The sequence below is a fragment of the Lolium perenne genome, chromosome 3, assembly GCF_019359855.2.
Source record: "Lolium perenne isolate Kyuss_39 chromosome 3, Kyuss_2.0, whole genome shotgun sequence".
NCBI classification, from domain to species: domain Eukaryota; kingdom Viridiplantae; phylum Streptophyta; class Magnoliopsida; order Poales; family Poaceae; genus Lolium; species Lolium perenne.
In genome coordinates, this window is record NC_067246.2 from 260,601,272 (window position 1) to 260,673,360 (window position 72,089).

Sequence of the window (72,089 nt, forward strand, 5' to 3'; positions counted from 1 at the left end):
CTTGCAAGATCTTGGGGCGGAAGAGCTTGTATAAGTGGGACCCATATGTCATCCTCTATGTACAATAAAAGTTTCTTTTTCTTGGATTATTTTTTGCTCCTGGTATTTGGTCTCTTTCCTTTTTCTTTCGATCTCATGCCGCCTCTGAAACGTTGAGTAAGGTGCTGGGTCATGGGACCCGCATGCCATCCTCTATGTACAATCAACTTTCTTTTCTGGGAGTTTTTTTACCCCTAATTTCTGGCTACTCTTTTTCTTTTGATCTCAAGACGCATTTGAAACGTTGACACCATTTGCCGCAAAATGGGACCCGCATGTCATCTTCTATGTACAATCAAGTCTCTTTTCTTGGATTATTTTTGCCCCTGATATTTGGTCACTTGTCTTTTTCTTTCGATCTCATGCCCCCTTTGAAACGTTGAGGAAGCTGCTAGCGCATGGGTCCCGCATGTCATACTCTATGAACAATAAAAGTTTCCTTCCTTGGAGTTATTTTGACCGCTAATTTCTGGCTACTTCCTTTTTCTTTTGATCCCCTGCCGCCTTGGAAACGTTGAGTAAGCTGCTGACACAATGGGCCCGCATGTCATCCTCTATGTACAATCACCTTGCAAGATCTTGGAGCGAAAGAGCTTGTATAAGTGGGACCCATATGTCATCCTCTATGTACAATAAAAGTTTCTTTTCTTGGATTATTTTTTGCTCCTGATATTTGGTCACTTTCCTTTTTCTTTCTATCTCATGCCGCCACTGAAACGTTGAGTAAGGTGCTGGCTCATGGACTTGTACAATAAAGTTTCATTTCTTAGATTTTTTTACCCACTGATTTTTGCTAACTTGCCTTTTTCTTTTCGATCATATGCCGCCTTTGAAATTGAGGTTGCCGCTGGCTCATGGGTCCCACATGTCAGCCTCTATGAACAATAAACCTTTCCTTTGTTGGATTTATTTTTTACCCCTAATTTCTGGCTATTTGCCTTTTCTTTTGATCCCTGCGGCCTTTGAAACGATGAGGACGCCTGGCAGTCGGTCCCACATGTCATCCTCTATTAAGAATAAAAGTTTCCTTTTTGGATTTATTTTTACCCCTAATTTCTGGCTATTTGCCTTTTTCTTCGATCCACGCCGACTTCGAAATGATGAGGATGCGGTGGCAGATCGGTCCCACATGTCAGCCTCTATGAACTATAACTGTTTCCTTTGTAGGATTTATTTTTTACCCCTATTTTCGGGCTACTTGCCTTTTTCTTTGAAACGTTGAGGACACTACTGTCTCATGGGTCCCACATGGCATCCTCTCTGAACGATAAACCTTCATTTCTTGTTAACGACAGGTTTATCAGTATTATTTTCGCAGACTAATACAAGCTCTTTGGCTCCAAGATCTTGCAAGTTGATAGATTAAATCAAGGAATTATTAGGATATGTTTTAAATTTCAAATCCACTTTATGAATTTTTAAAAATACCGTTATCCATGTGGGTATGGAGCGATCAAGGATTTTCATATTGGGCATGAGCAGTTTCAAAAATTGGAACCCTATAATTCAAAATAAATAAAAACAACTTTTATGTAGAATCTCCGTGTATTTTTATTTGCCAATCATAGGATCTGTGTTTCATTAGAAAAGGGCCGAAATTGCATGAGCAGAAAGGCCCATTTGTAGTTATTGGGCCGACAGTAGGATCAAGTAGACCGATAACAATTACCATGTAGATGTTCCTTGGCCACCCAAAAGTGAAATATTGGGCCCAACAGGGGAAGGTTGAACAGTACTTTTTCTATTGGGAAGGTGGTACATGGGGTTATCGACAAAAAAATGGAACATGGGTTACTGAAGGTTGCCCATTTGTGCCTAATATGTTTGTCAGCAGGAGCTTTACCTTCCGCCGCCGCCGCTCCGCTTCCGCCGCCGCCGCAATGCCTCGTCGCGGGTCGAGCTACCGGTACGGCGGCGTCTCGAGCTTGGGGTACCGCAGCGTCCGCGCGCGCCCCAAATTAAGGTACTTCCTCCTCGGGACGGCACCTATGATAGGCTCGGCTGGCCTTGGGGCATTTACCCCTAGCCTCTTCCATGCTCAAGTTTTTGAAATGTTTCTGGCTCTGTTCAACACTGGATCAAATTTGTCAACATGACCATTCTTATGGAGTAGCAACGAGTTGAATCTCTCAAAACTCTTTAAGTTCTGCAATATAACGACTAATTGGTACTACCTTATACAAAATGATTACATATCCTTATTTAAGCAAGCAATCACACACTTATAGTTTGCTAGTCAGCTGCACGTAACGTTAAAAATCGGCAATTATAATGAATAAACCTGTAATTTTCACTTAAAATGCATTAAGGAGCATCAAATTTGACAAATCAAACCATGTCATACTTAAAATTGACATGTCTTTCTCATGCAGAAATGTAAAATTATCCATGCATGTGCGTTTATACATGTTAAGTTTTGCACGTATTATTTTTTGTAACTTTTCTGACTACCTTCAAACCTCCAATCCTTCTTCATCATCTTTGTTGTACCGCACTAATGCAAGTGAATGCGAGCTGCTCGCCAGACGCGACTGATACGTCTCCGACGTATCGATAATTTCTTATGTTCCATGCCACATTATTGATGTTATCTACATGTTTTATGCACACTTTATGTCATATTCGTGCATTTTCTGGAACTAACCTATTAACAAGATGCCGAAGTGCCAGTTCCTGTTTTCTGCTGTTTTTGGTTTCAGAAATCCTAGTAACGAAATATTCTCGGAATCGGACGAAATCAACGCCCAAGTTCCTATTTTCACCGGAAGCATCCAGAACACCCGGGAAGGACCAGAGGGGGCACTGGGCCCCCAGACCATAGGCCGGCGCGGCCCAGGCCCTGGCCGTGCCGCCCTATGGTGTCGTCGCCCCTTCGACCCTCCTGCGCCGCCTCTTCGCCTATATAAAGCCCCTGGATCGAAAACCCTGATGCGATCGACGAAACCCATAGAAACCTTCCAGAGCCGCCGCCATCACGAAGCCAAGATCTGGGGGACAGGAGTCTCTGTTCCGGCACGCCGCCGGAACGGGGAAGTGCCCCCGGAAGACTTCTCCACCGACACCGCTGCCATCTCCATCGCCATCTTCATCACCGCTGCTGCTCCCATGAGGAGGGAGTAGTTCTCCATCGAGGCTCGGGGCTGTACCGGTAGCTATGTGGTTCATCTCTCTTCCATGTACCTCAATACAATAATCTCATGAGCTGCTTTACATGATTGAGATTCATATGAGTTTTGTATCACTATTCATCTATGTGCTACTCTAGCAATGTTATTAAAGTAGTCCTATTCCTCCTGCACGTGTGTAAAGGTGACAGTGTGTGCACCGTGTTAGTACTTGGTTTATGCTATGATCATGATCTCTTGTAGATTGCGAAGTTAACTATTGCTATGATAATATTGATGTGATCTATTCCTCCTACATATGCATGAAGGTGACAGTGTGCATGCTATGTTAGTACTTGGTTTAGTCTTTTGATCTATCTTACACTATAAGGTTACTAAAATATGAACAAATTGTGGAGCTTGTTAACTCCGGCATTGAGGGTTCGTGTAATCCTACGCAATGCGTTCATCATCCAACAAAAGTGTAGAGTATGCATTTATCTATTCTGTTATGTGATCAATGTTGAGAGTGTCCACTAGCGAAAGTCTAATCCCTAGGCCTTGTTCCTAAATACTGCTGCGTTACTACTGCTTGTTTACTGTTTCACTGTGTTACTACTGCTGCAATACTACCACCATCAACTACACGCCAGCAAGCTATTTTCTGGCACCGTTGCTACTGCTCATACTTATTCATACCACCTGTATTTCACTATCTCTTTGCCGAACTAGTGCACCTATTTGGTGTGTTGGGGACACAAGAGACTTCTTGCTTTGTGGTTGCAGGGTTGCATGAGAGGGATATCTTTGACCTCTTCCTCCCTGAGTTCGATAAACCTTGGGTATCCACTTAAGGGAAAACTTGCTGCTGTTCTACAAACCTCTGCTCTTGGAGGCCCAACACTGTCTACAGGAAAGGAGGGGGAAAGTAGACATCAAGCACTTTTCTGGCGCCGTTGCCGGGGAGGAAAGGTAAAAAGGCACTCATACTCCGGTTCCAGGTAAAGTACTTTTCTGGCGCCATTGTGTTTGTGCTCGAAGCTATTTCCTTTAGATCCTGCAATTGCAACTTTTTGTTTCTTGTTTACACTAGTAAGGCATAATGGAAAACATCTGTGAGCTTTTTATTCTATTTCCTAAGTCAAGACATGAATGGTTTAATGCGAAAATTAAAAAACCCATGGAACATGTTAGCATGAACACTTTGAATACCATTGTTGCTAATGATATGGAAAATTCTAAGCTTGGGGAAGCTGGCTTTGATGAGCATGATATTTTTAGTCCCCCAAGCATTGAGGAGAAAATTTTCTTTGATGATACTTTGCCTCCTATTTATGATGATTATAATGATAGTGGTCTTTTGGTGCCACCTACTATGGAGAGTAAATTTTGTTGTGATTATACTATGCTTCCTACACTTGATGAGAATAATAATGATAGCTACTTTGTTGAATTTGCTCCCACTACAACTAATAAAATTGATTATGCCTATGTGGAGAGTAATAATTTTATGCATGAGACTCATGATAAGAATGCTTTATGTGATAGTTATATTGTTGAGTTTGCTAATGTTGCTACTGAAAGTTATTATGAGAGAGGAAAATATGGTTGTAGAAATTTTCATGTTACTAAAACACCTCTCTATGTGCTGAAATTTTTGAAGCTACACTTGTTTTATCTTCCTATGCTTGTTACTTTGCTCTTCATGAACTTGTTTATTTACAAGATTCCTTTGCATAGGAAGCATGTTAGACTTAAATGTGTTTTGAATTTGCCTCTTGATGCTCTCTTTTGCTTCAAATACTATTTCTTATGAGTGCATCATTAAAACTGCTGAGCCCATCTTAATGGCTATAAAGAAAGAACTTCTTGGGAGATAACCCATGTGTTATTTTGCTACAGTACTTTGTTTTATATTTGTGTCTTGGAAGTTGTTTACTACTGTAGCAACCTCTCCTTATCTTAGTTTTGTGTTTTGTTGTGCCAAGTAAAGTCTTTGATAGTAAAGTAAGTACTAGATTTGGATTACTGCACAGTTCCAGATTTCTTTGCTGTCACGAATCTGGGTCCACCTCCCTGTAGGTAGCTCAGAAAATTAAGACAATTTACGTGCATGATCCTCAGATATGTACGCAACTTTCATTCAATTTGAGCATTTTCATTTGAGCAAGTCTGGTGCCATTTTAAAATTCGTCAACACGAGCTGTTCTGTTTTGACAGATTCTGCCTTTTATTTCGCATTGCCTCTTTCGCTATGTTGGATGAATTTCTTTGATCCACTAATGTCCAGTAGCATTATGCAATGTCCAGAAGTGTTAAGAATGATTGTGTCACCTCTGAATATGTCAATTTTTATTGTGCACTAACCCTCTAATAAGTTGTTTCGAGTTTGGTGTGAAGGAAGTTTTCAAGGGTCAAGAGAGGAGGATGATATACTATGATCAAGAAGAGTGAAAAGTCTAAGCTTGGGGATGCCCCGGTGGTTCACCCCTGCATATATCAAGAAGACTCAAGCGTCTAAGCTTGGGGATGCCCAAGGCATCCCCTTCTTCATCGAAAACATTATCAGGTTCCTCCCCTGAAACTATATTTTTATTCCGTCACATCTTATGTACTTTACTTGGAGCGTCTGTATGCTTTTGTTTTTGTTTGTGTTTGAATAAATGCTTGTGTGGGAGAGAGACACGCTCCGCTGGTTCATATGAACACATGTGTTCTTAGCTTTTAATTTTCATAGCGAAGTTTCTTCTTCGTTAAATTGTTATATGGTTGGAATTGGAAAATGATACATGTAGTAATTGCTATAAATGTCTTGGGTAATGTGATACTTGGCAATTGTTGTGCTCATGTTTAAGCTCTTGCATCATATGCTTTGCACCCATTAATGAAGAAATACATAGAGCATGCTAAAATTTGGTTTGCATATTTTGTTTCTCTAAGGTCTAGATAATTTCTAGTAAGATGTTTGAACAACAAGGAATACGATGTATAGTTTTATAATGCTTGTAATATGTCTTTTATGTGAGTTTTGCTGTACTAGTTCGTGCTTGTGTTTGCTTCAAACAACCTTGCTAGCCTAAACCTTGTATCGAGAGGGAATACTTCTCATGCATCCAAATCCTTGAGCCAAACAACACTATGCCATTTGTGTCCACCATACCTACCTACTACATGGTATTTTCTGCCATTCCAAAGTAAATTGCTTGAGTGCTACCTTTAAAATTCCATCATTCACTTTTGTAATATATAGCTCATGGGACAAATAGCTTAAAAACTATTGTGGTATTGAATATGTAATTATGCACTTTATCTCTTATTAAGTTGCTTGTTGTGCGATAACCATGTTCACTGGGGACGCCATCAACTTTTCATTGTTGAATTTCATGTGAGTTGCTATGCATGTCCGTCTTGTCTGAAGTAAGAGAGATCTACCACCATATAGTTAAGCATGCATATGTTAGAGAAGAACATTGGGCCGCTAACTAAAGCCATGATCCATGGTGGAAGTTTCAGTTTTGGATATATATCCTCAATCTCATATGAGAAAATTATTAATTGTTGTTACATGCTTATGCATAAAAGAGGAGTCCATTATCTGTTGTCTATGTTGTCCCGGTATGGATGTCTAAGTTGAAGAATAATCAATAGCGAGAAATCCAATGCGAGATTTCTCCTTAGACCTTTGTACAGGCGGCATAGAGGTACCCCTTTGTGACACTTGGTAAAAACAGTGCATTGTGATGATCCGGTAGTCCAAGCTAATTAGGACAAGGTGCGGGCACTATTAGTATACTATGCATGAGGCTTGCAACTTGTAAGATATAATTTACATGATACATATGCTTTATTACTACCGTTGACAAAATTGTTTCATGTTTTCAAAATAAAAGCTCTAGCACAAATATAGCAATCGATGCTTTCCTCTTTGAAGGACCATTCTTTTACTTTTATTGTTGAGTCAGTTCACCTATCTTTCTCCACCTCAAGAAGCAAACATTTGTGTGAACTGTGCATTGATTCTTATATACTTGCTTATTGCATTTGTTATATTGCTTTGCATTGACAACTATCCATGAGATATACATGTTACAAGTTGAAAGCAACCGCTGAAACTTAATATTCCATTGTGTTGCTTCAATGCCTTTACTTTAAATTATTGCTTTATGAGTTAACTCTTATGCAAGACTTAATTGATGCTTGTCTTGAAGTACTATTCATGAAAAGTCTTTGCTATATGATTCACTTGTTTACTCATGTCATATACATTGTTTTGATCGCTGCATTCACTACATATGCTTTACAAATAGTATGATCAAGGTTATGATGGCATGTCACTCCAGAAATTATCTGTGTTATCGTTTTACCTGCTCGGGACGAGCAGAACTAAGCTTGGGGATGCTGATACGTCTCCGACGTATCGATAATTTCTTATGTTCCATGCCACATTATTGATGTTATCTACATGTTTTATGCACACTTTATGTCATATTCGTGCATTTTCTGGAACTAACCTATTAACAAGATGCCGAAGTGCCAGGTTCACTGTTTCTGCTGTTTTTGGTTTCAGAAATCCTAGTAACGAAATATTCTCGAATCGGACGAAATCAACGCCCAAGTTCCAATTTTCACCGGAAGCATCCAGAACACCCGGGAAGGACCGGAGGGGGCACTGGGCCCCCAGACCATAGGCCGGCGCGGCCCAGGCCCTGGCCGCGCCGCCCTATGGTGTCGTCGCCCCTTCGACCCTCCTGCGCCGCCTCTTCGCCTATATAAAGCCCCTGGATCGAAAACCCTGATGCGATCGACGAAACCCACAGAAACCTTCCAGAGCCGCCGCCATCGCGAAGCCAAGATCTGGGGGACAGGAGTCTCTGTTCCGGCACGCCGCCGGAACGGGGAAGTGCCCCCGGAAGGCTTCTCCACCGACACCGCTGCCATCTCCATCGCCATCTTCATCACCGCTGCTGCTCCCATGAGGAGGGAGTAGTTCTCCATCGAGGCTCGGGGCTGTACCGGTAGCTATGTGGTTCATCTCTCTTCCATGTACCTCAATACAATAATCTCATGAGCTGCTTTACATGATTGAGATTCATATGAGTTTTGTATCACTATTCATCTATGTGCTACTCTAGCAATGTTATTAAAGTAGTCCTATTCCTCCTGCACGTGTGTAAAGGTGACAGTGTGTGCACCGTGTTAGTACTTGGTTTATGCTATGATCATGATCTCTTGTAGATTGCGAAGTTAACTATTGCTATGATAATATTGATGTGATCTATTTCTCCTACATATGCATGAAGGTGACAGTGTGCATGCTATGTTAGTACTTGGTTTAGTCTTTTGATCTATCTTACACTATAAGGTTACTAAAATATGAACAAATTGTGGAGCTTGTTAACTCCGGCATTGAGGGTTCGTGTAATCCTACGCAATGCGTTCATCATCCAACAAAAGTGTAGAGTATGCATTTATCTATTCTGTTATGTGATCAATGTTGAGAGTGTCCACTAGCGAAAGTCTAATCCCTAGGCCTTGTTCCTAAATACTGCTGCGTTACTACTGCTTGTTTACTGTTTCACTGTGTTACTACTGCTGCAATACTACCACCATCAACTACACGCCAGCAAGCTATTTTCTGGCACCGTTGCTACTGCTCATACTTATTCATACCACCTGTATTTCACTATCTCTTTGCCGAACTAGTGCACCTATTTGGTGTGTTGGGGACACAAGAGACTTCTTGCTTTGTGGTTGCAGGGTTGCATGAGAGGGATATCTTTGACCTCTTCCTCCCTGAGTTCGATAAACCTTGGGTATCAACTTAAGGGAAAACTTGCTGCTGTTCTACAAACCTCTGCTCTTGGAGGCCCAACACTGTCTACAGGAAAGGAGGGGGAAAGTAGACATCAGCGACTTCATGTCCGATATGTGTACTATGCCTTCTCCATCTAGTGCTAGTTACGCCTCTGTGCTAATTAATTCAGCACAAACCTCTGTCATTGCAGCTGTGACTCACCTCGACCATTGGAGCCCAATCACAAGAGCGAGCTCAGTCTCAACCAGAGAGGCATGTGTCTCATGGTTAGCTATCTACAACTTGCTGTCTTACTAAAACCGTGCCTATCATAGAGATCACCTCGCTGGTGTAGCAATGGCTGCAAGTAGCTGCTAGCATGAGCGAAGGGGATAAGGAAGAAAAGATTAAAAAAATGGGTTGGGGCCAACAAGCAGGAAAGCTATCTACTAGCTTTATGGATGTTTCTGGAATTGGGTAGAAAATAGTAGATGACACTGTAGCAGCGAATCCCAGAGACCAAGGCCGTTGGATGATGTCTAATAAACGGCAGAACAAAATCGGCGAAATTAGCTTGAATTTTGATAATAAATCTTGGGCATTTTCCCTCGAACATGATTTATCAACTTTGGGTAGTCTCTGGACTAGTCTCCCTCGTCCACCAATTATTATCATACTACTGCGGAAAGTTGAGGGCAGTCCCTAGTCCCGAGCACTTCGCCCACTTCCCCTAGCCGCATCCCAGAGATCTCACACCAACCACCTCACCATCGACTAGCCGCCAGTCTACAGCCCTCCGAAGAATCCCCAATGGCGGCGACGCCCCTACTAGAGCGCTCCTCACGCGAGCGCATCATCGAGTCTGGCCCACATGTCTTCCGTGCCTGCCGTGTGTCGGCAAGCACGACCGACTTCTCCGTCGGCGAGCCGCCGGCCGTGGGCGAGGGCGAGGCGTCCCCGTACACTATGACAGTGCACATCTTCTTCTCGAGGACGTACGAGCTCAGGAGGATGGCCGCCCCCTCCCTGCCCCACTGGATGAGGACGATATCACCACTACACCCTGCGAAGAGGTGGTGCTGGATCTTGGCTTGCCTCCGAGGGAGCTGCGTAGTGGGGGCAATGTCGTGCGAACTATGCGCGAGATTCTTGCCCGTGTATGGCTGCTCAAGAACCTGAACCTCACGGAGGAGGAGTGGGACATCATCATGCCTTACGATGTTATGCACCTGATGTGGCAGCAGGCGTGTCGTCGGCTCGGTGGCCTCCACTTCGACCTCACCCTTAGGGTGGACCACCGGCTCATCGTCAACTTGCCGGCGCTGCAGGATGTTGGGTCCTAGTTGCGCCGGAGGACGGCCACCGCAGCATATGCATCTTTGGGGGCTGTCGCAGCGCACAACGGTGCGTCTCCGGGGATGCAAACACCCGTTCCATAGGAAGTGCATCTTCTCCTGGTTTGTAACGAACGCCAGCTGCCCTATCTACCGCGATAAAGTGCTGACCCATCTTATTTTCGATTTGTAGCATAGTATGAATAAAACCCCTGTATGATAGGGATGCCATGCCAACTTGAATCCTATGTCAAGAGAAATTCTATTTGATTGTGGTTATAAGATATTCTGCATTAGTTTGATCAAGTATTATCATTCTATTTTCCTATGGGATATGACCCTATGAATCAAACAGCATGGGATTACTTCCACACAATTAAGTTTGACCAACTTTTAGTAGGACAACAAACATAAATAATTAGTCATCATGGGATTACAATCCAACAGATAATTGTCTTCAGGACTCATACATTTTCCAAATAGAAAAATCAAAACAAATCATGGTTCTTCATCTCACAGCATGATACAGAGACAAGAGTCTAATCATCATCATCATCATCATCATCATCATCATCATCACCTCCGTCTTCATTCTGATATTCGTGCATGGTCTCATCCTGCTCGTCGTGTCCATTCTCCTCCTGAGATTCACCAGGTAGCTTCGGTTTATCCATCTCTTTGTCGACTATGCTAACCTCAACAGTTGAAATCTACTTCTCCATCATGTGCAGGGATACCCGTATCCAACGTGGTTTCATCAATGTCAGCAACTTTAGTTTGCATACAACCAGCGAAATCATCTTCTTTGGGCACCAATTATTGGATCCGCATTCTCATCCAAATCATATATGTTCCTTGCCACAAACTTTTGCACATACTGCCATCCTTTTCTAGATCTGTCTTCCAAGAAAAGTACCTTGGCCGCTTGAGGTACCAAAATATAAGGATCATCCTTGTACCACCGAGCGTAGTATTAAGCGATATGAAATACCCATCATTTACGGCACCTTTGCCCTTGTTTGGATCTTGGTTGTACCAATAACACTTAAATAGAACCACAGATCGTACAAGAACCTTATCACTATAGAACAACCGAATAACCTCTTCTATGTGACCATAATGGTCAAATGACTCGATCTCTTCTTTACGGTTGTCAAGTGATCTCCACTGGTTGTGATGCCACTATTTCGTGTCTTTAAATGTTGTTCACGCTCATAGGAGCCGTAATGGACACCATTGGCATTGCAAGTCGCAGCTACCAACACCCTCTTATACGGACCACGTGATAGGACAAGGAGATCAGCACTAACGGCACTGGATTCTCCGCATGGAGTTTCGAGATCTACGATTACAAAATAGACAAGAGGTCATCTCATGTGAAAACACATAGACAAGTCGAGTGCAATTGAACATCTTACATATTTCTCAAACCAGTCCTGAAACCCACTCCCACGTGCCGATAGCTTTCCATTCGTTTCCATGTACAACCCGCAAAACATAGCCAAGTCACCTGAATATATTTCATTTTGATACAAGTTCATAGTATATGCGAGGAACCGAGTATTTCGTGTGCATAGTACTCACTTAACATATTCATCACCTCTGTAGCATTATTCAAAGCACATACCAAGACAATTTGTTCAAATTCAGATCGCTCTAATGTTTTTTCGGTCCTCTTTCCTATTAGCTCAACACCATGATTAAAAACAGATCCTCCAACTTCCAAAATTCTGCGACCCGGTTGAATCTGGTCTCAATATCAGGAATATATCTTGAGGCAAATGTATATGCTTCAGCAGCAATATACGCCACTGCAATGCAAGCCTCCGGTCTAGCTTTGTTCCTAACTGTATTCTTGAAAGTGCACAGTCGACGTTCTATAGGGTACATCCATCCATACTGTACCGGACCTCTTAAAAGTGCCTCATCGTAGATGAACAGCCAAATGCACCATCACATCAAAGAAGGCCGGAGGATATATCAGCTCCAGCTTGCACAGGATTACTGCTATGTCCACCTTAAGACGTTCTACAACAGCTACGCTTAGAGTTTTACTACATATTTCCCTAAAGAACCTTCCCAACTCTGCAATCACGTTGTACATATTTGGCTTCACTAAATCTTTAATGCCAATAGCTAAAAGCCTTTGCAGCAGGATATGACAATCGTGAGTTTTCAACCCTTGGAGCTTGTTTCCTTCAGCATTGAGACAATTTGCAATGTTGGAAGCAAATCCGAACGGGAACATCACACCTCGGAGGTACTCACAAAATAATCTCCTTTTAGGCATCGGCAATGTGAATTCCGCGCCTCGAAATTTATAATGTTTTTCCTTGCCTTTGTTCACTTTGTCATTATGATCCAGTTGCAAGTGCCTGTTAACATTCAATGTTGCACAATCAATCCTAGCATTTGAGCTATCTTTTGTCTTGGATGGAATGTTGAGTAATGTGCCGACAATGCTGTCACATATATTCTTCTCCATGTGCATGATATCAATATTATGCCGAAGCTTCTTACCAGCCCAATACGGCAAGTCCCAAAGAGTGGTCCTGCGCTTATAAAATATTCTATCATTTTCCATTTCCTTCCTCTTGGTACATGCTGCTATTTCACCTCCCATCTTCCTTTTGGTAGCTGCTAGACTCAGTTCATCTCCTCTCTTCTTCCTTTTTCTATCTGCTACTACTGCTGCTGCATCTTCTGTATCCTTCTCTGCTGTACCTGCTGTGGCGGCTGGTGGTTTTCCTGGTTTAACATTTCTGACCGCTTCTAGGTGCGCCTCCAACTCGTGACTCTTAAAGTGCCGCGGTTTAGTCTTTTTACAGGCCTGATCACCAATAAATTGGAATTTTTTTCTATTTTTTCGAAAACTGTGATCTAATGGAAGGAAACGGCGATGGCCCATATAGCATATCTTGTTTATTATCCTCACTGCCAGCTGATCAGTATCACAGTGAACACATGCATTATAACCTGATGTTACTCTGCCTGACATAGTGCCCAAAGCTGGATAATCATGGGTGCAATACAAGACAAAGAAAGACGTAATAGAAAATTTTGTTCTTTAGGTTGACACACATCCCGTGTAGGGACACCCTCCCATAATGTTTGCAAGTCTCTAATAAGAGGCTGCATGAACACATCAAAATCCTTCCCAGGAGATTTGGGACCTGGGATGAGTAAGGCCATCATACAGTTCGACTGATCGGTGCATGTCCAGGGAGCCTGGTTGTAAGGTGTAACTAGTACTGGCCACATGCTATACGAGTTGCTCATGTTGCCAAATGGGTTGAATCCATTTGTAGCAAGGCCAAGTCTCAGGTTCCTTGGATCTGCAGCAAAATCTGGATGATCCAGGTCGAATTGCTTCCATTCATCGCCATCAGCAGGATGCCTCAAAAAATCAGGGTCGGGCGTGAGAATCTCTTTGTGCCATCATGTTTCCCGAGATGTTTGTTCTGAAGCAAACAACCTCTGCAATCTTTGTACAAGTGGAAAGTATCTCAGAACCTTCCAAGGAATCTTTTTCTTACCACCAGCTCCATCTTGTTTCCATCTTGATTCCTTACATACTGGACATTCATCGAGGTCATTATACTCCATCCAAAACAAAGGCACGCTTATTTTTGCAAAAATCAATCTTCTCATATCCAAGTCCCAGCACCTTGATGTCTTGCTTCACCTCATAAAAGGATTTTGGCAGTCCAGCCCCAGGGAGTGCATCGCTGTATGTCTTCGCAACTGCATTGAACGCTTTATTGGTAATCCCCTGGTATGACTTGTCATGAAGTAATTTCACAATTAATTCGAATCTTGACACAACAGAACCAGGGGCCACTAAGCGCTTAGCATCTTCTATCAGGTCATGGAAAAGTGGCTTTTTGTGATACCATGGGGCTGTTGGCTTGCATATGGATACAGATCCCGTAACAAATTAGCAGTAGCCTCATCCTGGACGAGATCTTCAGGCTGATAACCATCAGAATAAAGAGGATCAATAATGTCAGGCTGATCATAGTGTTCACCATGGTTAATCCACCTGATATATGTCTGGTCCATCCCATAAACGAATAAATGATCTGAGACTACATGTTGAGGCTTGGACCCAATATTCAAACATACGCGGCATGGACAAATCACTTCCTTTGTCTTGTCGCCGTCAGTAAAATCACTAACGTGCTTCATGAAGTCTTCAATACCACTCAAATATGTTGGTGTGTTTAATGAGTGAAATAATATCCAAGTTCTGTCCATCTGTTGAGGAGATAGATGGTCAGAGAAGCGATAAGCTATTTCAACAAACAGGTCACCTACGAATGTAAGCAAACATACCTGAGCAAACAGGTCGAATATAAAACTATAAATGCTACATTATTTGAGCCGATTTCAGCAAACGAACTGAGTGCAAAACTACGGCTACCTAGCGAACAGATTTTTTTTAGGCTGACCACTGGATTTCCCCACTTTGTATTTTTTTATTAATAAAAAGAGGGAAATATGTACAAAAGTTGCTGGAGAGCAGCAACTAAAAGGATCATAGATCCCAAACAGCAAAATATATATAAAATGTTCTACCCATGATATGATTTCCTCTTTGCCTTATGAACAAGGAGAGCAATTTCATCCTTGAATCTCTTGTGCCATCTGTAAATGCTTGGGGGGGAGGGGCGAACAGATCTATCGAAAGCAATACAATACCAACACATTCTTTCTTCTTTTTTGCCGTAATTCCGCCGATCTATTAGCAGTGCAAAGAAGCCAAAAGTAATAAGATTACATACAGGTTCATAGACCACCAGGGCCGTACCTGAGAATACGGAGGGCCTGAGCAAAACAAGAAATAGAGGCCCTCAACATGATCATTAGCAACAAAAATGATTTTATATATACTACTCACTCCATTTCAATAAACAATGCACCCTTGTTTTTCGTATTTTATCTTCGAAAAAATATTAATCTATATCTCTCTATTTAAAAATGATGTTTCAATTTTATGTAGATATACATGTATTTAGATGAGTTTAGTTTGCAGATACATGCAAGTTTTGATGAAGTTGAAACATATTTTTCAGGATGAAGTATATAAAAAAATTGATATAAAACTGGTATCATTAGAAAGTATTTTCCAACACGATTCTAACATTGCTGCTTATGTATTATATGATCGTGATATTGTTGTCCTATTTATTTGGTCAAGGTTCACATTCAAATGTGGTAAAATAAATTAAAAGAAGTGCATCGTGTGAAAAAGCAATCTAAGAATTCAAAAGTGCTAATTGTTAGTCGAAACATGACATCATTGAGACAAAATATTAATATTCATTGGAAGACTAACTGAATTAGCTGCACTCGCGATGAAAGAGAAAGAGAAGATATGGGTAAGAGCAAGTACAATAAGGTACAGTCTTTTTTTGTTTGTTTGGGTTGCTCATCAAGCTTATCGCTCGATACAATAAGGTACAACAATGGGAGTGGTGTTTGGAACATGGGTGCATAATGGGTGGTATCATAGAGTACTATCATAGATATGCTATATTTATTATAGTGGAGTATTGAAAATGGCATATATAGAAGGGGATATTGAGAATTGAGAGTGGCATAAACACAACTTCAGTTTTTGTAATGGCATAAACACAACTTGTGAATTGAGGAGTGGCATAGAACCAATTAACACTTGTTTCAATAACAGCCATCAAAAGCCAATCGAACGCACGAGAATGGATCCAAAATTTACCATTTTAAGTTTCACGAGAAAATTTTAAACTTAAAATTCGTACTGCCTAGAAGTTTTTGAAACAAAAATCCAGTAAATCTTATATGTCGGGTTATGCATTATGGGGGAGTTTCATTAGATTCAGCCATATTCTTTATCAATAAACCTCATTTTATGTTTTACAACCAACTTTAAACTTAAAATCCAAACTGTCCAGTAAAAAGAACAACATTCCAGTAAATCTTATATATTTCTTCTGCATTCCGGGAAAGATTGGTTGGATTCAAAAAAATAGTTTGGGAATAAACATTGTTTTAGTCTGGAAACGACTTATTGTAGAGTGATTTTTGGTTGGATACATTCATGTGTGTTCGATTGGCTTTGGATGGCCGATATTGAACCAAAGTCAACGCTGGGCTTTTGACCTGAACGTCACTGGAGCTGCGTCAAAAGTCCAGCCATGACTTTGTCTCAATAACAGCCATCAAAAGCCGATCGAACGCACAGGAATGGATCCAACCAAAAATCACTCAACCGCTGGAATTTTGAGCTGAAAGTCACTGAAGCTGTGTCCATACTTGCCCAACAGGTTGCGTATGAATGTAAACCAACATATCTGAGCAAACAGGTCGAATATAAAACTATATAACTAAATGCCACGTTATTTGAGCCGATTTCAGCAAACCAACTGAGGTCTATTTTTTTTAGGCTGGACAGTGGTTTCCTCGCTGTGTATTTTTCATCGTAATAAAAAAGAGAGGAAAATGTTCTTGGAGAGCAGCAACTAAAAGGATCATAGATCCCAAACAAGCAAAATCTAGCTAAAAAGGTTATACCCATGATGATAAGCCATGATATGATTTCCTCTTTGCCTTACAAACAAACAGGTGTACAAGCATTTAACGAATTCGAGCAAATAGGTAAAGCGGAAAACAATGTCAAACAAACACATCGAGAGGAAAACAATATCAACCGATCGATTCGAGCGAACTAACGAACTTATAAGGGCTGGGCGACGGCGACTGACTTCGATTGAGCTATAATGAGTCATACTTACCTGTGCTCGAAGATAGCATGCATACCGTGAGGATCTACCAGCTGACCGCGCTGCCGGTGCGGCTGGAGAAGAACGGCGCCACCAAAGATCGCCGCTGACGCGGCTGATAGACAGCGTGGGGAAGTTTTGGTGCGCGGCCTGGTTCACAGAGGGTGTGTCTAGAGAAGAACAGGGCGCCGAAGGAGGTGTCTAGAGAAGAACAAGGTGGGCTGGGTGCTGAGTTAAAGGCGAGCGTTCGAAATATTGGGCGCGCGTTCGAAAGTTTAGGTGCGCGAGGGAGGTGTCTGCTGAGTTAAAGGCGAGCGTTCGAAATTTCCCCGTCCTCTTCTTTTTTGGGCTAATCTATCTATACCTCTATTCTATCTACATGTTTTTTATTTTTTTCTATTCTATACATGAGTTTTTGAATTTGAATTTTTTCACTCTGTCAGCCTTCCGGCCAATGCTCATTTGAAGTAATTGAAGCTGTTGATTTGCAGCTTAGAGGTGCTATCTACCGCTCATCATACAAGGACTCTTCAGATCTAACGGCTGTGAATGCACGGATTCGTCACCCATCCTTCCCTTGAACTGGCGATGCTGAAAGCCTGAAACACTGAAACCCTCTAGATACTTCAGGATACCTCACTGCCCCACATTATTAAACAGGCCTTTTCCGACACGGGAAGTCAAAAGTTGGGGGCTCCATGCAGTACATATGAATACTCGCTAGCTGCATGGTCTAGAAGCAGACTAGAGTAAATCATCAATTCACAAATCAATTGGTGTATAATTTTTTTAGGAGCTAAGACGCCGGCATGAACCATTTTATCAACTTGAATGCTTACTACATGACATAAGAAGACTATGTACTTTGGTTTTTCATTTTTCTGATTTTTTAAATTTTGTGCCCATTTGAATCTTGGTCAAATCCTAGGTTTGACCAAGATTAAACAAGTTTAAAACATGAAAATGAAAAGGTAATCATGGATCCTTCTTAGTCACTCTAAAATGAAGCTTTTGGGATGTTCTTGAAATTTCCATGTTTGAAACCCAAAACGACTTCTCTTCATGCTTGACTTCATAAGACAGAGTTTAGGGGTTAGGGGGTAGATACATGATTTGTCTAGTTTGCTTATGTCTAGACCTTGTTTATCAACTTTAATGCTTACTATATGACATAAGAAGACTATGTGCTTTGGTTTTTCATTTTTCTATTTTTTTTGAATTTTATGCCCATATATTTGAATCTTTGTCAAATCCTAGGTTTGACCAGGATTTAAACAAGTTTAAAACATGAAAATGAAAAGGTAAGCCTGTATCCTTCTTAGTCACTCTAAAATGAAGCTTTTGGGAGGTTCTTGAAATTTCCATGTTTGAAACCCAAAACCACTTCTCTTCATGATTGACTTCATAAGACAGAGTTTAGGGTTAGGGGTAGATATATACATGATTTTCTGGTTTGAATATGTCTAGACCTTGTTTATCAACTTGAATGCTTACTATATGACATAAGAAAACTATGTGCTTTGGTTTTCATTTTTCTGATTTTTTTATGCCCGTTTGAATCTTTTGGTCAAATCTTAGGTTTGACCAAGAATTAAACAAGTTTAAGACATGAAAATGAAAAGGGGAGCATGCATCCTTCTTAATTAGTCACTCTAAAATGAATTTTGTAAGAGGTTTTTGAAATTTCCATGTTTGAAACCCAAAACCACTTCTCTTCATGCTGGACTTCATAAGACAGAGTTTAGGGGTTAGGGGGTAGATACATGATTTGTCTAGGTTGAATATGTCTAGACCGTGTTTATCAACTTTAATGCTTGCTATATGACATAAGAAGACTATGTGCTTTGGTTTTTCATTTTTCTATTTTTTTGAATTTTATACCCATATATTTGAATCTTTGTGAAATCCTAGTTTTGACCAGGATTTAAACAAGTTTAGAACATGAAAATGAGAAGGTAAGCCTGGATCATCCTTCTTAGTCACACTCTAAAATGAAGCTTTTGGGAGGTTCTTGGAATTCCATTGTTTGAAACCCAAAACCACTTCTCTTCATGATTAACTTCATAAGACAGAGTTTAGGGTTAGGGGTAGATATATACATGATTTTTCTGGTTTGAATATGTCTAGACCTTTTTTATCAACTTTAATGCTTACTATGTGACATAAGTAGACTATGTGCTTTGGTTTTCATTTTTCTATTTTTTATATTTTATACACATATATTTGAATCTTTGTGAAATCCTGGGTTTGACCAGGATTTAAACAAGTTTAGTACATGAAAATGAAAAAGGTAAGCCTGGGTCCTTCTTAGTCACACTCTAAAATGAAGCTTTTGGGAGGTTCTTGAAATATCCATGTTTGAAACCCAAAACCACTTCTCTTCATGATTGACTTCATAAGACAGAGTTTAGGGTTATGGGTAGATATATACATGATTTTCTGGTTTGAATATGTCTAGACCTTGTTTATCAACTTGAATGCTTACTATATGACACAAGAAGACTATATGCTTTTGTTTTTCATTTTTCTGATTTTTTTTTTGAATTTTATGCCCGTTTGAATCTTTTGGTCAAATCTTAGGTTTGACCAAGATTTAAACAAGTTTAAGACATGAAAATGAAAAGGGAAGCTTGCATCCTTCTTAGTCACTCTAAAATGAATTTTTAAGAGGTTTTTGAAATTTCCATGTTGGAAACCCAAAACCACTTCTCTTCATGCTTGACTTCATAATACAGAGTTTAGGGGTTAAGGGGGAGATACATGATTTGTCTAGTTTGAATATGTCTAGACCTTGTTTATCAACTTTAATGCTTACTATATGACATAAGAAGACTATGTGCTTTGGTTTTTCATTTTTCTATTTTTTTGAATTTTATACCCATATATTTGAATCTTTGTGAAATCCTAGGTTTGACTAGGATTTAAACAAGTTTAGAACATGAAAGTGAAAAGGTAAGCCTGGATCCTTCTTAGTCACACTCTAAAATGAAGCTTTTGGGAGGTTCTTGAAATTTTCATGTTTGAAACCCAAAACCACTTCTCTTCATAAGACAGAGTTTAGGGTTAGGGGTAGATATATACATGATTTTTCTGGTTTGAATATGTCTAGACCTTGTTTATCAACTTGAATGCTTACTATATGACATAAGAAGACTATATGCTTTTGTTTTTCATTTTTCTGATTTTTTTGAATTTTATGCCCGTTTGAATCTTTTGGTCAAATCTTAGGTTTGACCAAGATTTAAACAAGTTTAAGACAAGAAAATGAAAAGGGAAGCCTGCATCATATCCTTCTTAGTCACTCTAAAATGAATTTTAAGAGGTTTTTGAAATTTCCATGTTTGAAACCCAAAACCACTTCTCTTCATGCTTGACTTCATAAGACAGAGTTTAGGGTTAGGGGGTAGATACATGATTTGTATAGTTTGAATATGTCTAGACCTTGTTTATCAACTTGAATGCTTACTATATGACATAAGAAGACTATGTACTTTGGTTTTTCATTTTTATGATTTTTTTAATTTTCTGCCCATTTGAATCTTGGTCAAATCCTAGGTTTGACCAAGATTTAAACAAGTTTAAAACATGAAAATGAAAAGTTAAGCCTGGATCCTTCTTACTCACTCTAAAATGAAGCTTTTTGGGATGTTCTTGAAATTTCCATGTTTGAAACCCAAAATGACTTCTCTGTACTACAGTTTGTACATACTCTCAGATAATCTGGACCGTACTTTGCACCTATGTTTAATGGATCGTATGTGCCCAGAAATGGCTCATATTAGAATAGTAGACTCATATTAGTGTTCTTGACATTCTGTAAAATTATCAGATTTTTCGAAGTTTTTTTTTGGACAAAATTTTACCAATTTCTAGACAGAACAGAAAATGTCAGTCTTTTTATGCAAATCTGCACATAAATGGCTCAAATTAAAACAGTATACTCGTTTCAGTGTTTTTGATTTCCTATAAAAAAATAGATTTTCCTGAGAAGTTCTAATTTTTGCCAGAATTTGAAAATTTTGGATTTCTTGTGTGCCCGAAACACCCAAAAGTCGCTCCAAATCTGAACACAGGATTATTTTGGTCAATACGAAAGTATAAACTGAAATACGACTATTTATTGAACCGTTTTCATGTTGTATTGTTGAAAATGGCATAGAAGGGGGTATTGAGAATTGAGAGTGGCATAAACACAACTTCAGTTTTTGGAATGGCATAAACACAACTTGTGAACTGAGGAGTGGCATAGAACCAATTAACCCCACCAAAAATGGGTGATGCATGTCTCCTTCACCAAAACAGCAATACCTGTCTGTAACAAGTACATGAACACAAGTACACCACCATAATAATAATACTAGGTGACTCAACGACTCAACATTGACTCGACTCAGACACAACTACTACATTGACACAAGTACTAATATAATAAATTAAGAGTACTAGTTTGTTTACATTTCCACAGGCCAATTTTACGAACAAAATTTCGAAAATTAACCTTCAGAAACTCGGAAGCCAGGTGACACAGCAGTCATCAAGGATTGCAGCTAGTGGTACACAGTGACCTGGTCAAGATCTACCTTGAGCCTGCTTGACGCTTCAGCTCGGAGTTGAGAGCCTTAACCTGTGACAGCTCGGCCTCTAGTTTGTCCGTCCTAACCGTGAGGTTCAGGATCAGTCCGGCGAGTTTGTCCATGGTCTCCGCCTGGCCGAGGCTCCGCCGCTGGATCTCATTACTCGCAGTGAACGATTTCATGGCGATATCGTCGAGAATGCGAATCCGGATCTTCTCAGTGGCGAGCTCAGAATAAAGTCTCATGCACTCATCAGCGAGGGCGCTTCTGTCCGCCGTCTCGACGCAGAAATCGCCCATAACCATTTCTAAAATGGGCCCGATCTCGTAGCGGGGCTTCTATCAGATGAGGATGGAGCACAAAATCATAAGTGTACCCAGAGAAGTACCAAGAAAGAGAAAATGGGAATCCCAATTTGCACGAATGTCTATACCTCGCTGCTTTGAGAACTTGGCTCCGTGGAAGATGTTTCCGCAGGCAGGAGGGCTGCGGGAAAACTAAGGCCGCCCGACCTGAATATACGATTGAGAGAAGGTAAGAAAAGGAGGGGATGATAAGTTGTGAAAGACATAGAAAGATGCGCAAGAACGGAGGATCGCCTGAAGGTGGCAGTCGCGGGCTGCGACGCCCTTGAAGACTCTTGCACAGAAGGCACCTCGACAGCAGCACAGGGACGGCATTGCTGGGATTCCCTCAGCTTCGCCGCAGCCGCACGAGCCCTTCTGTGGCGAGACTTGCTCCCGGTCATGGTGGCGAAGTAGTATTCCAAGAGGTAAACAAAGTGGTGAACTGAGGAAGACGGCAAGAGCAAAGGTTAGTCCTTAAATTTGGCCTCCCCGTCTCCTCGGCACCTCGCGAGTAGTAATACTTATCTGGTCAAAGAGCAAACTTCGAGGCAGAGACTTGGTGGGCCATTCATCTCCAACTATACTTCCTCCGATCCGAATGATACCAAATTTTTGAATGACAAATCACCCAAAACAGTATTCCAAGAGTATATGTAAGCTTTCATTTTGGAGTGACTGAGAAGGATGCAGGCTTACCTTTTCATTTTCATGTTATAAACTTGTTTAAATATTGGTTAAACCTATGATTTGACCAAGATCAAATGGGCATAAAAATTCAGAAAAAAATCAAAAAATGAAAATCAAAGCACATAGTATTATTATGTCATATAGTAAGCATTCAAGTTGATAAACAAGGTCTAAACAACAAACCAGGCAAATCATGTATCTACCCCCAACCCTAAACTCTGTCTTATGAAGTCAAGCATGAAGAGAAGTGGTTTTGGGTTTCAAACATGGAAATTTCAAAAAACTCCCAAAAGCTTCTCATTTTAGAGTGACTAAGAAGGATTCATGCTCACCTTTTCATTTTCATGTTTTAAACTTGTTCAAATCTTGGTCAAACTTAGGATTTGACCAAGATTCAAATGGGCATAAAAATTGGGAGGAAGGGTATGAATTACAATTCAAAAAAACAAGGTAACTTAAATACTTGGATGACTCATATTAGTGTTCTTGACATTCTGTAAAATTATCAGATTTTTCGAAGAAGTTTGATTTTTTGGACAAAATTTTACCAATTTCTAGACAGAACAGAAAATGTCAGCCTTTTTATGCAAATCTGCACATAAATGGCTCAAATTAAAATAGTATACTCGTTTCAGTGTTTTTGATTTCCTATAAAAAAATTAGATTTTTCTGAGAAGTTCTAATTTTTGCCAGAATTTGAAAATTTTGGATTTCTTGTGTGCCCAAAACACCCAAAAGTCGCTCCAAATCTGAACACAGGTTTATTTTGGTCAATACGAAAGTATAAACTGAAATACGACTATTTATTGAACCGTTTTCATGTTGTATTGTTGAAAATGGCATAGAAGGGGTATTGAGAATTGAGAGTGGCATAAACACAACTTCAGTTTTTGGAATGGCATAAACACAACTTGTGAATTGAGGAGTGGCATAGAACCAATTAACCCTAGAACCAATTATCCCCACCAAAAATGGATGATGCATGTCTCCTTCACCAAAACAACAATACCTGTCTGAAACAAGTACATGAACACAAGTACGCAACCATAATAATAATACTAGGTGACTCAACGACTCAACATTGACTCGACTCAGACACAACTTGATATAGTAAGCACTCAAGTTGATAAACAAAGTCTAGACATATTCAAACCAGAAAAATCATGTATCTCTACCCCTAACCCTAAACTTTGTCTTAATTATGAAGTCAAGCACGAAGAGAAGTCGTTTTGGGTTTCAAACATGGACATGTCAAAAACCCTCCCAAAAGCTTCATTGTGGTGTGACGTACTAAGAAGGATACATGCTTACATTTTCAACAACCCCCCTAAAAGCTTCATTATAGAGTGACTAAGAAGGATCCAGTCTGGCGGGCTTACCTTTTATTTTATTGTTTTAAACTTGTTCAAATCTCGTTCAAACCTAGGATTTGACCAAGATTCAAAATGTGCATCAAAATTCAAAAAAAATATAAAAATTAAAAACCAAATTAAAGCACATAGTGTTCTTATGTCATATAGTAAGCATTAAAGTTGATAAACAAGGTCTTGACACATATTCAAACAAGACAAATCATGTATCTATACCCCTAACCCCTAAACTCTATCTTATGAAGTCAACAACATGCATGAAGAGAAGTGGTTTTGGGTTTCAAACATGGAAATTTCAAAAACCTCCCAAAAGCTTCATTTTAGAGTGACTAATATATATAAGAAGGATCCATGCCTGCTTACCACCTTTTCATTTTCATATTTTAAACTTGTTTAAATTAATCCGTGTCAAATTAAACCAAGGATTTGACCAAAAGATTCAAATGGGCATAAATTTTTTAAAAAAAAATCAGAAAAATGAAAAAAAGCATATAGTCTTCTTATGTCATATAGTAAGCATTCAAGTTGATAAACAAGGTTTGGACATGCATATTCAAACCTAGGCAAATCATGTATCTATCCCCTAGCCCCTAAACTCTATCTTATGAAGTCAAGCATGAAGAGAAGTGGTTTTGGGTTTCAAACATGAAAATTTCAAGAACATCCCAAAAACTTCATTTTAGAGTGACTAAGAAGGATACAGGCTTCCCCTTTTCATTTTCATGTTTTATACTTGTTTAAATCTTGGTCAAACCTAGGATTTGACAAAGATTCAAATGTGCATCAAAATAAAAAATCAGAAAAATTAAAAACCAAAGCACATAGTTTTCTTATGTCATATAGTTAGCATTAAAGTTGATATAAACAAGGTCTAGATATATTCAAACAAGAAAAATCATGTATCTACCCCTAACCCTAAACTCTGTCTTATGTAGTCAAGCATGAAGAGAAGTGGTTTTGGGTTTCAAACTTGGAAATTTCAAGAACCCCCCAAAAGCTTCATTTTAGAGTGACTAAAGGATCCAGGTCGGGCTTACCTTTTATTTTCATGTTTTAAACTTGTTTAAATATTGGTTAAGCCTAGGATTTGACCAAGATCAAATGGGCATAAACATTCAGAAAAAATCAAAAAAATGAAAACCAAAGCACATAGTATTATTATGTCATATAGTAAGCATTCAAGTTGATAAACAAGGTCTAAACAACAAACTAGACAAATCATGTATCTACCCCTAACCGTAAATTAACTCTGTCTTATGAAGTCAAGCATGAAGAGAAGTGGTATTGGGTTTAAAACATGGAAATTTCAAAAACCTTCCCAAAAGCTTCATTTTGGAGTGACTAATTAAGAAGGATACAGGCTTACCTTTTCATTTTCATGTTTTAAACTTGTTTAAATATTGGTTAAGCCTAGGATTTGACCAAGATCAAATGGGCATAAAAATTCAGAAAAAATCAAAAAAATGAAAACCAAAGCACATAGTATTATTATGTCATATAGTAAGCATTCAAGTTGATAAACAAGGTCTAAACAACAAACTAGACAAATCATGTATCTACCCCCTAACCCTAAATTAACTCTGTCTTATGAAGTCAAGCATGAAGAGAAGTGGTTTTGGGTTTCAAACATGGAAATTTCAAAAAACTCCCAAAAGCTTCTCATTTTAGAGTGACTAAGAAGGATTCAGGCTTACCTTTTCATTTTCATGTTTTAAACTTGTTCAAATCTTGGTCAAACTTAGGATTTGACCAAGATTCAAATGGGCATAAAAATTGGGAGGAAGGGTATGAATTACAATTCAAAAAAACAAGGTAACTTAAATACTTGGATGCCCCAAAGATGTGTGGAAGCCCAAAACAATGGCAAAACATGTGCGCACGCTGCATCCAATTCAAGTAGAACACATAGTAGGCATCGATAGTTTGACCTAAATTTGAAATCAAAGAGAAGGTGGTTAGAAAAAATCGAAATTGGAAAAGCAAAGCATGAAATCATTAATTTGTGATGCACTATAGCTATGAAAAGTATCAAACAATGCATACCAAAATGATTTTTTAGAGGAATACTAGTTCAACTTATTTTAATTTTATATTAGTAGCCCAAAATCGAAGTAGTAGTTGGATATTTTTGAACTTGATCTGTAGTAGTGGGCAAAACCCTAGTTTAACATATTTAATCATAGATTCGTAGGTCGATTTTTCTACTTTTTTATTATTACTATGCAGCACATGTGTGTTTGCCCGTCGAGTGAAACTCGGAGGAAGAGGGATCACTCGGAAGGAGAGAAGAAGGGAGAGAATTATGGTGTCTCCCCTTTTTCGTGTGATGATGTTGACTTTTGTGCAGGGTTTGTCAGTGAGCAGGAGCGAGCGAGCGAGCGAGCGAGCGAGCGAGTCGAGCGAGGCCGAGAATGAGAGAGATTTGTTTTTTTGTGAGAGGGACAACCGAAGGATCCAGAAGGACCCACATACTTCCGATACGCATCCTGATGCGTCTTCTCTTGACAAAGAAAATGGCTGGGAGTTTGCGTACCTATTGCACGTGACTTGTGCTCACTGAAGTGTGGGACCTCACGCATGGGCACCACACGTAAGTGACAGACCTGTTGATGTAAAAACTCGGTTGATTATTATACTACTACATTTATACAAAGTTTCCTATGGATTCAAGGGTACGAAAGCCAAGTTAAATCATTTACATGACATTATTTTTTCCATGAAGCCAAGTTAACTCATTTATCAATTGGTACATTGATACGTCCCCGACGTATCCATAATTTCTGTTGTTCCATGCTTGTTTTATGACAATACTTACATGTTTTCCTTGCACTTTATGATGATTTCATGCGTTTTCCGGAACTAACCTATTAACAAGATGCCACAGTGCCAGTTCCTGTTTTCTGCTGTTTTTGGTTCCAGAAAGGCTGTTCGGGCAATATTCTCGGAATTGGACGAAATCAACGCCAAACCTCCTATTTTTCCCGGAAGGCTCCAGAACACCGAAGAAGAGTCGGAGAGGGGCCGAGGGCCACTGCACCATAGGGCGGCGCGGCCTGGCCTGGGCCCGCGCCACCCTATGGTGTGGAGCCCCCAGGTGCCCCCCTGCGCCGCCTCTTCGCCTATAAAATCCCTTTCGACCTAAAAACGCATCACCAATTGACGAAACTCCGTAAAGACTCAGGGCGCCGCCGCCATCGCGAAACTCCAATTCGGGGACAACTCTGTTCCGGCACCACTCGCCGGAACGGGGAATTGCCCCTGAAGCCATCTCCATCAACGCCACCGCCTCCATCATGCTCCGTGAGTAGTTCCCCCATGGACTACGGGTTCTAGCGATAGCTATGCTCGGTATACTCTCCCCCATGTACCTCAATACAATGGTCTCATGAGCTGCCTTACATGATTGAGATTCATCTGATGTAATTGGTGTTGTGTTTGTTGGGATCCGATGGATGATACATTATGATTAGTCTATCTATAAAGTTTGTGAAGTTATTGTTGCTGCAATCTTGTTATGCTTAATGCTTGTCACTAGGGCCCGAGTGGCATGATCTTAGATTTGAGCTCTATATTGTTGCTTAGATTGTATCTACAAGTTGTATGCACATGTCACTGTCCGGAACCAATGGCCCCGAAGTGACAGAAATCGGGACAACCGGAGGGGATGGTAGTGATGTGAGGATCACATGTTTTCACGGTGTGTTAATGCTTTGCTCCGGTACTCTATTAAAAGGAGTACCTTAATATCCAGTAGTTTCCCTTGAGGCCCGGCTGCCACCTTTGGTAGGACAAAAGATGTTGTGCAAGTTTCTCATTGCGAGCACGTACGACTATATACGGAAAACATGCCTACATAATTAATAAGCACGATGTTCTATCTTAATGCTTTGATTCCTATCAATTGCCCAACTGTAATTTGTTCACCCAACACTTGTCACTTATTGGAGAGTTACCACTAGTGTAGATCATGGGAACCCCGGTCCATCTCTCATCATAATATACCTGTTCTACATGTCATTGGAAGTAGTATCAACTATCTTCTCGTGCCATCGCTCTCATATTGCTATTATCGTGCTGTGTTACTGTTACTACTGCTCTCATATTACTGTTACTTTCACATCACCCCTGTTGCTAGTGCTTTTCCAGGTGCAGCTGAATTGACAACTCAGTTGTTAAGGCTTATAAGTATTCTTTACCTCCCCTTGTGTCGAATCAATAAATTTGGGTTATACTACCCTCGAAGACTATCGCGATCCCCTATACTTGTGGGTTATCAAGACTGTTTTCTGGCGCCGTTGCCGGGGAGGCATAGCTCTACTTATAAGTTCACCTGGGGAGTACACTCTACCTCTCTCTCTGTTTTATTTTATTTTGTTTTGCTTAGTTTACTTTTGTCTAGTTTATTTTTGCTTAGTTTATTTCTGTCTAGTATTAGTTTGCGTAGTTTACTTTTGCTTAGTTTATTTTTGTCTTGTTTTATTTGTCTCATATACCCAAAAATCCATAAAATTTTGAAAAACCAAAAAATTAAAAACTACTGTTATGGGAGAGCCAACAACCTACTTGGAGCTCATAGAATGTTATAATAATTATAGGAAATCAAGAGCTGGTGAAATAATGAGTGCTATGATAGAAAAAGTGGATACAATTGCTAAAATCTTGCTTAAACGCCATGATATAAACTGTTGCTCACAACAGGATACTAAACATCTTAAACTTCAATGTGGCTTTAGTGAGGAATTTTTAATTAAGAACTATAATCGGAATTGCTATATTCATTATGGGTTCGAAGAGGTAGAACAATTTGTCGTGTTTATGGGAGCCTCTGAGATCGAATCCTTCATGGTTGAGAATTATGAAACTTGTGTTGTTTGTAAGGACCTTAAAGATTATGTCTCTTCTATCCTTAATTGTTGCATAGAATGCTTCGGTAATAATCCTTATATCATTGATTATAAAGAGAGACACATTAATGCACAAGAATGCACTCACAATTTGCAGGAACCGGTGGAAGAAGAAATTGATGAACCTGAAAGCTCATTGGATGAAAAAGAGGAGGAAATTGATGAACCTGAAAGCTCATTGGATGAAAAAGAAGAGGAGAGCGACGAACAAAAGGAGGAAGAATGGATTAGCTACCCATGCCAACCTTCTAATGAGAGTAACTCTTCATCTCTTACACTATTTGATTGTCCTCCATGCTTACCGAAAGAGGTTGAATGTTATGTTCCTGTGGATTCTCTTGAAATATTCCCTATGAGTAAAACTTCTGAGAATAATTATGCTACTGTTATATATGATAATCCATGCTACTTTGATAAATCTTATGATAATGCTTTGTTTGTGCCTGATGTCGAAATGCATGGTACTAAAGAATTTTGTTTGGCAAATGTCTATGATAAAGCTCTAGATGATGGTCCTATGTTACTTGATAATATTAATTGTACTACTAATGAAAATGGGATTGGAGAGTTATTGACTTTATCTATGTGTCCCATATCTCTTGAGATTGATCAACTACCTTGTTATATTATTAATAAAAGTAAGTTTGAAAGTTTTAATTCCACTATTCTTGAACTTGATAAAAATTATATGTTTGTGGATCATGAAAAGTATGCTGCATGTGATAGTTATATTGTTGAGTTTGTTCATGAAGCTACTGAAAATTATTATGAGAGAGGAAAATATGGTAGTAGAAATTTTCATGGTACTAATACACCTCTCTATATGCTGAAATTGTTGAAGTTACACTTGTTCTATCTTCCTATGCTTGTTACTTTGCTTTTCATGAACTTGTTTATTTACAAGATTCCTTTGCATAGGAAGCATGTTAGGCTTAAATGTGTTTTGAATTTGCCTCTTGATGCTCTCTTTTGCTTCAAATACTATTTCTTGCGAGTGCATCATTAAAACTGCTGAGCCCATCTTAATGGCTATAAAGAAAGCAACTTCTTGGGAGATAACCCATGTGTTATTTTGCTACAGTACTTTATTTTATATTTGTGTCTTGGAAGTTGTTTACTACTGTAGCAACCTCTCCTTATTTTAGTTTTGTGTTTTGTTGTACCAAGTGAAGCCTCTAATCGAAGGTTGATACTAGATTTGGATTTCTGCGCAGAAACAGATTTCTATCTGTCACGAATCTGGGCTGTTTTCTCTGTAGAAAAATCAGAAAAATATGCCAATTTACGTTCGTGTTCCTCAGATATGTACGCAACTTTCATTAGTTTTGCGTTTTCTGATTTGAGCAACGGAAGTATTTTATTAAAATTCGTCTTTACTGGCTGTTCTGTTTTGGCAGATTCTGTCTCTGTTTTTTGCATTGTCTCTTGCGGACTTTAAGCGAGCTTTTCTAGACGTAGAGAGCTGTAGCTAATGTTTTATTGAGTTCTTGCAATGTGCCACTACAGTACCAAGGTGGATTCAAATTTTTTGAGTACTAACCCCTCTAATGAAGTTTATGAGAAGTTTGTTGTGAAGGAAGTTTTCAAGGGTCAAGAGAGGAGGATGATATATGATCAAGAAGAGTGAAAAGTCTAAGCTTGGGGATGCCCCCGTGGTTCATCCCTGCATATTTCAAGAAGACTCAAGCGTCTAAGCTTGGGGATGCCCAAGGCATCCCCTTCTTCATCAACTTATCAGGTTCCTCCCCTGAAACTATATTTTTATTCAGTCACATCATATGTGCTTTACTTGGAGCGTCTGTGTGTTTATTTTCGTTTTGTTTTTGTATGAATAAATTCGGATCCTAGCAATCCTTGTTTGGGAGAGAGACACGCTCCGCTTTTTCATATGAACACTTGTTCTTCGTTTTACTTTTAATGTTCAATGATAAAAGTTGGAAGCTACAATACTTATTGTTTGGTTGGAAAAAGAAAAATGCCTCATATGTCTTGGATAATTTGATACTTGGCAATTGTTTTGAGCTCTCAAGTAGATCATAAGTTTTTAGTGGAGAACTACCGTAAAGCTTGTTAAAATTGGTTTGCATAATTGATCTCTCTTAAGGTCTAGATATTTTCTGGTAAAAGTGTTTGAGCAACAAGGAAGACAGTGTAGAGTATTATAATGCTTGCAATATGTTCTTATGTAAGTTTTGCTGTACCGGTTCATACTTGTGTTTGCTTCAAACAACCTTGCTAGCCTAAGCCTTGTATCGAGAGGGAATACTTCTCGTGCATCCAAAAACCTTGAGCCAAAACCTATGCCATTTGTGTCCACCATACCTACCTACTATGTGGTATTTCCTGCCATTCCAAAGTAAATTGCTTGAGTGCTACCTTTAAACAATTCAAAATTTATCACCTCTGATTTGTGTTAATGTTTTATAGCTCATGAGGAAGTATGAGGTGTTTAGCTTTCAACCTTGTCATTTACTTTTGACGGACTCTCATATGGACTAGTGGCACATCCGCTTATCCAATAATTTTGCAAAAAGAGCTGGCAATGGGATTCCCAGTCCCAAATTAATTAACTCAAATAGACACTCCTCCATGGTATGTGATTGTTGGAAGGCACCCGAAGGATTCGGTTAGCCATGGCTTGTGTAAGCAAAGGTTGGGAGGAGTGTCATCATCATAATAAAACTAAAATAAAAAGGCACTCCTTCATGGTATGAGATTGTTGGCAGGCACCCGAGGATTCGGTTAGCCATGGTTTGTGAAAGAAAGGTTGGAAGGAGTGCCACCCAAAAATAAAATAAAATGGGAGCCGCTCTTGAAAGTCCGGTTGGCGAGGTAGTTAGTGTACCCATTACCATTCGTTGACAACAACAAACACCTCTCAAAATTTTACTTTTTATGCTCTCTATATGTTTTCAAAACCAAAGCTCTAGCACAAATATAGCAATCGATGCTTTCCTCTTTGAAGGACCATTCTTTTACTTTTAATGTTGAGTCAGTTCACCTATTTCTCTCCACCTCAAGAAGCAAACACTTGTGTTAACTGTGCATTGATTCTTACATACTTGCATATTTGCATTCATCATACTACTCTATGTTGACAATATCCATGAGATATGCATGATGAAAGTTGAAAGCAACCGCTGAAACTTATATCTTCCTTTGTGTTGCTTCGATGCCTTTACTTTGAATCTATTGCTTTATGAGTTAACTCTTGTGCAATCTTTTGATGCTTGTCTTGAAAGTACTCTCCATGAAAAGTTTTGCTATATGTTATCTACTTGTTAGCAACTATAGATCATTGCCTTGAGTCACTTCATTCATTTCATATGCTTTGTAATAGTATGATCAAGGTTATGTAAGTAGCATGTCACTACAGAAATTATTCTTTTTATCGTTTACCTGCTCGGGACGAGCAGGAACTAAGCTTGGGGATGCTGATACGTCCCCGACGTATCCATAATTTCTGTTGTTCCATGCTTGTTTTATGACAATACTTACATGTTTTGCTTGCACTTTATGATGATTTCATGCGTTTTCCGGAACTAACCTATTAACAAGATGCCACAGTGCCAGTTCCTGTTTTCTGCTGTTTTTGGTTCCAGAAAGGCTGTTCGGGCAATATTCTCGGAATTGGACGAAATCAACGCCAAACCTCCTATTTTTCCCGGAAGGCTCCAGAACACCGAAGAAGAGTCGGAGAGGGGCCAGAGGGCCACCAGACCATAGGGCGGCGCGGCCTGGCCTGGGCCCGCGCCACCCTATGGTGTGGAGCCCCCAGGTGCCCCCCTGCGCCGCCTCTTCGCCTATAAAATCCCTTTCGACCTAAAAACGCATCACCAATTGACGAAACTCCAGAAAGACTCCAGGGGCGCCGCCGCCATCGCGAAACTCCAATTCGGGGGACAGAACTCTGTTCCGGCACCCTGCCGGAACGGGGAAGTGCCCCCGGAAGCCATCTCCATCAACGCCACCGCCTCCATCATGCTCCGTGAGTAGTTCCCCCATGGACTACGGGTTCTAGCAGTAGCTATGTCGGTATACTCTCCCCCATGTACCTCAATACAATGGTCTCATGAGCTGCCTTACATGATTGAGATTCATCTGATGTAATCGGTGTTGTGTTTGTTGGGATCCGATGGATGATACATTATGATTAGTCTATCTATAAAGTTTGTGAAGTTATTGTTGCTGCAATCTTGTTATGCTTAATGCTTGTCACTAGGGCCCGAGTGGCATGATCTTAGATTTGAGCTCTATATTGTTGCTTAGATTGTATCTACAAGTTGTATGCACATGTCACTGTCCGGAACCAATGGCCCCGAAGTGACAGAAATCGGGACAACCGGAGGGGATGGTAGTGATGTGAGGATCACATGTTTTCACGGTGTGTTAATGCTTTGCTCCGGTACTCTATTAAAAGGAGTACCTTAATATCCAGTAGTTTCCCTTGAGGCCCGGCTGCCACCGGCTGGTAGGACAAAAGATGTTGTGCAAGTTTCTCATTGCGAGCACGTACGACTATATACGGAAAACATGCCTACATAATTAATAAGCCTGATGTTCTATCTTAATGCTTTGATTCCTATCAATTGCCCAACTGTAATTTGTTCACCCAACACTTGTCACTTATTGGAGAGTTACCACTAGTGTAGATCGCTGGGAACCCCGGTCCATCTCTCATCATAATATACCTGTTCTACATGTTATTGGAAGTAGTATCAACTATCTTCTCGTGCCATCGCTCTCATATTGCTATTACTGCTGCTGTGTTACTGTTACTACTGCTCTCATATTACTGTTACTTTCACATCACCCCTGTTGCTAGTGCTTTTCCAGGTGCAGCTGAATTGACAACTCAGTTGTTAAGGCTTATAAGTATTCTTTACCTCCCCTTGTGTCGAATCAATAAATTTGGGTTATACTACCCTCGAAGACTATCGCGATCCCCTATACTTGTGGGTTATCATACATTTTGGAGTGACTAAGAAGGATCCAGGCTTACTTTTTCATTTTCATGTTTTAAACATGTTTAAATATTGGTCAAACCTATGACTTGACCAAGATTCAAATGGGCATAAAAATTTAAAAAAAAATAAAAAAAAAGAAAAAACAAAAGCACGCCGTCTTCCTATGTCATATAGTAAGCATTCAAGGTGATAAACAAGGTCTGGCATATTCAAACCACAAAAATCATGTATCTACCCCCTAACCCTAAACAAGGATCCAGGCTTACCCTTTTCATTTTCATGTTTTAAACTTGTTCAAATCTTGGTCAAACTTAGGATTTGACGAAGATTCAAATGGGCATAAAAATACTTAGAAAAATCATGTACGTATCTACCCCAAACCCTAAACTCTATCTTACGAAGCCAAGCATGAAGAGAAGTGGTTTTGGGTTTCAAACATGGAAATTTCAAAAACCTCCCAAAAGCTTCATTTTAGAGTGACTAAGAAGGATCCATGCTTACCTTTTATTTTCATGTTTTAAACATGTTCAGATCTTGGTCAAACCGTACGTACCTAGGATTTGACCAAGATTCAAATGGGCATAAAAATTCAAAAAAAATGAAAAACCAAAGCACATAGCCTAGCTTCTTATATATGCCATATAGTAAGCACTCAAGTTGATAAACAAAGTCTAGACATATTCAAACCAGAAAAATCATGTATCTACCCCTAACCCTAAACTTTGTCTTAATTATGAAGTCAAGCACGAAGAGAAGTCGTTTTGGGTTTCAAACATGGACATTTAAAAAACCCTCCCAAAAGCTTCATTGTGGTGTGACGTACTAAGAAGGATACATGCTTACATTTTCAACAACCCCCCTAAAAGCTTCATTATAGAGTGACTAAGAAGGATCCAGTCTGGCGGGCTTACCTTTTATTTTCTTGTTTTAAACTTGTTCAAATCTCGGTCAAACCTAGGATTTGACCAAGATTCAAAATGAGCATCAAAATTCAAAAAAAAATATAAAAATTAAAAACCAAATTAAAGCACATAGTGTTCTTATGCCATATAGTAAGCATTAAAGTTGATAAACAAGGTCTAGACACATATTCAAACAAGACAAATCATGTATCTATACCCCTAACCCCTAAACTCTATCTTATGAAGTCAACAACATGAAGAGAAGTGGTTTTGGGTTTCAAACATGGAAATTTCAAAAACCTCCCAAAAGCTTCATTTTAGAGTGACTAATATATATAAGAAGGATCCATGCCTGCTTACCACCTTTTCATTTTCATATTTTAAACTTGTTTAAATCCGTGTCAAATTAAACCAAGGATTTGACCAAAAGATTCAAATGGGCATAAAATTTAAAAAAAATCAGAAAAATGAAAAACAAAAGCATATAGTCTTCTTATGTCATATACTAAGCATTCAAGTTGATAAACAAGGTTTGGACATGCATATTCAAACCTAGGCAAATCATGTATCTATCCCTTAGCCCCTAAACTATATCTTATGAAGTCAAGCATGAAGAGAAGTGGTTTTGGGTTTCTGATGTCTACGTTCCCCCTCCTTTCCTGTAGACAGTGTTGGGCCTCCAAGAGCAGAGGTTTGTAGAACAGCAGCAAGTTTTCCCTTAAGTGGATCACCCAAGGTTTATCGAACTCAGGGAGGAAGAGGTCAAAGATATCCCTCTCATGCAACCCTGCAACCACAAAGCAAGAAGTCTCTTGTGTCCCCAACACACCTAATAGGTGCACTAGTTCGGCGAAGAGATAGTGAAATACAGGTGGTATGAATATATATGAGCAGTAGCAACGGTGCCAGAAAATAGCTTGCTGGCATGTAGTTGATGGTGGTAGTATTGCAGCAGTAGTAACACAGTGAAACAGTAAACAAGCAGTAGTAACGCAGCAGTATTTAGGAACAAGGCCTAGGGATTAGACTTTCACTAGTGGACACTCTCAACATTGATCACATAACAGAATAGATAAATGCATACTCTACACTTTTGTTGGATGATGAACGCATTGCGTAGGATTACACAAACCCTCAATGCCGGAGTTAACAAGCTCCACAATTTGTTCATATTTAAGTAACCTTATAGTGTAAGATAGATCAACAGATTAAACCAAGTACTAACATAGCATGCACACTGTCACCTTCATGCATATGTAGGAGGAATAGATCACATCAATATTATCATAGCAATAGTTAACTTCGCAATCTACAAGAGATCATGATCATAGCATAAACCAAGTACTAACACGGTGCACACACTGTCACCTTTACACACGTGCAGGAGGAATAGGACTACTTTAATAACATTGCTAGAGTAGCACATAGATGAATAGTGATACAAAACTCATATGAATCTCAATCATGTAAAGCAGCTCATGAGATTATTGTATTGAGGTACATGGAAGAGAGATGAACCACATAGCTACCGGTACAGCCCCGAGCCTCGATGGAGAACTACTCCCTCCTCATGGGAGCAGCAGCGGTGATGAAGATGGCGATGGAGATGGCAGCGGTGTCAATGGAGAAGCCTTCCGGGGGCACTTCCCCGCTCCGGCGGCGTGCCGGAACAGAGACTCCTGTCCCCCAGATCTTGGCCTCGCGATGGCGGCGGCTCTGGAAGGTTTCTGTGGTTTTCGTCCAACGCATCAGGGTTTTCGATCCAGGGGCTTTAAATAGGCGAAGAGGCGGCGCAGGAGGGTCGAAGGGGCGACGACACCATAGGGCGGCGCGGCCAGGGCCTGGGCCGCGCCGGCCTATGGTCTGGGGGCCCAGTGCCCCCCCTCTGGTCCTTCCCGGGTGTTCTGGATGCTTCCGGTGAAAATAGGAACTTGGGCGTTGATTTCGTCCGATTCCGAGAATATTTCGTAACTAGGATTTCTGAAACCAAAAACAACAGAAAACAGGAACTGGCACTTCGGCATCTTGTTAATAGGTTAGTTCCAGAAAATGCATGAATATGACCTAAAGTGTGCATAAAACATGTAGATAATATCAATAATGTGGCATGGAACATAAGAAATTATCGATACGTCGGAGACGTATCAGCATCCCCAAGCTTAGTTCTGCTCGTCCCGAGCAGGTAAAACGATAACACAGATAATTTCTGGAGTGAAATGCCATCATAACCTTGATCATACTATTTGTAAAGCATATGTAGTGAATGCAGCGATCAAAACAATGTATATGACATGAGTAAACAAGTGAATCATAAAGCAAAGACTTTTCATGAATAGTACTTTCAAGACAAGCATCAATGAGTCTTGCATAAGAGTTACTCATAAAGCAATAATTCAAAGTAAAGGTATTGAAGCAACACAAAGGAAGATTAAGTTTCAGCGGTTGCTTTCAACTTATAACATGTATATCTTAGGGATATTGTCAACATAGAGTGATATAATAAGTGCAATATGCAAGTATGTAGGAATCAATGCACAGTTCACACAAGTGTTTGCTTCTTGAGGTGGAGAGAAATAGGTGAACTGACTCAACAATAAAAGTAAAATAATGGTCCTTCAAAGAGGAAAGCATCGATTGCTATATTTGTGCTAGAGCTTTGATTTTGAAAACATATAGAGAGCATAAAAATAAAGTTTTGAGAGGTGTATGTTGTTGTCAACGAATGGTAGCGGGTACTCTAACCCCCTTGCCAGACAAACCTTCAAAGAGCGGCTCCCATTTTATTTTATTTTTGGGTGGCACTCCTTCCAACCTTTCTTTCACAAACCATGGCTAACCGAATCCTCGGGTGCCTGCCAACAATCTCATACCATGAAGGAGTGCCTTTTTATTTTAGTTTTATTATGATGACACTCCTCCCAACCTTTGCTTACACAAGCCATGGCTAACCGAATCCTTCGGGTGCCGTCCAACAATCACATACCATGGAGGAGTGTCTATTTTTGTTAATTAATTTGGGACTGGGAATCCCATTGCCAGCTCTTTTTGCAAAATTATTGGATAAGCGGATGAAGCCACTAGTCCATTGGTGAAAGTTGCCCAACAAGATTGAAAGATAAACACCACATACTTCCTCATGAGCTATAAAACATTGACACAAATCAGAGGTGATAAATTTTGAATTGTTTAAAGGTAGCACTCAAGCAATTTACTTTGGAATGGCAGGAAATACCATGTAGTAGGTAGGTATGGTGGACACAAATGGCATAGTGTTGTTTGGCTCAAGTATTTTGGATGCATGAGAAGTATTCCCTCTCGATACAAGGTTTAGGCTAGCAAGGTTATTTGAAACAAACACAAGGATGAACCGGTGCAGCAAAACTCACATAAAAGACATATTGAAAACATTATAAGACTCTACACCGTCTTCCTTGTTGTTCAAACTCAATACTAGAAATTATCTAGACCTTAGAGAGACCAATTATGCAAACCAAATTTTAGCAAGCTCTATGTATTTCTTCATTAATAGGTGCAAAGCATATGATGCAAGAGCTTAATCATGAGCACAACAATTGCCAAGTATCACATTACCCAAGACATTATAGCAATTACTACATGTATTATTTTCCAATTCCAACCATATAACAATTTAACGAAGAAGAAACTTCGCCATGAATACTATGAGTAGAAGCTAAGGACATACTTGTCCATATGCTACAGCGGAGCGTATCTCTCTCCCACAAAGTGAATGCTAGGATCCATTTTATTCAAACAAAACAAAAACAAAAACAAACCGACGCTCCAAGCAAAGCACATAAGATGTGATGGAATAAAAATATAGTTTCAAGAGAAGGAACCTGATAGTTTGTCGATGAAGAAGGGGATGCCTTGGGCATCCCCAAGCTTAGATGCTTGAGTCTTCTTGAAATATGCAGGGGTGAACCACCGGGGCATCCCCAAGCTTAGAGCTTTCACTCTTCTTGATCATAGTATATCATCCTCCTCTCTTGACCCTTGAAAACTTCCTTCACACCAAACTTCTCATAAACTTCATTAGAGGGGTTAGTACATAATCAAAAACTCACATGTTCAGAGGTAACACAATCATTCTTAACACTTCTGGACATTGCTCAAAGCTACTGGAGTTTAATGGAACAAAGAAATCCATCCCACATAGCAAAAGGGGCAATGCGAAATAAAAGGCAGAATCTGTCAAAACAGAACAGTCCGTAAAGACGAATTTCTAATAAATACTTCCGTTGCTCAGATCAGAAAACTCAAAACTAATGAAAGTTGCGTACATATCTGAGGAACACGCACGTAAATTGGCATAATTTTCTGAGTTACCTACAGAGAATTAGGCCCAGATTCGTGACAGCAAAGAAATCTGTTTCTGCGCAGTAATCCAAATCTAGTATCAACCTTCGATTAGAGGCTTCACTTGGCACAACAAAACACAAAACTAAGATAAGGAGAGGTTGCTACAGTAGTAAACAACTTCCAAGACACAAAATAAAAAATAAAGTACTGTAGCAAAATAACACATGGGTTATCTCCCAAGAAGTTCTTTCTTTATAGCCATTAAGATGGGCTCAGCAGTTTTAATGATGCACTCGCAAGAAATTGTATTTGAAGCAAAAGAGAGCATCAAGAGGCAAATTGAAAACACATTTAAGTCTAACATGCTTCCTATGCATAGGAATCTTGTAAATAAACAAGTTCATGAGGAGCAAAGTAACAAGCATAGGAAGATAAAACAAGTGTAACTTCAAAAATTTCAGCACATAGAGAGGTATTTTAGTAACATGAAAATTTCTACAACCATATTTTCCTCTCTCATAATAACTTTCAGTAGCAACATTAGCAAACTCAACAATATAACTATCACATAAAGCATTCTTATCATGAGTCTCATGCATAAAATTATTACTACTCCCAACATAAGCATAGTTATTCTTATTAATTGTAGTAGGAGCAAATTCAACAAAGTAGCTATCATTATTATTCTCATCAAGTGTAGGAAGCATAGTATAATCACAACAAAATTCACTCTCCATAGTAGGTGGCACCAAAAGACCACTATCATTATAATCATCATATATGGGAGGCAAAGTATCATCAAAGAAAATTTTCTCCTCAATGCTTGGGGGACTAAAAAGATCATGCTCATCAAAACCAGCTTCCCCAAGCTTAGAATTTTCCATATCATTAGCAACAATGGTGTTCAAAGTATTCATGCTAACATGTTCCATGGGTTTTTTAATTTTCGGATCAAACCATCCATGTCTTAAATCAGGAAATAAAATAAGAAGCTCATTGTTGTCCATTATGCCTTACTAGTGTAAACAAGAAACAAAAAGTTGCAATTGCAGGATCTAAAGGAAATAGCTTCGAGCACAAACACAATGGCGCCAGAAAAGTACTTTACCTGGAACCGGAGTATGAGTGCCTTTTACCTTTCCTCCCCGGCAACGGCGCTAGAAAAGTGCTTGATGCTGTCCAGGACTGGCGCGGGGTTGACGAGGGAGGAAATCCCTGTGGTGTAGCTTTCTGGTCCCCGGCAACGGCGCCAGAAAAGTGCTTGATGTCTACGTTCCCCCTCCTTTCCTGTAGACAGTGTTGGGCCTCCAAGAGCAGAGGTTGGTAGAACAGCAGCAAGTTTTCCCTTAAGTGGATCACCCAAGGTTTATCGAACTCAGGGAGGAAGAGGTCAAAGATATCCCTCTCATGCAACCCTGCAACCACAAAGCAAGAAGTCTCTTGTGTCCCCAACACACCTAATAGGTGCACTAGTTCGGCGAAGAGATAGTGAAATACAGGTGGTATGAATATATATGAGCAGTAGCAACGGTGCCAGAAAATAGCTTGCTGGCGTGTAGTTGATGGTGGTAGTATTGCAGCAGTAGTAACACAGTGAAACAGTAAACAAGCAGTAGTAACGCAGCAGTATTTAGGAACAAGGCCTAGGGATTAGACTTTCACTAGTGGACACTCTCAACATTGATCACATAACAGAATAGATAAATGCATACTCTACACTTTTGTTGGATGATGAACGCATTGCGTACGATTACACGAACCCTCAATGCCGGAGTTAACAAGCTCCACAATTTGTTCATATTTAAGTAACCTTATAGTGTAAGATAGATCAACAGATTAAACCAAGTACTAACATAGCATGCACACTGTCACCTTCATGCATATGTAGGAGGAATAGATCACATCAATATTATCATAGCAATAGTTAACTTCGCAATCTACAAGAGATCATGATCATAGCATAAACCAAGTACTAACACGGTGCACACACTGTCACCTTTACACACGTGCAGGAGGAATAGGACTACTTTAATAACATTGCTAGAGTAGCACATAGATGAATAGTGATACAAAACTCATATGAATCTCAATCATGTAAAGCAGCTCATGAGATTATTGTATTGAGGTACATGGAAGAGAGATGAACCACATAGCTACCGGTACAGCCCCGAGCCTCGATGGAGAACTACTCCCTCCTCATGGGAGCAGCAGCGGTGATGAAGATGGCGATGGAGATGGCAGCGGTGTCGATGGAGAAGCCTTCCGGGGGCACTTCCCCGCTCCGGCGGCGTGCCGGAACAGAGACTCCTGTCCCCCAGATCTTGGCCTCGCGATGGCGGCGGCTCTGGAAGGTTTCTGTGGTTTTCGTCCAACGCATCAGGGTTTTCGATCCAGGGGCTTTAAATAGGCGAAGAGGTGGCGCAGGAGGGTCGAAGGGGCGACGACACCATAGGGCGGCGCGGCCAGGGCCTGGGCCGCGCCGGCCTATGGTCTGGGGGCCCAGTGCCCCCCCTCTGGTCCTTCCCGGGTGTTCTGGATGCTTCCGGTGAAAATAGGAACTTGGGCGTTGATTTCGTCCGATTCCGAGAATATTTCGTAACTAGGATTTCTGAAACCAAAAACAACAGAAAACAGGAACTGGCACTTCGGCATCTTGTTAATAGGTTAGTTCCAGAAAATGCACGAATATGACCTAAAGTGTGCATAAAACATGTAGATAATATCAATAATGTGGCATGGAACATAAGAAATTATCGATACGTCGGAGACGTATCAGTTTCAAACATGAAAATTTCAAGAACATCCCAAAAACTTCATTTTAGAGTGACTAAGAAGGATACAGGCTTCCCCTTTTCATTTTCATGTTTTATACTTGTTTAAATCTTGGTCAAACCTAGGATTTGACAAAGATTCAAATGTGCATCAAAATAAAAAATCAGAAAAATTAAAAACCAAAGCACATAGTTTTCTTATGTCATATAGTTAGCATTAAAGTTGATATAAACAAGGTCTAGATATATTCAAACAAGAAAAATCATGTATCTACCCCTAACCCTAAACTCTGTCTTATGTAGTCAAGCATGAAGAGAAGTGGTTTTGGGTTTCAAACTTGGAAATTTCAAGAACCCCCCAAAAGCTTCATTTTAGAGTGACTAAAGGATCCAGGCCGGGCTTACCTTTTATTTTCATGTTTTAAAATTGTTCAAATCTTGGTCAAACCGTACCTAGGATTTGATCAAGATTAAAAAATGGGCATAAAATTTCAAAAAAAATGAAAAACCAAAGCATATAGCCTTCTTATGTCATATAGTACGTAAGCACTCAAGTTCATAAACAAGGTCTAGACATATTCAAACCAGAAAAATCATGTTTCTACCCCTAGCCCTAAACTTTGTCTTATGAAGTCAAGCACGAAGAGAAGTCGTTTTGGATTTCAAACATGGAAATTTCAAAAACCTTCCCAAAAGCTTCATTTTGGAGTGACTAATTAAGAAGGATACAGGCTTACCTTTTCATTTTCATGTTTTAAACTTGTTTAAATATTGGTTAAGCCTAGGATTTGACCAAGATCAAATGGGCATAAAAATTCAGAAAAAATCAAAAAAATGAAAACCAAAGCACATAGTATTATTATGTCATATAGTAAGCATTCAAGTTGATAAACAAGGTCTAAACAACAAACTAGACAAATCATGTATCTACCCCCTAACCCTAAATTAACTCTGTCTTATGAAGTCAAGCATGAAGAGAAGTGGTTTTGGGTTTCAAACATGGAAATTTCAAAAAACTCCCAAAAGCTTCTCATTTTAGAGTGACTTAGAAGGATTCAGGCTTACCTTTTCATTTTCATGTTTTAAACTTGTTCAAATCTTGGTCAAACTTAGGATTTGACCAAGATTCAAATGGGCATAAAAATTGGGAGGAAGGGTATGAATTACAATTCAAAAAACAAGGTAACTTAAATACTTGGATGCCCCAAAGATGTGTGGAAGCCCAAAACAATGGCAAAACATGTGCGCACGCTGCATCCAATTCAAGTAGAACACATAGTAGGCATCGATAGTTTGACCTAAATTTGAAATCAAAGAGAAGGTGGTTAGAAAAAATCGAAATTGGCAAAGCAAAGCATGAAATCATAAATTTGTGATGCACTATAGCTATGAAAAGTATCAAACAATGCATACCAAAATGATTTTTTAGAGGAATACTAGTTCAACTTATTTTAATTTTATATTAGTAGCCCAAAATCGAAGTAGTAGTTGGATATTTTTGAACTTGATCTGTAGTAGTGGGCAAAACCCTAGTTTAACCTATTTAATCATAGATTCGTAGGTCGATTTTTCTACTTTTTTATTATTACTATGCAGCACATGTGTGTTTGCCCGTCGAGTGAAACTCGGAGGAAGAGGGATCACTCGGAAGGAGAGAAGAAGGGAGAGAATTATGGTGTCTCCCCTTTTTCGTGTGATGATGTTGACTTTTGTGCAGGGTTTGTCAGTGAGCAGGAGCGAGCGAGCGAGTCGAGCGAGGCCGAGAATGAGAGAGATTTGTTTTTTTTGTGAGAGGGACAACCGAAGGATCCAGAAGGACCCACATACTTCCGATACGCATCCTGATGCGTCTTCTCTTGACAAAGAAAATGGCTGGGAGTTTGCGTACCTATTGCACGTGACTTGTGCTCACTGAAGTGTGGGACCTCACGCATGGGCACCACACGTAAGTGACAGACCTGTTGATGTAAAAACTCGGTTGATTATTATACTACTACATTTATACAAAGTTTCCTATGGATTCAAGGGTACGAAAGCCAAGTTAAATCATTTACATGACATTATTTTTTCCATGAAGCCAAGTTAACTCATTTATCAATTGGTACATTTTGGAGTGACTAAGAAGGATCCAGGCTTACTTTTTCATTTTCATGTTTTAAACATGTTTAAATCTTGGTCGAACTTAGGATTTGACCAAGATTCAAATGGGCATAAAAATTCAAAAAAAATCAAAAAAGAAGAAAAAACAAAAGCACGCCGTCTTCCTATGTCATATAGTAAGCATTCAAGGTGATAAACAAGGTCTGGCATATTCAAACCACAAAAATCATGTATCTACCCCCTAACCCTAAACAAGGATCCAGGCTTACCCTTTTCATTTTCATGTTTTAAACTTGTTCAAATCTTGGTCAAACTTAGGATTTGACGAAGATTCAAATGGGCGTAAAAATACTTAGAAAAATCATGTACGTATCTACCCCAAACCCTAAACTCTATCTTACGAAGCCAAGCATGAAGAGAAGTGGTTTTGGGTTTAAAACATGGAAATTTCAAAAACCTCCCAAAAGCTTCGTTTTAGAGTGACTAAGAAGGATCCATGCTTACCTTTTATTTTCATGTTTTAAACATGTTCAGATCTTGGTCAAACCGTACGTACCTAGGATTTGACCAAGATTCAAATGGGCATAAAAATTCAAAAAAAAATGAAAAACCAAAGCACATAGCCTAGCTTCTTATATATGCCATATAGTAAGCACTCAAGTTGATAAACAAAGTCTAGACATATTCAAACCAGAAAAATCATGTATCTACCCCTAACCCTAAACTTTGTCTTAATTATGAAGTCAAGCACGAAGAGAAGTCGTTTTGGGTTTCAAACGTGGACATTTAAAAAACCCTCCCAAAAGCTTCATTGTGGTGTGACGTACTAAGAAGGATACATGCTTACATTTTCAACAACCCCCCTAAAAGCTTCATTATAGAGTGACTAAGAAGGATCCAGTCTGGCGGGCTTACCTTTTATTTTCTTGTTTTAAACTTGTTCAAATCTCGGTCAAACCTAGGATTTGACCAAGATTCAAAATGTGCATCAAAATTCAAAAAAATTTATAAAAATTAAAAACCAAATTAAAGCACATAGTGTTCTTATGTCATATAGTAAGCATTAAAGTTGATAAACAAGGTCTAGACACATATTCAAACAAGACAAATCATGTATCTATACCCCTAACCCCTAAACTCTATCTTATGAAGTCAACAACATGAAGAGAAGTGGTTTTGGGTTTCAAACATGGAAATTTCAAAAACCTCCCTAAAGCTTCATTTTAGAGTGACTAATATATATAAGAAGGATCGATGCCTGCTTACCACCTTTTCATTTTCATATTTTAAACTTGTTTAAATTAATCCGTGTCAAATTAAACCAAGGATTTGACCAAAAGATTCAAATGGGCATAATTTTTTTTAAAAAAATCAGAAAAATGAAAAAAAAGCATATAGTCTTCTTATGTCATATAGTAAGCATTCAAGTTGATAAACAAGGTTTGGACATGCATATTCAAACCTAGGCAAATCATGTATCTATCCCCTAGCCCCTAAACTCTATCTTATGAAGTCAAGCATGAAGAGAAGTGGTTTTGGGTTTCAAACATGAAAATTTCAAGAACATCCCAAAAACTTCATTTTAGAGTAACTAAGAAGGATACAGGCTTCCCCTTTTCATTTTCATGTTTTATACTTGTTTAAATCTTGGTCAAACCTAGGATTTGACAAAGATTCAAATGTGCATCAAAATAAAAAATCAGAAAAATTAAAAACCAAAGCACATAGTTTTCTTATGTCATATAGTTAGCATTAAAGTTGATATAAACAAGGTCTAGATATATTGAAACAAGAAAAATCATGTATCTACCCCTAACCCTAAACTCTGTCTTATGTAGTCAAGCATGAAGAGAAGTGGTTTTGGGTTTCAAACTTGGAAATTTCAAGAACCCCCCAAAAGCTTCATTTTAGAGTGACTAAAGGATCCGTCGGGCTTACCTTTTATTTTCATGTTTTAAAATTGTTCAAATCTTGGTCAAACCGTACCTAGGATTTGATCAAGATTCAAAAATGGGCATAAAATTTCAAAAAAATGATAAACCAAAGCATATAGCCTTCTTATATCATATAGTACGTAAGCACTCAAGTTCATAAACAAGGTCTAGACATATTCAAACCAGAAAAATCATGTTTCTACCCCTAGCCCTAAACTTTGTCTTATGAAGTCAAGCACGAAGAGAAGTCGTTTTGGATTTCAAACATGGAAATTTCAAAAACCTTCCCAAAAGCTTCATTTTGGAGTGACTAATTAAGAAGGATACAGGCTTACCTTTTCATTTTCATGTTTTAAACTTGTTTAAATATTGGTTAAGCCTAGGATTTGACCAAGATCAAATGGGCATAAAAATTCAGAAAAAATCAAAAAAATGAAAACCAAAGCACATAGTATTATTATGTCATATAGTAAGCATTCAAGTTGATAAACAAGGTCTAAACAACAAACTAGACAAATCATGTATCTACCCCCTAACCCTAAATTAACTCTGTCTTATGAAGTCAAGCATGAAGAGAAGTGGTTTTGGGTTTCAAACATGGAAATTTCAAAAAACTCCCAAAAGCTTCTCATTTTAGAGTGACTAAGAAGGATTCAGGCTTACCTTTTCATTTTCATGTTTTAAACTTGTTCAAATCTTGGTCAAACTTAGGATTTGACCAAGATTCAAATGGGCATAAAAATTGGGAGGAAGGGTATGAATTACAATTCAAAAAACAAGGTAACTTAAATACTTGGATGCCCCAAAGATGTGTGGAAGCCCAAAACAATGGCAAAACATGTGCGCACGCTGCATCCAATTCAAGTAGAACACATAGTAGGCATCGATAGTTTGACCTAAATTTGAAATCAAAGAGAAGGTGGTTAGAAAAAATCGAAATTGGCAAAGCAAAGCATGAAATCATAAATCTGTGATGCACTATAGCTATGAAAAGTATCAAACAATGCATACCAAAATGATTTTTTAGAGGAATGCTAGTTCAACTTATTTTAATTTTATATTAGTAGCCCAAAATCGAAGTAGTAGTTGGATATTTTTGAACTTGATCTGTAGTAGTGGGCAAAACCCTAGTTTAACCTATTTAATCATAGATTCGTAGGTCGATTTTTCTACTTTTTTATTATTACTATGCAGCACATGTGTGTTTGCCCGTCGAGTGAAACTCGGAGGAAGTGGGATCACTCGGAAGGAGAGAAGAAGGGAGAGAATTATGGTGTCTCCCCTTTTTCGTGTGATGATGTTGACTTTTGTGCAGGGTTTGTCAGTGAGCAGGAGCGAGCGAGCGAGCGAGCGAGCGAGTCGAGCGAGGCCGAGAATGAGAGAGATTTGTTTTTTTTGTGAGAGGGACAACCGAAGGATCCAGAAGGACCCACATACTTCCGATACGCATCCTGATGCGTCTTCTCTTGACAAAGAAAATGGCTGGGAGTTTGCGTACCTATTGCACGTGACTTGTGCTCACTGAAGTGTGGGACCTCACGCATGGGCACCACACGTAAGTGACAGACCTGTTGATGTAAAAACTCGGTTGATTATTATACTACTACATTTATACAAAGTTTCCTATGGATTCAAGGGTACGAAAGCCAAGTTAAATCATTTACATGACATTATTTTTTCCATGAAGCCAAGTTAACTCATTTATCAATTGGTACATTTTGGAGTGACTAAGAAGGATCCAGGCTTACTTTTTCATTTTCATGTTTTAAACATGTTTAAATCTTGGTTAAACTTAGGATTTGACCAAGATTCAAATGGGCATAAAAATTCAAAAAAAATCAAAAAAAAAGAAAAAACAAAAGCACGCCGTCTTCCTATGTCATATAGTAAGCATTCAAGGTGATAAACAAGGTCTGGCATATTCAAACCACAAAAATCATGTATCTACCCCCTAACCCTAAACAAGGATCCAGGCTTACCCTTTTCATTTTCATGTTTTAAACTTGTTCAAATCTTGGTCAAACTTAGGATTTGACGAAGATTCAAATGGGCGTAAAAATACTTAGAAAAATCATGTACGTATCTACCCCAAACCCTAAACTCTATCTTACGAAGCCAAGCATGAAGAGAAGTGGTTTTGGGTTTCAAACATGGAAATTTCAAAAACCTCCCAAAAGCTTCATTTTAGAGTGACTAAGAAGGATCCATGCTTACCTTTTATTTTCATGTTTTAAACATGTTCAAATCTTGGTCAAACCGTACGTACCTAGGATTTGACCAAGATTCAAATGGGCATAAAAATTCAAAAAAAATGAAAAACCAAAGCACATAGCCTAGCTTCTTATATATGCCATATAGTAAGCACTCAAGTTGATAAACAAAGTCTAGACATATTCAAACCAGAAAAATCATGTATCTACCCCTAACCCTAAACTTTGTCTTAATTATGAAGTCAAGCACGAAGAGAAGTCGTTTTGGGTTTCAAACATGGACATTTCAAAAACCCTCCCAAAAGCTTCATTGTGGTGTGACGTACTAAGAAGGATACATGCTTATATTTTCAACAACCCCTAAAAGCTTCATTATAGAGTGACTAAGAAGGATCCATCAAGGCGGGCTTACCTTTTTATTTTCTTGTTTTAAACTTGTTCAAAGCTCGGTCAAACCTAGGATTTGACCAAGATTCAAAATGTGCATCAAAATTCAAAAAAATTTATAAAAATTAAAAACCAAATTAAAGCACATAGTATTCTTATGTCATATAGTAAGCATTAAAGCTGATAAACAAGGTTTAGACACATATTCAAATAAGACAAATCATGTATCTATACCCCTAACCCCTAAACTCTATCTTATGAAGTCAACAACATGAAGAGAAGTGGTTTTGGGTTTCAAACATGGAAATTTCAAAAACCTCCCAAAAGCTTCATTTTAGAGTGACTAATATATATAAGAAGGATCCATGCTTGCTTACCACCTTTTCATTTTCATATTTTAAACTTGTTTAAATCCGTGTCAAATTAAACCAAGGATTTGACCAAAAGATTCAAATGGGCATAAAATTTTAAAAAAAATTAGAAAAATGAAAAACAAAAGCATATAGTCTTCTTATGTCATATACTAAGCATTCAAGTTGATAAACAAGGTTTGGACATGCATATTCAATCCTAGGCAAATCATGTATCTATCCCCTAGCCCCTAAACTATATCTTATGAAGTCAAGCATGAAGAGAAGTGGTTTTGGGTTTCAAACATGAAAATTTCAAGAACATCCCAAAAACTTCATTTTAGAGTGACTAAGAAGGATACAGGCTTCCCGTTTAATTTTCATGTTTTATACTTGTTTAAATCTTGGTCAAACCTAGGATTTGACAAAGATTCAAATGTGCATCAAAATAAAAAATCAGAAAAATTAAAAACCAAAGCACATAGTTTTCTTATGTCATATAGTTAGCATTAAAGTTGATATAAACAAGGTCTAGATATATTCAAACAAGAAAAATCATGTATCTACCCCTAACCCTAAACTCTGTCTTATGTAGTCAAGCATGAAGAGAAGTGGTTTTGGGTTTCAAACTTGGAAATTTCAAGAACCCCCCAAAAGCTTCATTTTAGAGTGATTAAAGGATCCAGGTCGGGCTTACCTTTTATTTTCATGTTTTAAAATTGTTCAAATCTTGGTCAAACCGTACCTAGGATTTGATCAAGATTCAAAAATGGGCATAAAATTTCAAAAAAAATGAAAAACCAAAGCATATAGCCTTCTTATGTCATATAGTACGTAAGCACTCAAGTTGATAAACAAGGTCTAGACATATTCAAACCAGAAAAATCATGTTTCTACCCCTAGCCCTAAACTTTGTCTTATGAAGTCAAGCACGAAGAGAAGTCGTTTTGGATTTCAAACATGGAAATTTCAAAAACCTTCCCAAAAGCTTCATTTTGGAGTGACTAATTAAGAAGGATACAGGCTTACCTTTTCATTTTCATGTTTTAAACTTGTTTAAATATTGGTTAAGCCTAGGATTTGACCAAGATCAAATGGGCATAAAAATTCAGAAAAAATCAAAAAAAATGAAAACCAAAGAACATAGTATTATTATGTCATATAGTAAGCATTCAAGTTGATAAACAAGGTCTAAACAACAAACTAGACAAATCATGTATCTACCCCCTAACCCTAAATTAACTCTGTCTTATGAAGTCAAGCATGAAGAGAAGTGGTTTTGGGTTTCAAACATGGAAATTTCAAAAAAAACTCCCAAAAGCTTCTCATTTTAGAGTGACTAAGAAGGATTCAGGCTTACCTTTTCATTTTCATGTTTTAAACTTGTTCAAATCTTGGTCAAACTTAGGATTTGACCAAGATTCAAATGGGCATAAAAATTGGGAGGAAGGGTATGAATTACAATTCAAAAAAACAAGGTAACTTAAATACTTGGATGCCCCAAAGATGTGTGGAAGCCCAAAACAATGGCAAAACATGTGCGCACGCTGCATCCAATTCAAGTAGAACACATAGTAGGCATCGATAGTTTGACCTAAATTTGAAATCAAAGAGAAGGTGGTTAGAAAAAATCGAAATTGGCAAAGCAAAGCATGAAATCATAAATCTGTGATGCACTATAGCTATGAAAAGTATCAAACAATGCATACCAAAATGATTTTTTAGAGGAATACTAGTTCAACTTATTTTAATTTTATATTAGTAGCCCAAAATCGAAGTAGTAGTTGGATATTTTTGAACTTGATCTGTAGTAGTGGGCAAAACCCTAGTTTAACCTATTTAATCATAGATTCGTAGGTCGATTTTTCTACTTTTTTATTATTACTATGCAGCACATGTGTGTTTGCCCGTCGAGTGAAACTCGGAGGAAGTGGGATCACTCGGAAGGAGAGAAGAAGGGAGAGAATTATGGTGTCTCCCCTTTTTCGTGTGATGATGTTGACTTTTGTGCAGGGTTTGTCAGTGAGCAGGAGCGAGCGAGCGAGTCGAGCGAGGCCGAGAATGAGAGAGATTTGTTTTTGTGAGAGGGACAACCGAAGGATCCAGAAGGACCCACATACTTCCGATACGCATCCTGATGCGTCTTCTCTTGACAAAGAAAATGGCTGGGAGTTTGCGTACCTATTGCACGTGACTTGTGCTCACTGAAGTGTGGGACCTCACGCATGGGCACCACACGTAAGTGACAGACCTGTTGATGTAAAAACTCGGTTGATTATTATACTACTACATTTATACAAAGTTTCCTATGGATTCAAGGGTACGAAAGCCAAGTTAAATCATTTACATGACATTATTTTTTCCATGAAGCCAAGTTAACTCATTTATCAATTGGTACATTTTGGAGTGACTAAGAAGGATCCAGGCTTACTTTTTCATTTTCATGTTTTAAACATGTTTAAATCTTGGTCAAACCTATGACTTGACCAAGATTCAAATGGGCATAAAAATTAAAAAAAATCAAAAAAAAAGAAAAAACAAAAGCACGCCGCCTTCCTATGTCATATAGTAAGCATTCAAGGTGATAAACAAGGTCTGGCATATTCAAACCACAAAAATCATGTATCTACCCCCTAACCCTAAACAAGGATCCAGGCTTACCCTTTTCATTTTCATGTTTTAAACTTGTTCAAATCTTGGTCAAACTTAGGATTTGACGAAGATTCAAATGGGTGTAAAAATACTTAGAAAAATCATGTACGTATCTACCCCAAACCCTAAACTCTATCTTACGAAGCCAAGCATGAAGAGAAGTGGTTTTGGGTTTCAAACATGGAAATTTCAAAAACCTCCCAAAAGCTTCATTTTAGAGTGACTAAGAAGGATCCATGCTTACCTTTTATTTTCATGTTTTAAACATGTTCAAATCTTGGTCAAACCGTACGTACCTAGGATTTGACCAAGATTCAAATGGGCATAAAAATTCAAAAAAAAATGAAAAACCAAAGCACATAGCCTAGCTTCTTATATATGCCATATAGTAAGCACTCAAGTTGATAAACAAAGTCTAGACATATTCAAACCAGAAAAATCATGTATCTACCCCTAACCCTAAACTTTGTCTTAATTATGAAGTCAAGCACGAAGAGAAGTCGTTTTGGGTTTCAAACATGGACATTTCAAAAACCCTCCCAAAAGCTTCATTGTGGTGTGACGTACTAAGAAGGATACATGCTTATATTTTCAACAACCCCCCTAAAAGCTTCATTATAGAGTGACTAAGAAGGATCCAGTCTGGCGGGCTTACCTTTTATTTTCTTGTTTTAAACTTGTTCAAAGCTCGGTCAAACCTAGGATTTGACCAAGATTCAAAATGTGCATCAAAATTCAAAAAAATTTATAAAAATTAAAAACCAAATTAAAGCACATAGTATTCTTATGTCATATAGTAAGCATTAAAGCTGATAAACAAGGTTTAGACACATATTCAAATAAGACAAATCATGTATCTATACCCCTAACCCCTAAACTCTATCTTATGAAGTCAACAACATGAAGAGAAGTGGTTTTGGGTTTCAAACATGGAAATTTCAAAAACCTCCCAAAAGCTTCATTTTAGAGTGACTAATATATATAAGAAGGATCCATGCTTGCTTACCACCTTTTCATTTTCATATTTTAAACTTGTTTAAATCCGTGTCAAATTAAACCAAGGATTTGACCAAAAGATTCAAATGGGCATAAAATTTTAAAAAAAATTAGAAAAATGAAAAACAAAAGCATATAGTCTTCTTATGTCATATACTAAGCATTCAAGTTGATAAACAAGGTTTGGACATGCATATTCAATCCTAGGCAAATCATGTATCTATCCCCTAGCCCCTAAACTATATCTTATGAAGTCAAGCATGAAGAGAAGTGGTTTTGGGTTTCAAACATGAAAATTTCAAGAACATCCCAAAAACTTCATTTTAGAGTGACTAAGAAGGATACAGGCTTCCCCTTTTCATTTTCATGTTTTATACTTGTTTAAATCTTGGTCAAACCTAGGATTTGACAAAGATTCAAATGTGCATCAAAATAAAAAATCAGAAAAATTAAAAACCAAAGCACATAGTTTTCTTATGTCATATAGTTAGCATTAAAGTTGATATAAACAAGGTCTAGATATATTCAAACAAGAAAAATCATGTATCTACCCCTAACCCTAAACTCTGTCTTATGTAGTCAAGCATGAAGAGAAGTGGTTTTGGGTTTCAAACTTGGAAATTTCAAGAACCCCCCAAAAGCTTCATTTTAGAGTGATTAAAGGATCCAGGTCGGGCTTACCTTTTATTTTCATGTTTTAAAATTGTTCAAATCTTGGTCAAACCGTACCTAGGATTTGATCAAGATTCAAAAATGGGCATAAAATTTCAAAAAAAATGAAAAACCAAAGCATATAGCCTTCTTATGTCATATAGTACGTAAGCACTCAAGTTGATAAACAAGGTCTAGACATATTCAAACCAGAAAAATCATGTTTCTACCCCTAGCCCTAAACTTTGTCTTATGAAGTCAAGCACGAAGAGAAGTCGTTTTGGATTTCAAACATGGAAATTTCAAAAACCTTCCCAAAAGCTTCATTTTGGAGTGACTAATTAAGAAGGATACAGGCTTACCTTTTCATTTTCATGTTTTAAACTTGTTTAAATATTGGTTAAGCCTAGGATTTGACCAAGATCAAATGGGCATAAAAATTCAGAAAAAATCAAAAAAAATGAAAACCAAAGAACATAGTATTATTATGTCATATAGTAAGCATTCAAGTTGATAAACAAGGTCTAAACAACAAACTAGACAAATCATGTATCTACCCCCTAACCCTAAATTAACTCTCGTCTTATGAAGTCAAGCATGAAGAGAAGTGGTTTTGGGTTTCAAACATGGAAATTTCAAAAAAAACTCCCAAAAGCTTCTCATTTTAGAGTGACTAAGAAGGATTCAGGCTTACCTTTTCATTTTCATGTTTTAAACTTGTTCAAATCTTGGTCAAACTTAGGATTTGACCAAGATTCAAATGGGCATAAAAATTGGGAGGAAGGGTATGAATTACAATTCAAAAAACAAGGTAACTTAAATACTTGGATGCCCCAAAGATGTGTGGAAGCCCAAAACAATGGCAAAACATGTGCGCACGCTGCATCCAATTCAAGTAGAACACATAGTAGGCATCGATAGTTTGACCTAAATTTGAAATCAAAGAGAAGGTGGTTAGAAAAAATCGAAATTGGCAAAGCAAAGCATGAAATCATAAATCTGTGATGCACTATAGCTATGAAAAGTATCAAACAATGCATACCAAAATGATTTTTTAGAGGAATACTAGTTCAACTTATTTTAATTTTATATTAGTAGCCCAAAATCGAAGTAGTAGTTGGATATTTTTGAACTTGATCTGTAGTAGTGGGCAAAACCCTAGTTTAACCTATTTAATCATAGATTCGTAGGTCGATTTTTCTACTTTTTTATTATTACTATGCAGCACATGTGTGTTTGCCCGTCGAGTGAAACTCGGAGGAAGTGGGATCACTCGGAAGGAGAGAAGAAGGGAGAGAATTATGGTGTCTCCCCTTTTTCGTGTGATGATGTTGACTTTTGTGCAGGGTTTGTCAGTGAGCAGGAGCGAGCGAGCGAGTCGAGCGAGGCCGAGAATGAGAGAGATTTGTTTTTTTTGTGAGAGGGACAACCGAAGGATCCAGAAGGACCCACATACTTCCGATACGCATCCTGATGCGTCTTCTCTTGACAAAGAAAATGGCTGGGAGTTTGCGTACCTATTGCACGTGACTTGTGCTCACTGAAGTGTGGGACCTCACGCATGGGCACCACACGTAAGTGACAGACCTGTTGATGTAAAAACTCGGTTGATTATTATACTACTACATTTATACAAAGTTTCCTATGGATTCAAGGGTACGAAAGCCAAGTTAAATCATTTACATGACATTATTTTTTCCATGAAGCCAAGTTAACTCATTTATCAATTGGTACATTTTGGAGTGACTAAGAAGGATCCAGGCTTACTTTTTCATTTTCATGTTTTAAACATGTTTAAATCTTGGTCAAACCTATGACTTGACCAAGATTCAAATGGGCATAAAAATTAAAAAAAATCAAAAAAAAAGAAAAAACAAAAGCACGCCGCCTTCCTATGTCATATAGTAAGCATTCAAGGTGATAAACAAGGTCTGGCATATTCAAACCACAAAAATCATGTATCTACCCCCTAACCCTAAACAAGGATCCAGGCTTACCCTTTTCATTTTCATGTTTTAAACTTGTTCAAATCTTGGTCAAACTTAGGATTTGACGAAGATTCAAATGGGCGTAAAAATACTTAGAAAAATCATGTACGTATCTACCCCAAACCCTAAACTCTATCTTACGAAGCCAAGCATGAAGAGAAGTGGTTTTGGGTTTCAAACATGGAAATTTCAAAAACCTCCCAAAAGCTTCATTTTAGAGTGACTAAGAAGGATCCATGCTTACCTTTTATTTTCATGTTTTAAACATGTTCAAATCTTGGTCAAACCGTACGTACCTAGGATTTGACCAAGATTCAAATGGGCATAAAAATTCAAAAAAAAATGAAAAACCAAAGCACATAGCCTAGCTTCTTATATATGCCATATAGTAAGCACTCAAGTTGATAAACAAAGTCTAGACATATTCAAACCAGAAAAATCATGTATCTACCCCTAACCCTAAACTTTGTCTTAATTATGAAGTCAAGCACGAAGAGAAGTCGTTTTGGGTTTCAAACATGGACATTTCAAAAACCCTCCCAAAAGCTTCATTGTGGTGTGACGTACTAAGAAGGATACATGCTTACATTTTCAACAACCCCCCTAAAAGCTTCATTATAGAGTGACTAAGAAGGATCCAGTCTGGCGGGCTTACCTTTTATTTTCTTGTTTTAAACTTGTTCAAATCTCGGTCAAACCTAGGATTTGACCAAGATTCAAAATGTGCATCAAAATTCAAAAAAAATATAAAAATTAAAAACCAAATTATAGCACATAGTGTTCTTATGTCATATAGTAAGCATTAAAGTTGATAAACAAGGTCTAGACACATATTCAAACAAGACAAATCATGTATCTATACCCCTAACCCCTAAACTCTATCTTATGAAGTCAACAACATGAAGAGAAGTGGTTTTGGGTTTCAAACATGGAAATTTCAAAAACCTCCCAAAAGCTTCATTTTAGAGTGACTAATATATATAAGAAGGATCCATGCCTGCTTACCACCTTTTCATTTTCATATTTTAAACTTGTTTAAATCCGTGTCAAATTAAACCAAGGATTTGACCAAAAGATTCAAATGGGCATAAAATTTAAAAAAAATCAGAAAAATGAAAAACAAAAGCATATAGTCTTCTTATGTCATATACTAAGCATTCAAGTTGATAAACAAGGTTTGGACATGCATATTCAAACCTAGGCAAATCATGTATCTATCCCTAGCCCCTAAACTATATCTTATGAAGTCAAGCATGAAGAGAAGTGGTTTTGGGTTTCAAACATGAAAATTTCAAGAACATCCCAAAAACTTCATTTTAGAGTGACTAAGAAGGATACATGCTTCCCCTTTTCATTTTCATGTTTTATACTTGTTTAAATCTTGGTCAAACCTAGGATTTGACAAAGATTCAAATGTGCATCAAAATAAAAAAATTAGAAAAATTAAAAATCAAAGCACATAGTTTTCTTATGTCATATAGTTAGCATTAAAGTTGACAAACAAGGTCTAGATATATTCAAACAAGAAAAATCATGTATCTACCCCTAACCCTAAACTCTGTCTTATGTAGTCAAGCATGAAGAGAAGTGGTTTTGGGTTTCAAACTTGGAAATTTCAAGAACCCGCCAAAAGCTTCATTTTAGAGTGACTAAGAAGGATCCATGCTTACCTTTTCATTTTCATGTTTTAAACTTGTTTACATCTTGGTCATAGCTAGTGTATTTGACCAAGACTCAAATGGGCATAAAATTAAAAAAACAAAAAAATGAAAAACCAAAGTACATAGTCTTCTTATGTCATATAGTAAGCATTCAAGCTGATAAACAAGGTCTAGACATATTCAAACCAAACAAATCATGTATCTACCCCCTAACCCCTAAACTTTATCTTATGAAGCCAAGCATGAAGAGAAGTGGTTCTTGGTTTCAAACATGGAAATATCAAAAACCTCCCAAAAGCTTCATTTTAGAGTGACTAAGAAGTATCCATGCTTACCTTTTCATTTTCATATTTTAAACTTGTTTAAATCATTGTCAAACCTAGGATTTGACCAAGATAAGTATGGGCACAAAACCCTCTTAGCCAAAATCAACTACGAGCAAGATTTTCTGTATTGTAGATGCCCCAATTGACTCTCATCCCCAATGTAGTCTTTTTTTTATGTCAGTATAGACTTCTTTACTAGATGTATACTATCGTACATGGCATGCATTTGCCTAATGAGCAGCATTGTTTAGCCGTTCTAGCCAACCCGATCAATCTGTCAACCTTCATTCACGAGATGCCAATTTACTCCCTCGCTCCGATCCATATTTCTTGGTGCTAAAAAGAATGTGAATCGGAGGGAGTACTTTTCTTAGATAGTACTATATCAGTTCAAAAAAAAGTATAGTACTACTACATCACAAATGCTACAAAAGAGTACTAGTACTGTACATCACAAGACCACGATAGTTGTATAGTAGAGTTTAATGCTGAACTTTAAACAGGACCAGGAGCATCAGGGCCAGCAGCAGGGGCGTTGACCGGCAACAAACCAGTCAAAAGACGTAAGGAAGAGGCCATATGCTGCGTGCTTGGCCTTGATTGCAGGGTGGTGATTCTTCGCCGCTCGCCATGTATTCACGCCGTACCTGTTCCGCGTCGCCCGCGAGCGGATCGAAGCGATCCCGCGCGCCGAACACGCTCGAGGAGGCGTGGCGGCTCCAGTGCAAGCAGTCCGCCGCCGGGAGTCGGCGCGCGGCGTGCAGGTACAGAGGCTCCCTGTACATGCCGTCGTCGCTCCGCGAGTTCGCCCCGGGCGGGCTCTGGTACAAGGCGGATCCGCCACTCAAACCGATGAGCGGCCCCGTCTTCAACAAATGGCGCGCCGACCGGGAGAGGAACCGTCGGTCGAAGGCGGCGTGGGAGGCGAGCACCAGCGGCGGATTCGCGCCGCCAGCCGGCGAGGAGGCGGAGGAGGCGGAGGAAGGGGAAGACCCCCTCTTCTTGAAGGCGCTGGCCGCGTCCCTCAAGGACGATGCCGACAAGAAGAGGGCGGAGGAAGAAGACAAGGCGGCGGCCATCGCCGCCGTGAAGGAGAAGGAGGCGCGGGATGCGGAGGAGAACGCAACCATCATCTTCCTCGACGACTAGATAGGTTAGAAGTCGCGATAAGGATCGCGCAATTCTGTATGTATGATCCGTATGTATGATCAACTATGAATTATGAACAATGAACTATCAAACCAAACCACATAGTTTTTTTATGTCATATAGTAAGAATTCAAGTTGATAAAACAAGGTCTAGACATATTCAAACTAGACAAATCACGTATATCTACCCCTAACCCTAAACTCTGTCTTATGAAGTAAAGCATGAAGAGAAGTGGTTTTGGGTTTGAAACATGGAAATTTCAAAAACCTTCCCAAAAGCTTCATTTTGGAGTGACTAAGAAGGATGCAGGCTTACGTTTTCATTTTCATGTCTTAAACTTGTTTAAATCTTGGTTAAACCTAGGATTTGACCAAGATCAAATGGGCAAAAAAAATCAGAAAAAATCAAAAAAATGAAAACTAAAGCACATAGTATTCTTATGTCATATAGTAAGCATTCAATTTGATAAACAAGGTCTAAACATATTCAAACCAGACAAATCATGTATCTACCCACTAACCCTAAATTCTGTCTTATGAAGTCGATCAAGCATGAAGAGAAGTGGTTTTGGGTTTCAAACATGGAAATTTCAAAAACCTCCCAAAAGCTTCATTTTAGAGTTACTAAGAAGGATCCATGCTTACCTTTTATTTTCATGTTTTAAACATGTTCAAATCTTGGTCAAACCGTACCTAGGATTTGACCAAGATTCAAATGGGTATAAAAATTCAAAAAAACTGAAAAACCAAAGCACATAGCCTTCTTATGTCATATATAGTAAGCACTCAAGTTGGTAAACAAGGTCTAGAGATATTCAAACCAGAAAAATCTTGTATCTACCCCTAACCCTAAACTTTGTCTTATGAAGTCAAGCACGAAGAGAAGTCGTTTTGGGTTTCAAACATGGAAATTACAAAAACCTTCCCAAAAGCCTCATTTTGGAGTGACTAAGAAGGATGCAGGCTTACCTTTTCATTTTCATGTTTTAAACTTGTTTAAACCTTGGTTAAACCTAGGATTTGACCAAGATCAAATGGGCATAAAAATTCAGAAAAAATCAAAAAATGAAAACCAAAGCACATAGTATTCTTATGTCATATATTAAGCATTCAAGTTGATAAACAAGGTCAAGACATATTCAAACCAGACAAATCATGTATCTACCCTAACCCTAAACTCTGTCTTATGAAGTCAAGCATGAAGAGACGTGGTTTTGGGTTTCAAACATGGAAATTTCAAGAACCCCCAAAAGCTTCATTTTAGAGTGACTAAGAAGGATCCAGTCGAGCTTACCTTTTATTTTTATGTTTTAAACTTGTTCAAATCTTGGTCAAACCTAGGATTTGACCAAGATTCAAATGGGTATAAAAAATGAAAAACCAAAGCACATAGCCTTTTTATGTCATATAATAAGCACTCAAGTTGATAAACAAGGTCTAGACATATTGAAACCAGAAAAATCATGTATCTACCCCTAACCCTAAACTTTGTCTTATGAAGTCAAGCACGAAGAGAAGTCGTTTTTGGGTTTCAAACATGGAAATTTCAAAAACCTTCCCAAAAACTTCATTTTGGAGTGACTAAGAAGGATGCAGGCTTACCTTTTCATTTTCATATTTTAAACATGTTTAAATCTTGGTCAAACCTATGATTTGACCAAGATTCAAATGGGCATAAAAATAGTTAGAAAAATCATGTACGTATCTACCCCTAACCCTAAACTCTATCTTACGAAGTCAAGCATGAAGAGAAGTGGTTTTGGGTTTCAAACATGGAAATTTCAAAAACCTCCCAAAAGCTTCATTTCAGAGTGACTAAGAAGGATCCAGACCGGGCTTACATTTTATTTTCATATTTTAAACTTGTTCAAATCTTGGTCAAACCGTACCTAGGATTTGACCAAGATTCAAATGGGCATAAAATTTCAAAAAAAAAAAACCAAAGCACATAGCCTTCTTATGTCATATAGTAAGCACTCAAGTTGATAAACAAGGTCTAGTCATATTCAAACCAGAAAAATCATGTATCTACCCCTAAGCCTGAAATTTGTCTTATGAAGTCAATCACGAAGAGAAGTCGTTTTGGGTTTCAAACATGGAAATTTCAAATACCTTCTGAAAAGCTTCATTTTGGAGTGACTAAGAAGGATGCTGGCTTACCTTTTCATTTTCATGTTTTAAACATGTTTAAATAAGGATGCGTGGTTCTGAAACCTCATACACATTGTTGCAAAAGTAATTACATCACCTAAACAATACTACCAGTTCATAATTCTAAACTTATGTACAATCTTGGAAACATATGACGCCAGCATAGTTCACCAATTATCATCATCCCTCTTGATGCGCTTGCCGGTGCCGCTTGTACCTGCCTCCCATGGGTTGGCAGTCCAAGTTCTGCACTCGTTCGCACTTCGTGTGTCGGGAATCCTTGTTGGAGCTTCCCAACCAGATACAGGCCCTGCCCTTGCTAGCTCACCACATCCAGCCGTTGCCCTAGCTTGCTCACCATGTGAACCGCCATCCCACGGAGACCCCGAAGTAGGCTCGCACGGGTCCTTTATCCATGGTGGCATATTTTTTGGATCAAATGGTATGTTGTGCCTAAAGCAATAAGATACAAATTCCCAGTAGGTTGTCCCGACACACTGCTTCTTCTCGTCGCGCCAGGCAGGGGGAAGAGCGGCCAACCTAGCCGCTTCCTTGCAATCCGGGCAAACCACTTCCCTTGGAATTGGTTGTGCTTGACGCTGCCCATCATTGATTTTTTTGAGTCGCCTGTACAACTCAAAACTGACATACCCATCAATCGCAGCATACCTCAAGTTTACTTCAGGCAATGGCATGCACTCCCATTGATCGTGGCTGCTAGTAGGGAACTTGGTCTTCATGTCTTTGTAAGATGGGTCAATGATGGCGGCTGCCAAATCACCCATGCCAGTCCTATTGCCAGGACCATTGAAATTGATCATATCCTGAATGTCAATCCAATTATGTTTAGGAATTTTAATGCCATCTCTAGCAAACCTGCTAGAGTCACCCCTGATGTCAACAGTTGTGAAACAAATTCCTTTATGTTGAAGGAATTCTTGCAGTGCCAGATTATCAGGACTCCTGCATGTTAACACAAATCAATCTTGTAAGATCGTATATGCTGAAATAGTACACATATTTTTCTTCCAAGAAGCGTATACTTGTTGCAGTGAAACAATGATTTTGCATCAGTGATACACATCAAAATAACATGAATTATTGTTGCGACTATATGATCTAATTATTTAAGTGTCAAGTTAAGATTCAGTTACTATATGTTAATATCTTGACATCCATGCCGATTATCGGTGAGTATGAGTACATGAAATTTGTGCAAATTTTGAGTACCAAAATCATGAAACTAGATATCGTGGTCAATCCAAAAAAATTATACAAGTATGTTGGATATTACGTTCCAGACCACATTTTTCATACAAGTTAGTTTGTTCGTGTTTTCATACAAGTTAGAACCTAGTCTATTTCGAAATAAAAAAGCAGATCCAAGATAAAGGAAGAGTTTCTATATTAAAAAACAAAAGGATAAAGGAAGGCATGTGAAGAACATACCTGCAGAAATGGTACACCAGGACGTGGTCGTCCATGGCCAACTGAACGACGGCGGTACTTACTTGGTCCGCAGTGTATTCTAGGTCGAGGCTGACGAACCTGGGCCTATCCTCTAGTAGCTTTTGTTCGTACATCTTGAGGGTGTGCTCGAGAACGGAAGGGTCATTCGTGTAGACCACATTCACCTTGGTCGTCCCATGGGGAACGACGCTCCTCTTCAGCGTAAACAGGCCGCCGTCGGCCATGGCAGCGCTGAAGCACGTCGAACTGATCGGAGGGATTGAGGGGGAGGGAGGGAGAGCAACTGCAAACAATGGGGTTTTTTGGAACTTGCCGAAATGCAGGGGAGAACGAACCGCCAGGGGTTGTTTAGTGGGGATAGATGGGAATAATACTGCGATGAGGTTGATGAATTAACTCCAACCGCCATTTAAATCTAGTACTCCCTATAGTCAGGTGATAGGAAATGGACGGGCAAGATTGATTATAGGGAGGCAAATCCCAGTATTTTCCCAATTTATTTGAGTTGTAATATAACCATCGTTAATACTTGAATTGAAGAATATTTACAAAATAAATTTATTATATACTACATGATGAGATAATCCAACAAACCATGGAAATGCATGGCCATCCAACCATGTCACCCGCTTGTGAAAATTGTATAGGTGGTAGTGTGCGCAATACACGCGGTAGCCACTTCACAAATACATCCTTTTAATTTTGCCCCCCTTAATTCGGCCAATAAAAATGAAAAGACTTTATGTGGAAAACCAAAAAAACTGTATTTGGCAAAGTATAGTCGAAAATAAGAAGTTTTTCATTGATCTCTTAAAAAGGGGTCATGATTCGAAAGTTCGCCATGCATGGTTCTTGCGGTAACCAAGCTAGCTCACCCATGTGGCAAGAAGAGAATCAATGTCCAACATGCATGGTTCCAAAAAAAAAATATTTACAGAATGATTCTGCTTCTCAAGAATATTTGCATGCCATCATGTTTGTTATTTTTCCTAGATAAAAGTAGTAATTGGTGACTTCGTGATTGCCTTGCTTGCTGATTTCAATAAGTTTGAACCTCATTTTTGGCTTTTTTTTCAAATTTAGGCAAAAACTTCTTGGCAATCGACTTTGTGAGTTACTATACTTGGATGCAACCCACATTTTCGTTGGCTAATTAATGTTTTCTGATTCCACAACAATAGGGCACATCCCTATATCATTCCAAATTTTGAATTCTTATTAGTTTGGTTGATGACCACCATTCATATCCGAACTTAATTAATTGGAGTACAAATGATGGTTTCATGGTAAGCTAGTTTGACAAATTAGCCTTCGAAATGGCGATTCGCCTACCATGCATGCATGTTTGGCCTACCCGTGAAATTTTGATTTGTGGTATTGTGCACACTGCACATGATAGCGAATAAACAAAACACATATTTGGACCCCTTTGGCCAGCAAGGGCATGTTTGGTTCCTAGCTACAATTTGTCAAGAAGCCAAAATTTGGCAGCCCTGCATATAGTTTATTTGGCATGTGTTTGGTTTTTGCCACAATTTGGCTTATCACACTTCATTGCATGTATATATGGTCCATTTGTCATAGACTCAACTTTTTTTTACAAAGTTTTGACAAAGTTTAGCTTTAATATTTTAAGCCACAATTTGGTGGCTAGCCATACTAGCTTTTCTTTTGTTGCTAACCACACTTTGGCTTTGGAATAATGTGGCTACCAAACATGGGTCCTAATAAAAAGAAAACAACACACTAATGTGTGGTAAACCAAAAATCCCTACTTTGCAAAGTTGCATATGTGCAAAAGGGGGGCAATGCATGCATTATTCAGAAGTTGTTGTGGTTTTCGTAGTGTAACCAATTAATTAAGCTTACATATGGGAAGAGGCTAGCGAGGCGAACTCAAGCAGCTATGGTTCCAATGTTGTCAAGTTTGAAGTGGACACTGCATGAAGCTTGCTCAAATTAATGGGTAGAAAGCCAAAAGTAGTCCATATTTATTCTATATGTGTGTGAATAATAACTCTTCACCCCAAACCTCTATGTATGATAGGGTTTTATATTTTTTACTTGTTAGTAGTAAGTACATGTCATGTGATGGCTCCATGCACATGTTTCACAACTTTTTTTTTGATTTGTTTCTACCTCATTTGGTTGGTTTCAAATTTGCTCAAACTTCCTATATATGCGCGCAATGTTGTACTATTGGGACCCATGTTTGGGCTTTGTTTGTGGTACCACACTTGCAGGGTACCTCCAAGTATTTTATTCCCAAAAGTTATGAATCTAATTAAATGGTGAACTATAAACTGATCATCTAAAGTTGGAAAATAAAATCCATATATAGCTACACATCGAGATATGTGTATAAGGTAGACAAACTGCATTGCCACACATGCCTTATATAAGTTTGTTTTTTCTAGCGGAGTGGATTCCCTAATCACCCCACGGTTGTGACATTGTCAATGTTGTCATGATAAATAACATTGCGAGACTTTCCATCTTATTCTTTTTTGTAGAAATGATTGTCCCATTATGGCAAACGTCCCCATTCGTTTTTCAAATTAAGTAAACGTTATAGGATGAAAATTCATTGAAGTGACAAATTTTCTAGATTTCTAACTATTTTAGCTCATTCAAACAAGTTTGCAATAGGCCGACCAGTTGTCCAGTGACAATTTTAGAGTACAATTTGATCAACATCACAAAAAAGTGCTTTTAAGGCTCGTAAGTAGTATCATACATGCCATGTTGGCAAAAATCTAATGTGTCACATCAATTATCAGGTGAGAGATGAGAGTAGTATTATAACACATAAACCTAGAAAACTTAGAAAACTTCATGACAAATACATCATGTACACACATTTGCATTGAGATTCTACAAAACTTTAAATATGACATAAGTATGAACCATATTATGATACTATGCATTGTGGAGGTAGTATCACAAACTAGTAGTGTATGATACTACGTACTACGTACTTCCCATTGTGACTAGTCTTAATCACTCTGACCTCGCCGAATCGCCGTCTTACTATAGTACATACTACACCCCCACTCCGTCTCTCATACAGCGGCTGCGCCTGTAGATATCTTCGAGGATCTGGGCGATTTTGACCCGCTTTTCGGCGCTCGCCGTTTCAAGGTGAAGACCCCAATCTTAGCATGCATGTTGGACCAATTAGGAGTACAAAATTATGTTCTAAATGTTGCTCAAACTTTCCATACAACTAATATATAACTTATACTACGTAGGTTACACCATCGAAAAAGGTATGACCAGTTGAGAAATGGGAACAATAACTTGGAACCTTTCTTACTATCGAGTGGGACGTGTGATATTGGTGTGACCCTGCTTTTTTCTTCTTCTACATAATGGCTACATGATGGTTCTAGAAAGAAGTGTATGCTGTTGTGGTATCTCTTGACGCGAATCCCTCTAATCACAAGCGTTAGATTTTGGAAACCAACGCGGTTAGTACTGCTGTTACATGTCTAGTTCAAAACTGGTGCATTTTGTATGTTGTTGTAGTAGTCTAGTAGATAGATTCAGATGCATGGTCAGGAGTGCAAACATTTCGCAACTAGTTGATCCCTCATCTTATTGTCGGATGTCACATTTCGAGTTTGTAAAAAAATGTAAATTCAAATCATAGTCACGGGTTATGTTGTATCTTGCGCACATCTAAACATTTGTTTCAAAAAGTGACCATATGTGAGCTGTGGAAAAAAGAAAAGACCAAAGTGAATAATATTCCTTAACTATTCACATATCATTTGTCTTTTTTGTGCAAGCTAGATTTTTTTTTACATACTCATCTGTGACCTGTGGAGCAATACACAACATAATATGTGTCCCAGTTTTGTTTTTCTTCATATTTTTTAAAAGTGCAGAAGTGTGATATCCGATAATAGGATGCGAGTGCAACTAGTTGCAAATGAGATGCTAATGCATGCTGATATGATACTACCTCTGTCCATAAATATATGTATGTCTTTTGTCGTGGCCCCATCCTACTTCTGCATTTTCTTTACGGCCATTTTTGAGTAGTTGGGACCTGGACGTGATCGGACTAGTCGATACTCGATAGTAGTCGTAGTACTGTACAACTTCTGCATGTGGCGTCAGCCTCTAGAGTAGTAGTACTAGCTAACGGATAGATTATATCTGGAGAAACTGACATGGCCATTGATATGACAAGACTATACCCGGATTCGGACGCATTGTAGTGACTCCATCAATGTTCCGCTATGATGGTGTATTTTACTGCTACACCAGATTGTCGACGTAGAGGATTCCTTGGCTTCCGCGCAAGACCCTTCCCAAAGAAGGCATCTGCTCTGGCCCGTTGATTCTATGTGGACGGTTCCAGATTGCTTTATGTGTTTTTGTACAGTATCAGATACTAGGTTTTCCTTCCCTCCATATTAGGGGTTGTTTGGTTTAGGAGATAGGTTTATGGGGTGAGAGTATCCCCAACCACCTGGCTAGGGATAGCCAATTTTTGTTGTTTGGTTGTGTAGGAATTGAGTGTAGGACGAGAGGTGGGTAGTGGTATAGATTTTTTTTTGTTTGCTCGAAATGTTAGAGGTGGGTAGTGGTATAAGATGGTGAGATTATCTCTACACACATCAAATATACCACACCTCCTATTTTTATAGCCCCAAAAAATACATAACCGGTGGTATGTGAATTGATCTGGGTAGAAATATTACACAACCGTACAAATATTCAAATCCTATAGTCAAATCCTACATAACTCCTATAGTCAAATCCTACATAACTCCTATACAAATTGTACGAATCAAAGGATATGATTTTCCCCCTATATAGCTTGTTTGATTTGAAGAATTGAATCCTCCAAAATTTCTATGTATTGTTTTCTTATACTAGTACAACCCTATGGGATTTCTAATAAGAGGTTAGACCTCTTGGAAAAATTCATATGCATCTGTGACAACTATGCTATGCACTCTCAATCTATATAGAAATTTCCTTTGTCTTTCCTATGATACCATCACGCACCTAGCTCTACCAATTCCCGTAGATTTCTTTCCCGTAGGATTCAAGGAGGCATATGTCATAGCGATTCTCCATTATTCTATCATATGAATCTAACATGCACTCTCAGTTTGAGTGATGCAAAGTGGCCACTATAAGATTTATTTAGTCAGATTAATTGGTCATGCATACACTAGTTGTTTTCTATCTTTCCTACACATGTCAATTAGCGAAATTTATAAGTAAAATCCTAAAATTCAAATAAATTGCTGAAAATTGGAAATAATATTACAGTTGTAGCAAATTACTAAATCGATCCAGAAAATATGTACATGGCTTCAAGAATCTTTTTGCCGAACTGAGTAGTCCGTAAATGATGTCCTTGGAGTAGTTTGTGAGTTAAAGAACGTCCATTTCGTCAAACTGACAAGGCCTTTGATTTGACAAGAGAACACTAATATTTTGGACCTGAATCAGAGTGGTAAAGGCATACAGCTCGATCAATGCAATGGTATGATGGCTATGCAGCTATACCTATATAGGAGTAGACTACTAGTAGACTTTGGGACACAGAGATTTGGCTTCCGCGGCCGACCCCGAACAAGATTCTTTTACATTGCCCATCTTTTCACTGACATTGAATCGCTGAAACTTGGGGTCCGCCTGTGGCAGGACCAGCCTGTCAATGGCCCAAAGTCTTATGTGCTCCCGCCCGTTGATTTTGGATGGACGGACAAGATTGCCCAGTCCCATCCCTGTCCTGTTCGTTCCAGTTTTCATCCTCCTCCCCGGGGAACCCTCCCCGGAGAGCTCTACACCGACCCCTTCTATCCCCACCTGCTTGTCCCTTCCTTCTTCCTCCAGCGATTCATCCATCGTTCAACAAGTTGTCTAAGAAGAACATGAAGAAGTGTAAGAAGAGGAAGGAGGCGTTGTTGTCTGAGACTAAATCCGCGGTGAAATCCATCCCGCTGAAAGTCCTGCAAACTCCGACTTTGAAAGTGTACCAGCGGCGCCGGCGGACAGGCATGTCTGCGCTTCCATCGCAAGCTCAGTCTGCGCTTCCATCGCAAGCTCAGTCTGCGCTTCCATCGCAAGCTCGATGCGCCGGGCTTGTTGGGTCAGGGCAGAGTAATCCAGCAAGAGTCCTGGTAGGTTTTTATCGCCATGTGCTTTCTTTGCCCCCATGAATGCAGATTACAGCAAGGCAAACAGATCCAACTCTTTTTTTTACCCGGGAGAACCAGCTATTTGACCGTCTTTCTTCTAGGGCCGCCCGTTCAAGTGTCGCCCTTCCTACCGATGCCGAGAAATCGACCGTGTTTCGCCAAGATGGTGGGTACGTAGCTCCCCGGTATGTTTCCATCGCCATGCTGAAGTTTCTCTGCCTTCTGGCTGGCTAGCGGATCAAACAATTTAACCGTCTTTCTTCCATGACGGCTGGTTTCAGCGCCATTCCTACCCAAGTTGAGAAATCGCTCGTTTCTCGCCAACCTGGTGGGTACGAAGCTCATGGGTATGTTTCCATCGCCATGCCGGATTTTTGTTGAGTCCTTGCTGGCAGGCGGTGCCAACTAAACCAGCTATCATCTTCCAGGGCCGACGGTTCCAGGCTCGTGCTTTCTACCGCAGGATCCACTTCGTACTTAGCTATCGAGGACCCGTTGTTTGATGAGCACTTGTTAGCTCTCAAGAGCATTAATAATGTATGCACTATAATATACGAAGTATATCCATTGCTTTTTTTTTCTTCCTCTTCATCTCCGTACTGCATGAGGGCTTCTTTAATTCGTAGGACTTCTATAAGAATTGTGTAGCATTTAGATCCTATGGGTTCTTCCCTACATTAGTTGTTTGATTTATAGAAATATATCCTATGTTTGTTCCTTTTTTCGAAATGGGGGACATATCACAGCCTCTGCATCAAAATGATGTATATGGCTGCTTTATTGCTTTCTTCAGTTCATACACAAATTATGACAACTTCTCACGGATCAGCTAGAGTCGACACAAAGATCCACCAACGAAACATAGAAAACAGCAGGTGCCAAAAAGGAAAAAACACATCAGTAAGTAATTCTATGAGGAAACTGCCAGCCACCCTGGCTGTAAAAATCCCGTGCGGTTTGTCTCTAGTCGGTTGCACCTGGACTCCCGATATCCCGCTGATCCTCGGGCTGGAGATAAGAAACATACGGATCTAGTGAATAATCATAGGGATAACCTGCAAGAAGGGATGAGATTTGGGTTTATTAAACACGACTTCATTTTGTACATTCCAAAATAGCCCATAAAATAGCGCATACACCCTCTCTAATGTATACAAAATCCTATGCTTTTCCTAATCTTATGATTTTCATATCCTGTGAACGAAAAAGGATCCCTGATTCGTTACTGGTGAATTTTTCCATGCAGGAAGGGATTATGAGATTAAAGGGCCACAACACCACCCTTCAGAACAGAAACCTCAAACTCTTGCATAGGTTTGGTATCCTGAATGCAGAATCAGAGACGAATGCTCAGTCTCCGGGAGAGGAGCAGCCAGTGCACGTGTGTGCATCTTCGGCCGTGTATGTTTCCATTGCCGTGCCGCAGTTTCATCGCCTCCTTGCTGGCTGCCAGATCCAACTACTTAACTGTCTTTCTTCCAGGGATGGCGGTTCCATAGTTGAAGAGGTTCCTATGGACAAGGACTTTGCAGCTCTCAGGCATATTGAAGAGGTTGGCACTCCATTTGTTTATTTCTCCCCCTCATCGCACTCTGCATACTTCATTGCTGTTGAATTTGCAATGCAGGATGTGATAACACGATTCTCTGCGAAACTGGACCAGATCAAGGGCCACAACACCATCCTTCATAAGAAAATCCGCCACCTCGTGGGCAGGGGCATTTTAAATCGTGCCATATCGGCGGAGAATGCCCGTTCCGAGCAATCTTCTTTTGATAAATGGTACTCAGATGTTCTCGCGGAGTGTAAGAAGTTGAAGAAGGAAGTCGAGGAACTACGCGCCCAGCCACCAACGAGTGTGGTCACTGACAAGGCTGGTCAGTGTGATTGCAACTGCTTGTGAAAGTTTTCAACGGGAAGTGGAGTTGCATGCTGAACATGCGCAATATTTTGAGACGAAGTACTTGAAAGTTCGCACGCAGTGCGATAAGTTGAAAGAAGGAAGTCGAGTGTCTCCGCTCCCAGCAGCCAACTATTGCGACATCGGGAGACCAGGGTGTGCTAATTGCAGCGAATTTTGGAATCGATGAAAAGTTGAATTTGGCTTTGTTGTGCAATATAGCAAGAACTGTTCCTCCTCTGCCTTCGTCTTTTGGCATAATTGCTTTGTCTTCAGTATTGACTCCTGAATGATTCGTATATTTCTGACGGTTTCTGAATTATGTACAACTTTTGTAATATTGGTCAAACTAGTTTTGACCAGGGTTTGTGTAGGGTGGTTGATTTTTTTTGGTTGGTCCAAATTGTGTTGTGTGGTCCAAATGTGATGTATCATCACACCACCATGTGCCCCGCCACCCCCAGGTTTTGGTAATGCCATTCTGATACATGCTTCATAGAAGGAACATACATTTTTTCCGTTAGGGCATGACAATTTTGAAAAATTCAAACAAAAATGGGAAGAGAGAATGGTAACATCATTTTCCATGTGATGCCCCTGTGCCAAATTTTGGTTCATTTTAAGAATGTAAGGTGACAAATTACTCGAGGAAGCTAATTGGAGTAGACGGGCATGATCGGATTGGCATAGGGGATTTATTTTTTGAAGGATGTTATTTTTCATGGACAATATCTGACACAAACTATAAAATGTTAAGGTCTCATATTATTCTGAATGATTGTGAATTACTTATGACGTTTGGAAGTATTGGTATACGTGAGAATCGAGTACATGCACGACTTCACGCGTCCACAACTAATCGGCCTCATCGTCTGTCGCGTCCACAACTAATGCCATTCGATACGAGAGTCGAGGCTATAAAATAATCGGCCTCATCGTCTCTCGCGAGCTCGTCCTCTCCCCTCCCATCAACTCACCGCACCTCCGAGGCATCGACTTCCTCGTTTCCAACCGCAGCAGCATGAAGACAGGTCTTGCGTACGAGGCGGAGCAATCGGCGGCCGCTCGCGCAGAGGATGCCTCTGCGGTAGTGGCCGTCGCGGCGGGTGAGGCTTCACCGGGCACCCAGGCCGCTCGTCTCCTCTGCTTGTCTGATTCTTCGACCTCGGTCGAAACGGGCGTCCTGGCCGCCGAGGAGAAGGTGGATAGCAACACCGTTGCTCCCGCCGAAGATCCGCAAGGCGTTGCAGGCCACCACGGCGAGGTCTTCCTAGACCCGGTGCTGGACGCGGACCTCGACCCCTTCGACGATTTCGGCCCAAACGTTCAGTTCCAGGAGGATGTCGAGGGTGACGATGAGGAGGTACTGCTCTTTTACCGAAACTGTCCCGATCCTTTTTGTGTCATATTACTGTTCGCGTGGTTTGCACGAACCTGGTTCTTGATTGATTTGATCCCCTACCTTGTTCTTGTAGACGTACTTGATTCTACGGTTCGTACGGTCAGATTCTAGTTTAATTTCGACTAATCTGCCATGTAGTTGGCTTGATTTGTCATATAATTAATTTATGTGTTCATACTTAGTGGACTTGCAATTGTTGTGGCTTATGTTCATTGCTGTTCATAGGGTTTTCTCGTGATTTAGTATGATTTCTTCTGCCATTTACTTGTTCTACACATTTAATTTTAGGGTTTCTAAGGTTTGCTTATGATAGTGCAGTATTTATTCGATCTTTCATTAAGCACCTGATTATTATGTACTTTATAATTCACAGGAATATTCTGATGACATGGACGACAACAAGGAGCGCAGGGACCGAGAAGAGCCGCTACGTTACGAAGCGGCTGAAGGGTGGTGAAATTCGTTTCCGCATGCGCGGGAGCTATTTTGCCCATTACGTGGCAAAATCCTCCGTAAGGACATCCGCAGCTCGATCCAAAGCATGCGACGGGTGTAGGCCTAAGTACATCGGGGAAGCACCGCCCTGCAACCAAGGCCAAGCACGCAGCATATGGCCTCTTCCTCCAGAATTACGTCTTGCCTGGCTTGTTCCCAGTCAACGCCCCTGCTGCTGGCCCTCATGCTCCTGGTCCTGTTTAAAGTTCATATGTGTAACCTTATT